General features: G+C 45.0%; 3 protein-coding genes across 3 annotated transcripts; all 3 read left to right on the top strand.

Moving 5' to 3' along the window:
• Positions 1–20,138: 20,138 nt before the first annotated feature.
• On the top strand, positions 20,139–22,256 carry LOC109945619 (patatin-like protein 2). Its single transcript, XM_020551933.1, has 4 exons — positions 20,139–20,484; positions 20,563–20,783; positions 20,871–21,561; positions 21,729–22,256. The coding sequence occupies exons 1-4, from the start codon at positions 20,197–20,199 to the stop codon at positions 22,056–22,058; spliced, it is 1,530 nt and encodes a 509-aa protein (XP_020407522.1). The 5' UTR covers positions 20,139–20,196; the 3' UTR covers positions 22,059–22,256.
• Positions 22,257–22,759: 503 nt separating this feature from the next.
• On the top strand, positions 22,760–23,514 carry LOC109945920 (uncharacterized). The gene has a single exon (XM_023302316.1). The coding sequence runs from the start codon at positions 22,760–22,762 to the stop codon at positions 23,351–23,353; it is 594 nt and encodes a 197-aa protein (XP_023158084.1). The 3' UTR covers positions 23,354–23,514.
• Positions 23,515–34,130: 10,616 nt separating this feature from the next.
• LOC103655865 (L-type lectin-domain containing receptor kinase IX.1) lies at positions 34,131–41,605 on the top strand. Its single transcript, XM_008682544.2, is given in 6 exon segments — positions 34,131–34,251; positions 34,254–34,375; positions 34,377–34,412; positions 34,414–34,564; positions 40,991–41,025; positions 41,027–41,605. Coding segments are annotated over 6 exon segments (1,044 nt in total).
• The last annotated feature ends 30,484 nt before the right edge of the window (positions 41,606–72,089 follow it).

The raw sequence follows: 72,089 nt of genomic DNA on the forward strand, positions 1-72,089 counted from the left end.
CTTGCAGTAGGGGGTTACAAGCGTCCACGCGGGAGGGAGCAAGCGGCCTCACGCGAGCGCCGTCCCGTCCTTCCCCGCGCGGCCAACCCTCTGTAAGAGGGCCCTGGACCTTCCTTTTATAGGCGTAAGGAAAGGATCCAGGTGTACAATGGGGGGTGTAGCAGTGTGCTAACGTGTCTAGCGGAGGAGAGCTAGCGCCCTAAGTACATGCCATCGTGGCAGCCGGAGAGGTTTTGGCACCCGGTTCGTGCGATGCCGTGGCCGTCGGAGGAGCGTCGGAGCCTGGCGGAAGGACAACTGTCGGGGCTGTCGAGTCCTTGCTAACGTCCTCTTGCTTCCGTAAGGGGGCTGAGAGCCACCGTCGTCATAGAGCGTGCGGGGCGCCATCATTGCTCGTATAGTGGAGCGAGCCAGATGGGACGCCGGTCTTGTTCCCCGTAGCCTGAGTCAGCTTGGGGCAGTGTTGGGGTCGTGCTTCGGTACGCCGAAGGTCTCACACGAAGAAGCAGCTTCGGCCAAAGTCGTTTCTAAGAGATGGCCGAAGGTCCCTTTTCATGGAGCTTCGGCGTTTTAAACCGACATAGAGGCAGAATGACCTTTTTATACATGTATGTCCGAGTCAATGTTGTAAACTTCCGCAAGGGGCATAATTGTAATTTGTCACAGGCTGCGACCTGTGTCTATAAATAGATGAACAGTACCTCTGTACTGTTCACGCGAACCTGCTTTTTGCCTTCGCATCACATTCGTACTTTTTGCCTTCCGCAAGACCGAAGGTACATTTGTACTTCAAAGTCATTTATATTCATTAATACAAGTAGAGATAATTCTATGATAATATTTACATGTTTATTTCATAATTTATGTGAATGCTTTATTCTTCGTTGTTATGCTTATGAAGGTATGTTCTTTGTAACCTTCGTCCGAGATGCTATATATCCCGAAGGGATATATCGTTATGAAGGACGAAGGACCTTAATACTTAACATTTTCCGTGTTGCCTTGTTCTTAATTCGAAGCATTTGAGAACAAGTCCCCAACATTGGCGCCCACCTCCGGTCAACTCACTTCCACCTTTCTGAGCTGATGGCTTCGTTCAACACTCAAGCTGGAGCTGCTTCGGCTTCGAAGCTGGTGCTCCCGATAACAGGCGGTTCTTGCTCAGAGCCAGCTAACAAAAAGCAGAAGAAGGAGGCTCAGAGAAGGGTGCAGCATGTTGGAGTGCAGGGACCCTTCATTAAGTCAAAATGGTCTCACATTCCAATTACCTTCTCTCAGGAAGATCTTCAGCTCAAGGACTATCCTCACAATGATGCTATGGTCATTTCTTGTGTGATCAAAGGGTTTCTGGTTCACAATGTCCTAGTTGACACAGGCAGTGCAGCTGACATTATATTTGCCAAAGCCTTCAGACAGATGCAAGAGCCTGAAGACAAGATTCATGATGCTACGCACCCTCTTTGTGGCTTCGGAGGGCGGCAGATTGTGGCACTCGGGAAGATTACCATGCCGGTAACCTTCGGATTTGTTAATAACACAAGGACTGAGCAAATTGTGTTTGATATTGTTGACATGGAATACCCCTACAACGCCATCATTGGTCGTGGTACCCTAAATGCTTTTGAAGCAATTCTTCACCCAGCTTATCTCTGCATGAAGATACCTTCGGACCAAGGGCCTATTGCTATTCATGGGAGTCAGGAAGCTGCCAGAAGGGCCGAAGGAAGCTGGACTGATTCCAAGGCAATCCATAATATAGATGGAGTTGAAGCTTGTGAACAGTACAAGTTCAGGAGGGAAAAAGCAGCTTCGGCTGATCAGCCGAAGCCCATGCTGCTGTGTGAGGATATAGCAGAGCAGAAGGTGCTATTGGGCTCGCAATTATCTGAAGATCAAGAGAAAACCTTGATAAGGTTTTTATTCAACAATAAAGATGTTTTTGCATGGTCAGCCAATGATCTTTGTGGAGTGAATCGGGATGTTATTGAACATTCGCTCAATGTTGACCCATCCTTCAGACCCCGCAAGCAGAGGCTTCGGAAAATGTCTGATGACAAGGCCGAAGGGGCTCGCAACGAAGTAAAAAGACTCCTAAGTGCAGGAGTTATCAGAGAAGTGAAGTATCCAGAATGGCTAGCTAACACTGTTATGGTGAAGAAGGCCAATGGAAAGTGGAGAATGTGTATTGATTTCACAGATCTCAACAAGGCTTGTCCGAAGGATGAGTTCCCGCTGCCAAGGATAGACTCTTTAGTTGATGCAGCAGCTTCTTCGGAACTCATGAGTCTCCTGGATTGTTACTCAGGCTATCATCAAATCTGGATGAAAAAGGAGGATGAGCCGAAGACTAGTTTCATAACCCCAAGTGGTACATATTGCTATCTTCGGATGCCTGAGGGGCTTAAGAATGCTGGAGGGAGTTTCAGCAGGATGACTGCGAAGGTTCTCCAATCTCAGATAGGCAGAAATGTGTTGACCTATGTTGATGACATTATTGTAAAAAGCACGAAGCAAGAAGACCATATTGCTGATCTGCAGGAGACCTTCGCCAGCTTCAGACAAGCTGGTCTGAAGCTGAATCCAGAAAAATGTGTCTTCGGAGTAAAGAAGGGTAAGTTCCTTGGATGCTTGGTTTCAACAAAGGGAATTGAAGCTAACCCAAATAAAATCGAAGCTATACTTCGAATGGAGCCACCAACCACAAGAAAGGGGGCCCAAAGATTGACAGGAAGACTGGCATCTCTTAACAGATTTATATCCAGATCAGCGGAAAGAAATTTACCCTTCTTCGAGGTGCTAAAATCAGCTGAAGTCTTTCAATGGGGCCCAGCTCAACAAAAAGCTTTCGAAGAACTCAAGCAATACCTGATAGATCTAACAACATTAACTCCACCAATGCCAGGGGCTCCTCTGTTGTTGTATGTGGCAGCTTCGCACTCAGCAGTAAGTGCGGCACTTGTGCAGGAGAAGTTTGATGGACAAATCAAGAAGCAGGTCCCAGTATATTTTGTATCTGAGGTCCTTAGTGTCTCAAAGAAAAATTATACAGAACTGGAGAAGGTGTTGTATGCCGTTCTAATGGCATCCAGGAAGCTTCGGCATTATTTTCAGGCATATAATATTATTGTTCCTTCTTCGCAGCCGTTGAAAGATATCATGAGAAATAAAGAAGCTACTGGCCGAATTGGAAAATGGGCTGCGGAGCTTAATGAATTTTACATTGATTATGTGCACAGATCCTCGATCCAGTCTCAAGCATTGGCAGATTTTATTGCCGACTGGACGCCAGGGGCTCAGGGCGAAGAAGCGAATAAAGATGCCGAAGCATGGACAGTGTTTTGTGATGGCTCCTGGGGAACCTTCGGAGCAGGAGCAGCTGCTGTTTTGGTTTCACCGTCCAAGGTTAAAACTTGCTATGCAGCAAGACTGGACTTCAGCTGCACAAATAATATTGCTGAGTACGAAGCCTTGCTCCTGGGTCTTCGGAAACTAAAGGCGATGGGGATCAGGAGGGCGATCCTTAAAACTGATTCTCAGATTGTTTCGGGTCATATTGACAAAAGTTGCAAGGCTAAAGACCCGAAGCTTGAAAAATACCTAGACACAGTCCGAAGGATCGAAGCTTCCTTCGAAGGATTTTCTGTTAAGAATATCCCTCGAGGGCAAAATGAACATGCTGATTTGTTAGCCAGGTCTGCAGCACAGGGGCTGCCGCTACCTTCGGATGTATTCTTCGAAACAATAAAGGCACCTTCAGTGGAGTTACTTGAAAGAGCAGTTCTTACTATTTCTCCTGTGTACAGTGAAGATTGGAGAACTGAAATAATTTCTTACCTTCAGGGCAACTTCCTATCAGATGACGAAGCTTATAATAAAAGAATAGAGGCAAGAGCTCGTCCGTATATCATTATAGAAGGGGAGTTATACAAGCATGGAGTTTGTGCCCCGCTGCTCAAGTGCTTGTCTAGAGCCGAAGGTATAGAGTTGATGAAGGAGATACATGCAGGCCTTTGTGGATCCCACATCGGATCCAGGCCGTTACTTGGAAAAGTGTTCCGTCAAGGATTTTATTGGCCGAAGGCAGCTTCGGATGCAGCTGAGTTAGTTCAAAAGTGCGAAGGTTGTCAGAAATGTGCAAGAGATCAAAAACAACCTTCGTCTTTGACACAGCTAATACAACCCATCTGGCCATTGCAAAGGTGGGGCCTCGATTTGCTGGGCCCATTACCACCGGCTCAAGGCAATCTGAAATATGTTGTAGTTGCTGTGGAATATTTTTCCAAGTGGATTGAGGCGAAGCCATTAGCTACAATAACTTCGGCCACTGTCCAAAAATTTTTCTGGCAGAATATTGTCTGTCGCTTCGGAGTGCCGAAGGCTATAACTGTAGATAATGGAACACAATTTGACTCCGAAGAATTCAGAAATTTTTGTGATCAAATTGGCACGAAGATCCACTTTGCGTCAGTCAGGCACCCGGAGTCGAATGGGCTTGTTGAAAGGGCCAACGGCATCATAATGACAGGAATAATGAAGCTAATCTTTAATCAACCAAGGGGAAAGTGGCCAGATCAGCTTACCAAAAGTGGTATGGAGCCATAACACAACAACATCAAGATCTACAGGCTTTACCCCATTTAAGTTGTTATTTGGTGACGAAGCAATAACCCCGGAAGAAGCCAAAGCTGGATCAATAAGAGTGGTAGCTTCGGCAGAATCAGGTCCCGAAGATACTTGTCTCGTGGAAAAAGATGCCTTAGAAGGGATCAGGCTTCAGGCCGTGGAGAATATCAATAAGTACCAGGCTGAAACAGTTAAATGGCGAGATAGAAAGGTCCGGCTAAAAAATATTGAGCCAGGACACTTGGTGCTTCGGAGAGTGGCCAATCCGGATACAGTGGGCAAATTGCAACTGAAATGGGAAGGGCCTTTCTTAGTAGCATCTTCGTCAAGGCCTGGTTCGTACAGACTGAAGGACATGGATGGCAATGAAATTCCAAGATCTTGGAATGCGGATGAGCTTCGGCGGTTTTATGTATAACTCGATGTAATTTTGACTTTTCTTTTCTTTTTCATGGCACCCTTTTCCTTTCTAAAGGGGGAGAAAGGTTTTTAATGGGGCCATCATATGTAATTTCCTTTTTAGTTTTATAAGAGCAAAATCCCCCAAAGAATGTAAATGTAAAAGCTGAGAGCGCACCATCGAGTGCCGAAACTAAAAAAGAGAAGAAGCTCCAAAGACGTCCCTAAGGGGATGCAGAGCTCACAGCGAAAAGTCAACGCTGATTCCGCCGAAAGTAAAAGGCGAAGAAGCTCCAAAGTCGTTCCTAAGGGAATGCAGAGCTTATACCGTCTAAGTAAAAGACGAAGAAGCTCCAAAGACGTCCCTAGGGGGATGCAGAGCTTACAGCGAAAAGTCAACGCTGATACTGCCTAAGTAAAAGGCAAAGATGCTCCAAAGTCGTTCCTAAGGGAATGCAGAGCTGACGTGTGTTTGCTCCTAAGAAAATGATGGATGAGTGTGGCTTCGGACATACGCTTCGGACATTCATTTGCACATTACATCATGGCATTTGCATGCATAAGCATTCATTCATAGCATTTGTGTTCCTAAATGGTTGCTTCGGCACAGAGAAAAGTTTCGGATAAATGGTTTGTTATGATTCGTTATGTAAAAGAAAGGTTTCGAAGAAGTGGTTTTTTATGAATCGTTGTGTATAAGAGTAGCAGTCTTTTATGTTTTGTTATGTAAATAAAAGCTTCGGCAGATAAGAGTAGCAGTCTTTTATGTTTTGTTATGTAAGGAAAGGCTTCGGCAAAAAGAGGAAGCGGCCTTTTATGCTTCGTTGTGTACGAAAAGAAGGGAAGGTGTTTTTTCGCCTTCGGCTCAAAAAACTGATTTCGTCCACATCAAAGCACCTCAATCGAAGGGTAAGAATATATTACAAGGTATGTACAAAGTTCCTTGAAGAACAGTTTAATTCTATTTACAAGAGTTGTTACAAAATTATCCTGAGTTTTTCTAAAGCACACTTCTGCTAGTCTTCATTAAGCTTCAGCTTCGACGACAACTTCGGCGACATATCCTAGGCATCATCTTCACCTTCGTCATCCTACATGAGTCAAGGAATCATAAGAATCAAGCCCAAAGGAAAAGCCGGCCTTCAGAAATGCAGCAGCGGTACCCCGAGAAGCTACCCAGGCACAGAAGTCGCCGTGCCCGGCTATAACTTCGTCAAGCTCTTCGATTTCAGCTTCAATATGATCGAAGGCCTGGGGTAAATTTTCCGCCGAAGGGTTAAATTTCCCACTGCTGGCTCCAACAGAGTAAAATATCTTCTTTAATCGTCCAATACAATTATTGCCAAAGTTCAAGCATTTGTCTTGAAGGCTTGTTAATGCTTTCTTCAATTCTGAGCTGGTCTGGACTTCGGCTTTAAGCTTCGAATTCAGTTCTAGCTTCTCCTGATCAAATTGTTTTGATTGATTGATAAGCTTCGAATTTAACTCTAATATTTTAGCCTCAGTTTCAGCCAGCAAGCCTTCGGTCGATTGGAGCTCGAAGTCTTTCTTTTCAATGATGGCAGATTGCTCTTTTATTTTGCTTTCCAAGTTTTCAATTATAGCTTCGTGCTTTTTGTCCTCCAAGTCTTGTTGCATCTTCAGAGCTTTGCTCAGTAGCATGCTCTGAACAGAAACAACTTATGTTAAGTAATATTTTCATTGTTAACGGCAATAAAAACCAGAGAAAAAGGTTGTTTACCTTGAAGTTAGAATAAAACAAGCTGCCGACGATATGTTGTCGTCGGTAGCGGCTGATGTCTGTCTCTAACTTCGGAAAACCGATACTCTTCGATAGAGTACAGATTACCTTAGCTCCAGTCTGGTCTCGAATACAGCCTAGTTTTTCATCATCTACGCCCCCAAATAGAAGGGCTCCTGGCTTGTAGCCGCAAGATTTGGCATAGTCTTTGAGTTCTTCTATTTCGTCCTTCGTCAGTTTCTGCCCAATTAGATTCTGGAAAGAATAGGCTTCGTCGTCCGGAGTTTCTTCGACTATTTCTTTCCCTTTCCCTGGCACTGTGGCCAGGATTTCTTCAGTAACGGTGGCAGCTTCTTCAATGTTTTCCGTCAAAATTTTGTCAATATTTTCAAGAGTAGTTTCTAAATTTACATCTTCGGGCGTGGCAGCTTCGGTAGCCGCGACTTCCGAAGCTCTACCTTCAGCAGCTGCCGTTTTCTGAATTGACAACCTAGGTGGAGTTTTGTCGATAACCTCAGTTACCGCAATAATTCTTTGCCGTTTGGGTTTGTTTATCTTCGGTTGATCCGGCTCGTCCACCTTTTCAAAAAGCTTCGTCAGTTGGAGCCCTAGTGGACTTAGCTTCGTAGGCATGGGTTCAGTCATTACCTTTAAAATTTCCTCCACGTCGCTGGTAGAAGGCGGTGTGGGGGTCTCCTCTTCTTCGGGTGATTTGCGCTTCGGAGCAGATATTTTTCTTTTCTTGAGAACTTTCTTCTCCTTTGCTGGTATTTCTTCATCCCTGATCAGAGCTTCGGCTACTCTTTTTCTTTTGAGGCCCTCGGCGCCCTTGTTCAATTGTTCGTAGTCTGGGTATTCGAAGCCTAGGGCGTCAAGCACTCGGTTCAGCCTTCGTTTCGGTCGGGCACCGAAGGCTGCTGTCATTAGTTGATCCTCTTTTTTGGAGTAATTCCCCAGGATTTCGTTGCACATCACCTCAACAGTGTCTAACCATTCTTTGCAGGGTTTTTTGAAGAACTTCTTGAACTTGAAGTAATAGGGAAGCCGGACAAGCTCCCCCTTCTTCTTCTCTCCCTCCAGCTTCGGCATCTCCCACTCTTTTAGAGTAGGGAAAACTCTGAATGCCAAGAACTCTTGAACTAGATCCCTGGTGCCAATATGTTCTGAGATAATTTCAAATTCACCCAGAGCAGCCCAGGTGGGACCTTTTAGGTCGCCAATGCGGCATTGTGGCCTTGTCTCTCCGAAGATTAACTCCAGAGGGCTTTGTACCAATTTTTCTTTGTCTTCATCGACTTTTACATAAAACCACTCAGATTTCCAACCTGCTGGCCATTTGCTTCGGTAGCTGATGACAGGACACTTTGTTGTCTTCCGGTAGGCAAAATTATAGCAACCGAAATTATCATGTAGCCCATCTTTTCTGGCCTTTGTTTGGTAATGTAATTCGTGAGCTCGGCAGAAGCTGTCAGCAAATGGTTCCACAGCTTGGCTTCGGAGGGCCCAGATATAAACATTGAGCCTAACGATGGCGTTAGGAGTCAATTGATGAAAGTAGATACCAAACCTCCTTAGTATCTCCGCAACAATATCGTGGAGAGGGAATCTAAGCCCGGCTTTTAAAAAACTCTTGAAAATAACAATCTCATCCTTCCTTGGCTTCGGGGTGGTTTCTTCTTCCCCGAAGCGGAGTAGCTTCTTCTGGTCCTCATTGAAATAACCTGCTTTCACCATCTTCGAAAGGTCAGCTTTTGAAACAGTTGATTTCCCAAAATCCAGGTGACTGGGCTTGCTGGGCATAGCAAGGTGATAGTCATCTTCGGAGTCAGTCCCTTCAATGTTTTCTTTTCCTTCGGCAGTTGTTGGGCCTGCTTCAGCAGCAGGCATTTCTTCTGTAGTCAGTAGACCGGAACGCTGCATTGCTTCGGAGATGGGCACAGTGTCTGAACCTTCGGCTTCGTCTCCCTCACGTACAACTTTGGCAGTAGATCGTATTCTCGCCATTTGATTCTAAGTTTGGGAAGTCAAAAACTTTTTCCTTTTTTCTTTTCTCCGAAGCTCTTCTTTCTGACGAAGCGGACGTTGAGAAGCACCTTCGTTCGATTCTGAGACTTAAGCTTCGGCTATGGTGAAAAATTTTGGCAGCGAAACAGTGCAAATAGCAATGAATGCTGTGGTAACTTCACACCCACCTGTTTGTTTATATAGTGCTGCAGGTAGGAAGGCGAAGCGGTGGAACTGTTACACCAGGCGCGCAGTAACTCATACCCGCTGTGCAGTGGACCGCAAAGACCAAACAGTAACTCTACAAAGTGGGCTTGGCACGCGCTCAGAAGTCGGATCGTTTCTCCGCAACGAGCTCAGGGAAGGTGTTTTTTGGACCTTCGGCTTCCCGAAGCTGAAGAGGTTTTTTTTCACGGGCCAAGCTCGTTACGAAGAACGATCTAGCACCGCGAAAGGGGCTACTGTTGGGGTCGTGCTTCGGTACGCCGAAGGTCTCACACGAAGAAGCAGCTTCGGCCAAAGTCGTTTCTAAGAGATGGCCGAAGGTCCCTTTTCATGGAGCTTCGGCGTTTTAAACCGACATAGAGGCAGAATGACCTTTTTATACATGTATGTCCGAGTCAATGTTGTAAACTTCCGCAAGGGGCATAATTGTAATTTGTCACAGGCTGCGACCTGTGTCTATAAATAGATGAACAGTACCTCTGTACTGTTCACGCGAACCTGCTTTTTGCCTTCGCATCACATTCGTACTTTTTGCCTTCCGCAAGACCGAAGGTACATTTGTACTTCAAAGTCATTTATATTCATTAATACAAGTAGAGATAATTCTATGATAATATTTACATGTTTATTTCATAATTTATGTGAATGCTTTATTCTTCGTTGTTATGCTTATGAAGGTATGTTCTTTGTAACCTTCGTCCGAGATGCTATATATCCCGAAGGGATATATCGTTATGAAGGACGAAGGACCTTAATACTTAACATTTTCCGTGTTGCCTTGTTCTTAATTCGAAGCATTTGAGAACAAGTCCCCAACAGGCAGGGTAATGATGGTGCCTCCTGTTGACGTGGTCGGTCCGTGCCCTGGGTTGGGCGAGGTGGAGGCTCCTCCGAGGTTGAGGTCGAGTCTGTCTTCCAAGGCCGAGGTCGAGTCCAAGCCCCTGGGTCGGGCGAGGCGGAGACCGTCGGCTGATACCAGGGCTGAGTCCGAGCCCTAGGGTCGGGCGAAGCGGAGTTCGTCGTCTTCCGGGGCTGAGCCCGAGTCCGAGCCCTGGGGTCAGGCGAAGCGGAGTTCGTTGTCTTCCGGGGCTGAGCCCGAGTCCGAGCCCTAGGGTCGGGCGGAGCGGAGTTCGTCGTCTTCCAGGGCTGAGCCCGAGTCTGAGCCCTGGGGTCGGGTGGAGCGGAGTTCGTCGTCTTCCGGGGCTGAGCCCGAGTCCGAGCCCTGGGGTCGGGCGAAGCGGAGTTCGTCGTCTTCCGGGGCTGAGCCCGAGTCCGAGCCCTGGGGTCGGGCGAAGCGGAGTTCGTTGTCTTCTGGGGCTGAGCCCGAGTCCGAGCCCTGGGGTCGGGCGAAGCGGAGTTTCCTATGGCGCCTGAGGCCAGACTTGGCTGCTGTCAGCCTCACTCTGTCGAGTGGCACAGCAGTCAGAGCAGCGCAGGCGGCGCTGTCCTCTTGTCAGGCCAGTCAGTGGAGCGGCGAAGTGACTACGGTCACTTCGGCTCTGTCACCCGGAGGGCGCGCGTCAGGATAAAGGTGTCGGGCCACCTTTGCATTAAATGCCCCTGCGATTTGGTCGGTTGGCGTGGCGATTTGGCCAAGATTGCTTCTTGGTGAAGACTGGGCCTCGGGCGAGCCGAAGGTGTGTCCGTTGCTGGAGGGGGTCCTCGGGCGAGACGTAAATCCTCCGGGGTCGGCTGCCCTTGCCCGAGGCTGGGCTCGGGCGAGGCGTGATCGCGTCCCTCGAATGGACCGACCCTTGACTTAATCGTACCCATCAGGCCTTTGCAGCTTTGTGCTGATGGGGGTTACCAGCTGAGATTTAGGAGTCTTGAGGGTACCCCTAATTATGGTCCCCGACAAGTTCATAATCCAAACTTAGATGAGATTTTAGAGGTTTTGCTGCTAAGGTGAGGAGTCCTGGCCACAAGCTATTAGTGGTTTTGATGCTAAGTGTTGTATGAGGATTAGACCACAAGTTTCACATTTTGTTGTGTATGAGGATTAGACCACAACTTTATGTTGTGTATTGTAACACCCTGAATTTGGGGTATAAAATTTCTTTTCTAATACACACCAAATTCAGGTGTTACCCTCTCTTTTCTTTGCTTTTCTTTTCTTTTTTCTAAATAATGGAGAGGTATTTTATTATATATAAGTTTTTAGCGTAGTAAAATAAAAAACTAAAATAGTTAAGGATTAATGCATCATGTTGGAGCATGCACTTTATTGGATGGGTGATTTGATTGCGCATTAATCTGAATCATAAGTCACACTGAAAGTAGGAATCAGACATAGTAACGAGGAAAGGAAAATTGAAGAAAAAGGAAAACAAACCCAGCAAACCCTGCCGGCATCCTCTGCTCCCCGGCCCGCGCAGCCGCTGTGGCCCACCGGCGCGCGTGGCCCAGCGCCCAGGCGACCGCGCCCACCCACTGCCTAGCCCGTGGGCCCAGCTCGGGAGGCCACGTTCTTCTCCAACTGTCTTAGCGAGAAAACAGGGCATCGTGCACCTAAAACCGCCCCGCGTCCACCCAGATCTGCCCCTCCTCTCCCTATGTTGTGTAGCTGTCGCCAGGAGGAACACTCACCGATGAGTCTTCCCCTTCCTCTCTCCCTTCTCCCTCTCGCCATGGTAAACTCCCCCTCCCCGTCGTGCTCGTAGCCCGACGCGGCTTGGATAGCGCAGCGCGACCCGCGGTTTGGCGCAGCTAGCCCCCAGCGGCTCGGTCCGGTGCGGCTGCCCAGTGCGGGCGCGCGGGTGCTCGACTGCCCAGCAGCCTAGCTCGCGGCCAGAGCCCGGCTCGTGCCCGCAACTCGCTCGCGCGTGCCCCCGGCGCAACCTCGCACACATCCCGTGTAGCCCCACCATGGCGAGCTCTCGCCCTTGCGTACGTTGTCGTGTCATGCTCATGGCACGCCATCGTCGCACGTGCGTCCGCGCCGCGCCATAGCTCATCCGCGTTATTCACGTGCTGACACACGTGTCGTCAACAATCATTTGCACGCTTGTGTCCATGCATGTATCTGGTCGTGCGTTATTCACGTATCGTAGCGCTTGTCGATCGCATGTGTCTCGCGCGCTGTCCATGCATCATTCAATTATTTCTGTTATAGTCGCTCGCGTCAATTAGTCAATTCTCATGTAGTCGTCGGATATTTAAAATAACAATGCAATCGAATCTAATTCATAATTTTTCTACACGGTTGTAAATACTTATTATTTTGGTTATGCCAACTTAAATGTTGCATTTAATATTTGTTTAATATAAATACGATGTAATATAGTAGTATTCGTATGTCGTGTCGTTTGTTAGTCGCAAATGGTCAGTTATCTAATATATAATGCATCAAAAACTCATTTCTACACGATTCAGTCGTGTCAACTTTGTAATAATATCGATTTCGTGTTAATAACTTATTACATCAGGTCACCAGTTTTAATTATTTAATTAGTTGCTCTTTCAATACTTATTAAAAATGACATTCTAATTAAAACTACTTTATAGTTTTTAGCTAGCGATTTTATAAATAAATGTTAACTAATTAATACCAATTTAAACGTTTTTCATTTAATACTTTCTTAGTATAATCGTGTTATTTGTTAGCGATTATCACGCGTCGTCGTACTGTCTGCGCTGTTCGCGCGTTGTTCGCACAGGTCGCGTGCTAATTCGCGTTGGTCGCGTGCACTCTTTCGTGTGTCGTCCGCGTGCTATGTCACGCGTGTCCACGAGCCGATCGCACGCTGCCGTGTTGTTCGTCCGATTCGTCGCGCATCATTCGCACGTGTCGTGCGTGCTGTTCGCACGCGTTGTCGCGTGTTGTTTGCATGTGTCGCGTGCACCGTTTGTGTGTCTGTCGTGCGCGTCGTTTTCGCGTGTCGCACGCCTTGCCACAGGTCGTTCGCGCGTTGTCCGCGCGCGAGATTAAACTGTTCGCTTATAATCACTCATGTCGATTAATTAGTTATTTATTTAATTATTCTCAATTAAAAATAGTAAGTTAGTCAAAACTAATTAGTTTAATTTATATTTCATAAATGTCAATTAATATAATTATGTCGAATTAAATGCATTAACTAGTACTTGTTCAGCGTAAACATAATAACTTCTCAATCGTACGTCTGACTATCGCATTTCTTTTTCCTCGCGTGACCGTAGTAACGCGCTCTATTTCGTTTGCGTGTTTTATTATGTTTTTTTGAATGGTGTAATGTTCTTATGCATATATATATATATACATATATATATATACATATATATATATATATATATATATATATATATATATATATATATATATATATATATATATATATATATATATATATATATATATATATTTGTTTGTGCTTGTTTGTACTCGCTGTGCGCTGCGAATAGATTGGATCCGTTTCCGAACTTCGGGGAATCGCAGAGAAGGCGTTGGCGACCAAGTGATCAAGTTCTTCGAGTTCTACGAGGTTGAAGACCCTGAGCATCTGTTTGGTGAAGGTAAGTGTCCTCTGACCCATTATGTCCTATTTACTTTATAATTCACTTTCCCACATACCATGATCAACCTAAGGATTGACTAGCTTTGTATTTACCTTGTCATTGATTACCTTTTGGGTTATTGTGGTTAGCTTCCTGCTATTGCTTTATTTTAATCAACGAATATGATGAGAACATTTATGATACGATGATGATATCTTGATTATGATGATGAGCTTGTGTTACTTTAGGGGACTCAGGCTGTTTCCCGAGTATCTCTCCGTAAGGACCTATTCGTTGAGAGACCACCCGGGAAAAAAGTGCAACCATGAGGGTGGTATGGGACGCCCTTGACCAAGTAATAGGGAAGTCTTGTGTTAGGTGCTGGCTTTGGTCATTGTGGACGGAGGCATCTGTTATGGCTCCTATATTCTCGCTCAGGGATCTAGGTACAGGAGTCGTCCCATGACTTGTTTCCTGAGGGCGGAGGGTATAGGTTTGGGTACGTCAGATGGTCTCTATGTAGTGCTCATTTCCAACATCCGCATAGTGAGGACCCTAGGGAAAAGCCACGTAGTGATACCTTGCCAGACCACCTAGGAAGTGATCAATGGGGAGTAGCGCTCCTCGGGTAGAAAGGGAATCACGGCTCATGGGTAAAGTGTGCAACCTCTGCAGAGTGTTATGAAACTGATATTTCAGCCGTGCTCATAGTTAAGAGCGGCCTTGGGATCCTCTTTGATTAGAGATATTGATGGTTCGAGATAATGTGGTTCTATTTATGGTTTTGGCTACGATGATGATAATGATGTTCCTCGATGAGGAAATGATCCACAGGCTGGTTATTGCTAAAACTTGACTTCTACTAATAATAAATATCTGACGAAGTAAAAGCAACCGCTTGATCCTAACTCCACATAAAGCTAGTCCACCTCAGCCTAATGAGACATTTGCTGAGTATGTTGATGTGTACTCACCCTTGCTTTCACAAAACAACAGGTTGTTGCAACACCACAAACCCATCAACTAAAAATAATGCATTTAGATTATTAGTGGTAAATATAGTAGTGAATTTTTCTTTCAAGTGTTTGATTTTTATTTGCATTTAGAATAATTTTTTTGCTCATATTTGATTTATGGATGTTTCGTAAAATTTCTTTTATATTGAAAGCCAATTTATTAATATAAAAACATTGGTCCAAAAATAAGTATTTTAGTGATAAATAATTTTGGCATAATTATTATGCTTTTTAGAAATATTTAAAAATATATTTATTTATATTTTTAATAGAAAAAAGAAGAAAAGAAACACTAACCCTGGCCGTCGGCCGAAATCGGCCCAAACGTCCCATCAGTCGCGCGCCCACCACCTCCCTCCCCTCCCTCTCTCACTGACGCGTGGGGCCCACCCGTCAGGGGCCCCTTCTCCTACCTCCCGTCGCCGCCTGGTGACTGCCACCGCGCCCTGCACGCCGGAGCTCGAGCCTCGCTGCGCCCGTTCCCGGCCACCCCGATGTCGAGCTCCTCCCTTGCTCGCTGCCCAGCCAATCCCCTTCCTGTCGAGCTCCTCCCAGTGCACAAGTTCTAGCCCAAGGTAGAAGACGACCATTTTACGTTTTGGCCCTCCAGTTTTCTAGAAATTATTCCTATATTTTCTGCAGTACAAATGTATCAAAAAGAAGTCCTAAAATCTTATGTGTTACTCCTAGAGGTATACATGTAATGTGGAATCAACCCCGGTAATAGTATTTTGAATATGGACATTATTTTTATAATTTGAAAATACATAGATTGTCATTTTGTGATTAGGTACTAGAATCCTTTTTAACTGCTCATTTTAGCATATAAAATAATATTATGTAAGTGATTGTTTAAGTAGAGTTTTTAATGATATAAGAAATTAAAATAATTACTAGGTCCCATTTTCTTGGTCATGTTAAAATCTAGGTTATTACTAGTCATGATAAATGTGTTCATACGTATAGCACTTAATTACTTAGAATTAGTAAAATATCTATTTATGTCAAAATCACCATGATTATATTACTAAAGTCCAAAATTAGTAATCTACATTAATTCTTAGAATATTAATGTTAGGTGATTTAGAAATAAACATTTTTAGCTATATGTATAATTTCAATTTAGAAAGAAAAGGATAAAACCCAAAGGGCTATTATTAGTAATAAAGATAATTATTTTCCGTAAAGTTTGTTAAGACATTTTATCTACATTATAGATAAACTAGCGTCATAGTCACCTACTCATATTTTCACTAATAATAACTCAAAGTGGAAAATATAGTGGATTAATAAATATTTATGCTTTAGACATATCTATGAGTATAGTTGTGTGATATATGAATGTGTATGTAATGGTGAATGATTACCCATGTAATGGTGTATGCTTATTTATTTGGCGTACGTATTCTTTTGTATGTACGATACGCAAATCGATGCTAGAAGTTGACTGTGAGGTAGACGAACCAAACACGTTCGAGGACGACCCACATGACACTTTCGAGCAAGGCAAGTGGATTCTCCCTCTGCATTTCTATTTGTACCCAAATAATGCATATAATAATGTTTACTTTTCAGATATTGCATAACTTGATGGGATTTGCCTAAATAAGGATTTCCTAGAATTACCAACCCCATTCCTTGATTTACCCTGGGATAAATGCTATGCTTAGCAATTTTTGCTATTGCTCAACTTGATAAATATGATGTCACTCTTTTAATGACACTATGTTTCAAAAATGAAGTTTTATTATGATGTTAACCCGATGGTTAAACAAGAACATTTTGTATTAAATGGAACATGGAGTGACCACCCAGGATAATAGTTCAGCCACGAGTGCTATAATGGCTCTGGCTTTGGTAATTAGCTCTATAGACTTAGTGCATAGCAACCCTACCTGAAAGATGGGCAAGAGGGGCGACAATGGTTTGGTGGTAGCTCATGTTAACATGGGGGGTAGTCTTGGCTAAGTTACCTCACCCAGAGGGCCTCAATACTGACGTGGAAACCTTAGCGGGTGGCTTTGTACTAAGAATATTTTGTGAAAGCCTCATAGTGGATCCCTAGCCATTCACCTAGGCAGTGTTTATGGGTCCGATCAACCCAGGCTAGATAGGATACACTGCTTGTGGGTAAAGTTGTACCACCTCTACAGAGTGTAAAACTAATATGTCAGCCGTGTCGCGGTTAAGAGCAACCTGGACCCTCACATGATAATTGAAATTAAAGATGGAAAATAAATCATGATCTGATGATCTACCAGTGGTTTGCTTAAGTGATTTCACTTAAGTGTTATTGATATAATCTTATGCCATTGATTAATTGGGATATTTGGGATATACACTTACAAGTAGTAAGTCAGGTGTTGTTAATAAAATATTGACCAACTAAAATGTTTATCGCTTATCCATAGCCTACCTTGTTAACTTTGCATTATTTCCCCCACTTGCTGAGCCCCGACCATAAGTGAGCTCACCCTTGCTAATATTTTGATTAGAGGGTGATGACGAAGACTCCGCAGATGACGTTGATGAGTTTTGAGTGTAACGATGCGCCAGTCACCTTCCTGTGGAAGAGTGTCCATGTTTAATTTTGTCGTACTTTGATTATGATACTTGATAAGATACAATGTTCAGGATGATGTAATAAAGTTACTCTACTCCCTTTTACGCCTTTATTGCATTGACTTTTGATATATTACACTTGTGACATCAACATATGTGTGGAAAATGGATCATGGCCCACATATGTTATGCATTCGGTTTTGCCCCTAGAACCGGGTGTGACAGTTGTCGTTGGTCCAATCTATGCTCAGGTAAAGAAGAAGAAGAAATTATCGAGGCGGATCTCCAAGAGTTCCAGGACTTCGACGAGTTCGAGGATTAGGCTAACGACCTCCCCCGGTCAGCTGCCTGTGGTGGGTTTACTTACGTTGGCTACGTTTCTATTATGTGCACTTTGATTTATATTATGTAAATGACTCTAGTCTTTAATATTATTACTTACTCTTTATTGTTATTCAAAGCATTGTGCTATGATGAGTCATTTATGTAATCGTTGTGTATGTGAATTTCTGATCCTGGCACGTACATAGTTCGCATTCGGTTTACCTTCAAAACCGGGTGTGACATGTATAAACCATAAATGCTGGTTTATGATGCTGTGTATAAACTTTAGAACACAAGTTTTACTTTCTTACTAGAAACTGAACTTGTGGTTGACTCTTAAGGACTAGTTGAGTTCTAGATTTGCAATCAATTCAAGTAATATAGGTTAGTGATTATATTGTCTTTTATAGTGCATATATTGATGTATATGTGGTTATCGACTATCGTGGTATTAATGTATATATGTGCATGTCAGTCATCGTGCTGTTAGTTTTCTTGTAGGTTTTAGAAACCTTACCTGCTGGGGAGGTGCTGTTAAAATTTTGTGTTGACAGATTTGTCTTTTTTTTGTAGAGAAGGTGCTTGTCTTCCTAGGCGTTACAGGTCTGCCTGCACCGCGTCGCATCGCCACCGCACCGACCCGCCACAGCCCCGCTAGCCTGACTCTACCGTCACCCTAGGTATAACCTCTATTTTTGCATCAAGGTCGTAGATCACGTAACCCAGTTAGGCGTCTCCCGTTCGAAAGAGATACAGTGTAGATATGCAGATCTTTGCATATCCACAAATGTATCTGTTTCAAATTGTCCGCGTTTTTTGGACAGCCCGCGGTTGCATAGATGGTGTTAGTTTCCATGCTCTACTCTGGTCTGAGACAGAGTTTCGGTGTCACCTCCAGGTTAGTGCTTCTATAACTCGTCATTCCTTGAGTTATATACCTTCTCTTTGAGTTATTATAACATTGGGGTGAAATATTACAGGCCCAACTAGAAGAAGAGAGTAGGGAACAACATGAGATTGAGGCGAGGATGATAGCGGAGCTGGAGGCAGAGCGGGAGGCCCGCTTGCAGATCAACAAAGTATGGCGGAGATGTTCCAATACATGCAGAGCCTTAACGCCGCACATGGTTTTGCTCCACCACCCCTGTTGTTCCCTCCAGTTGACCCTGCTCAGTTTCATACTCCTGTGAGTATCAAAATTCTTATCCTTCATTATATATATTCATCTGGTATAACACATGTAATCTCTTCTCTGTGCAGGGACAATTTGGGGCGGCATCCAACAACCCGCATGGATCGCCTAGGCCATCGCCGCACTAGTCCAGCCGCCCACCTCGCTGAGATACTTTGTGCACATGATATTATCTTTTTTTAGTGTTGTTAATACTTTGTGAGATAACTTGGTCTGAACTTCTTGATGTTGGTAATGCTTTGTGAGATACTTGAGACTTATGTTCTTGAGTGTTGGATACTTATGTTTGTGTTCGAACTTGTTTGATTTATGAGATTTATGGTCTTTGTGAGATATGCAATGTATATGTGATATCTGTGATGATTATGTGATATCTGTGATGTATATGTGATGATTATGTGATATATCTTTTGTTTGGATGGATGGAATAGTAAAAACAAATAAAAAAGGGGTATACTGGTGACTTTTCCGAGTGTAACACTCGACAAAGATGTACTTTGCCGAGTGTCAAGGTCATAGCACTCGGCAAGAAGGCACACCTGGGCACCTGTAAAGCCTCTTTGCCGAGTGTTGTGGCCTTGGGACTAGGCAAAGAAGCAAGCTTTGCCGAGTGCCTCCTAGTGCACTCGGCAAAGGCACTTACACAGGGGCCCACTGGTGATGCCTTTGTCGAGTGCTAGTCCGGCGGGCACTCGACAAAGAGGGAGTCTTTGTCGAGTGTCACCTAATACGCTCGTCAAAGGACCTGGTAAATGGGCCCACGGGGAGCATTTTTGCCGAGTGTCACTACAGTGGACACTCGACAAAGAGTGAGCCTTTGCCGAGTGTTACTCGATGGACACTCAGCACAGGCTCCGTCGCCGTTACCGGTCGCCGTGACGGCGACTTTTCTTTGTCGAGTAACTGGTGACACTCGGCAAAGTCTTTACCGAGTGCCTGATAAAAAGTACTCGGCAAAGAAGCCGTTGCCGATGTACAGTTCGCCGAGCCTTCTTTGCCGAGTGTGGCAAAGTCTTCGCCGATTGTTTTCCAGGCTTTTGCCGAGTGCTTCAGACACTCGGCAAAGAAGCTGTTTCCGGCAGTGCGTTGTGCCGAGTGTCGGACACTCGACAAATCCATATTTGTCGAGAGTCTTTGTATGACGAGTGGTTTACACTCGGCACATGCGGTCTTTGCCGAGTGACGTTATTCACCGAGAGTGGCACTCGATAAAGTATTTTTTACCGTGTGTCTAAGATTTTGCACTCGCTAAAGCTTGGAGCACTCGATAAAACATGTTTCCGGTAGTGTATATTTAAAGGAGGCTTTCCGGTAGTGTATATTTAAAGGAGGCTTTAGATGACACCGCGCGCTATATGCTATAGAGAAGATAATGCTCTTTATTTTCAGGGTAGATGAGCATATAGATATAGAGGCTCCCCTTGTAAATAACCTACTGCTACCATATAATTAAAAAGGACAAAGTGCCGTCTCCGACTACCATAGGAAAAAATGATAGAACAAACAATCCATCTCGTCGCCCCAGACTTATTAATTGCGCATGTTAGTGTCTTGATGCAGGTTAAATAAGAGGCCGGAGGGGACTTGCCCGTCTCACTGCGTGAGTGTGAGAGTATTGAGGCTAGCGAAGAGTAATAATGGCGGTGAGGAAGGGGAAACTGTGTTGTGGATTGCTCCTTGCTGGAGTTACCTGGAAGCTAAGCCAGGCGTCGTTGCTGAATTTTCGGCCTCCCTGCTGTAGGTGCTGGGATGAAGGTCCGGATGAAGCTGAGTTGTTGCCGGCTAGTACTCAGCCCTCGCGGCCACGTGCACGGCTCCCGCCGCCCAGGGATGGGCAGAAAATCACGGTGCTGAGCATCGACGGCGGCGGGATACGCGGGCTGATCCCGGCGGTCATTCTCGCCTCTCTGGAGGAGAAACTCAAAGTGATTATTATTAGCCCTGTTTTAATTAGTTTGAGTTATTAGGGATTGCATTGTAACTGTTGTGGCATATGCGTGTAGGAGGTGGAGAAGGAGGCGGACCCGGAGGGCGACTGGGAAGACGCCCGGATAGCGGACTACTTCGACCTGATCGCGGGGACGAGCACGGGCGGGCTGATCGCGACGATGCTGGCGACGCCGAGGCCAGGCGACGAGAACAGGCGGCCACTGTTTGCCGCCAAAGACATCCGCAACTTCTACTACAAGCACGGGGCTAGCATCTTCAGTCCCGTGTCCAAAACGTACGGTCGTCCTTAATTGTTTGCCAGAAACAGAGACCAGAGCGGTGTGATTGAGTCTTATTATTGTCGCATCATCGCATGAAGCAGGGACTCGCTATTCAGCTGGTTGAACGATCAATACCGCGCGTTCGTCAGGGGCGGGCCCAAGTACGACGCCACGCCTCTGGAGGGAAAGATCAATAGGCTGACGGGCACCCTCACCCTCGCCGACACCGTCACTAAGATCCTGGTGCCGGCGTTCGACGTGAGGAGGCTAAACACCGTCACCTTCTCGTCCTACGACGCCCCCGAGATGCTGAAACCCCATAAGAAGCATTACCTGTCGGACGTCTGCCTCGGCACCACGGCCGCGCCGACCTACTTCCGCCCGCACCACTTCTGGTCCCACTACACCGACGGCGACCGCCGGCACCCGTTCCACCTCATCGACGGCGGCGTGGGCGCCAACAACCCCACCATGCTTGCCATATCGAGGATCGCCAGGGAGATACTGTGCGGGAAGAACCCGGATTTCGAGCCTCTCGAGGAGGACCAGGCTGTGGATTACAGCAAGTTCATCGTCATCTCCATCGGGACGGGGTCCACCAAGGAGAGGGGGAGGTACAACGCCGATGACTGTGCCCGCTGGACCGACATAAAGTGGGTCCGGAAAGACGGCCATCGCCCAATCATCGACATGTTCGCCCACGCCAGCGATTTCTGGGTCGACACACACGTCAGCACGCTCCTAGATGGTCAGAGATGCAAGAACTACCTCCGCATACAGGCTCTCAAAGAGGTCAGTAAACCCTAATCTATCTCTTCCTATTTATTGAAGTGATATATATATATATATATATATATATATATATATATATATATATATATATATATATATATATATATATATATATATATAATTAACGCTGCTGCACTGCAACACGCGTGTACTCCTGCTGCATGCAGGATGGCTTGGTCGGGCCCATGTTGTTACTGGACAACGTGTGCAAGCACAACATGGATAATCTGATCAAGGTCGGCGAAAACCTGCTCCAGAAGAAGGTCACTAAGGTGGACATGATCACGATGAGATACGAGAAGCAGGACACCGAGATGACAAACGAGGAAGAGCTCAAGAATTTCGCCAAGATGCTCTACGATGAGCGCAAGCTCCGCCTTGGGAAAGACAAGCAAAAAAGGCCCCGTGTTGATCAGAATGAACAAGCGCTGCCTGACGGTGCAATGACGACAGACACGAAAGCACAGGCAACCGCCGACGAGATGGCTGAAAAATGATTTTCCTGACAGTACGTGAGCTGCTGGCAGGCCGGGCTAGCATTTGCTAGCTTGCCGGTTCAACCGTTGGAGATCATTTTGGCCGACATGGATTGTTTCAGGCTCACATGTGCTAAACCCTGTCTCTGCTGCTACTTTTACCTGCGTGTGTTGTGTTAATTGCCAGTCGTCGGTCGAATAAGCTGCTTGTTTGTCGCAGGATGCTTTCTCAATTTACTTCTCGTTCGATGTGTCCTTTACACTAGCCCATTAAAAAGTAACCGGGGTAGATTTAACCTTAACTAACTCTCTAATCCACGCCCTTGATCGGGGGACCACCTTGTAGCCCCCGGTCACTGCAGGACGCCGTATCCCTACTACTAATTAAGGACGCAGTGTGGGCGTCTGGCGTGGCCATGCCCCCGCCTCGCCTCCCCCTCTGAGTCCAAGTTGTCGCTGCCATATGGCCCCGCCAGTTCACCAGTGCATGCGTGAGACTCAAGCCCAACCATACCCCCGCCATGCCTCCCCCTCTACGCTCCAGCGACCCAGCCACGGCTGCAGAGACCCAGTCATGCCTTCGCCTCCCCCTCCACGCTCCTCCGATCCACCCCGCCCTTGCTCCCCCACCACTGTAGACCAGGCAACACCACGCCCTGCCCCCGCGCAACAGCCGATGCCCATCCCTTCCCCCTCACACCCCCTCTTCTGCCCCCCCGAGAATGTCGCACCACGCACGCTCGCACACCAGAGTTCTGCGCCCCCACTCCCCCTCCCACCCGAGATTGTCGCCGATCCGAGATAGCCGTGTGCGTGGTATCGATTTTGCCCCAACCACCACCACAGACGGAGAACCTACCTCTCATGTCGACGCCGCCGGAGGAGGAGCAGGTGGTGTCACGATCAGCAAGGAGGTGGACCTCAAGCCCGTTGTCATGAAGTGGGAGGTGCTGCAGGCCGACCACTTCCACAACGGAACGCCTAGGCCAGACAACTGGGGAACATCTCGGCCCTCCTTTGGGTTCTTCTCACTCGACCTCGGCTACTCACTCCTCTTCACCGAGGCGCTCCTCGCCCCCGCCATCCCCTCCGTCTTAGCGCACACTGACGATATCTTCCTACCTCTCGTTAGGCATGCGGCTCTCGCGCCGGCGACGGCAAGGAGCGCTGGCTTAACTCAGAGCTGGCTCATGCTCACGTGCTTCCAGACCTCCGTCGTCTCATCAGCCATGTTCCTCACCGCGATGGTAGCCAAATCACTCTCACCCAACCTCACGACTGCCACCATCGGCCAGGGGATTGGGTGGAAGCTCTAGGCAAAGGCCACCATTGTGTCAGGACTACTATCGCTCATGCTCGTGCCGCTTATTTTGTATGTGATCTACTCGCCGGATGTGAAGGATAGCCCCGATGCGCCACGCCTGGCCAAGGAGCGGCTCACCAAGATGGGACCCATGAGCAAGAAGGATAAAATAATGGCTGGCTTGCTACTACTTACGGTATAATTATACACACTTGTCATTTTGGCATTATGAGGGGGTCACATTTTGTGTTTCTATACTATATCATGTCTTATGCTATCAGTGTTCTTTATGCCTTGAATCCTGATGGTTAAAATTATTATTACCTTTCTTTCATAACTACTTTATAGTGCTCTGTTATGAATAGACGAACCATGTGATGTCTTTCTAATGTTCATATTCTTGCTCTGCATGACCCTTGCTCTACAATGACACTAGCTTGGTCTCTGGATCTTTTGAGGTGTGCTCAATGTGGATGCGATGTCTGCAACAATTCTTGGCCTAGCGGTCCTATTAATCTCAAGGGTTATCACATGGAAAGAGTGTTTGGCAGAGTCTGTGGCGTGTGATACGCTTACATGGTCTGCTGCACTTATAGCAATGGCTGGCTACCTCAATAAATATGGGTTCATCTCTTGGTTAAGTGAGACTGTTGTGAAGGCACACTCTCTTTTCTTATAAGCCTTGTCTTTTGACATTTATAGGGTTATGTTTTTACCTTTATTTGTGAGAATTTTTGAGATGATCATCAAGCTCCACACCACGCTTGGCAACAGGCACCCACCCATATCTGTCTATCTATGGCATTCAATTCGATCAGCTCTCTCCCTCAACCTCCACTGCTTGGGTTGTGTATAGACTCCATATTTCTGTTTGATTCCTGCATTTGAACAACTTTATCCATGCTATGCAGCTTTAGAGGTCATAGTTCTTACTTGATAGTAGACCTGCAATTTGGATCCACTGTCGAGGAGATGAACTCATGAAAACTGATAAGAAACTTAAGAAACCTTTAAACGTATGTTGCAATTTGCAATGAGGATTAGTATATGAGACTAAGGATCGACATATAGAAATTTAATACACAACTACTTTGTTCAAATCAGTACCTCTGAATGGCTAAATTATAGCGTGGAGCTCTGGTAGGCAACCGTGAATTTGGTCTTTTTTATGAACGGTTGTGTGTCTGTTATAGTTCAGTGTGTGATGGCTAGCACTGTTCTTTATGTGAGATGTAGGTATGAATTTTGGTCCTTCTAGGATCTGAATACTTCATGCATATGAGCCACTTTATGCTTTGCTACAGTATGGTGGTTAGCTTGGTTGCCTTGAGAAACAACACGTGAGTGTGAGTTGCAGTCAATGTATAATTTTCCTTCTCCATGGTAAAGGATTAATATATTAGGTTCAATTCCTGTAGTTATTTTCTTTTGTTTCACCTGATTAATACATTTTTCAACATTTCACGTAAGTTAAAACATGGGTAATAAAGAAGAGTACCAGTCTGGAATGGAACAAAGAACTCACCCTCTCGATTGCAACCCTCTTGAATCGTTAATACAATTCAGATGGAAGAACTTAAATGACGACCAGGCGAGAGTTTGGCACATTTGTCATTTTAGTTCATGTAATTATGGCACTCGACCCGTGAATATGGCACTACCTGCGTGTATGGTTACTTTGCTTCGAAGTAGTCTCAAACTAGCCATTGAGAAATATCCACGAACCAAAACATTTTCTGTAAAACTAAGCAATGCTTATTATTTGAAAATTTTCATACCACCAGATTAATTTTATGTAGCTCAAACATTCGATTCAGGCATGTGCTAGCTAATGGTTTAGGTTTTGTCATCTGGCATTTTCGACAAAAGGAATCATAAAATTTTAAATATACCCTAATGCAGATTATAATAAGTCATGGGACAACATGGCTTCCCACGCTACTCCATGGAAAAAGATCATTAGGGTTTAGGGGTGATGAAATGAGTAACTGATCAGTTTGTTCGACATTCTTTTCAATGGAATATGCCTACCTTACTCTAGGCCCACACATGCTTGATAAAGGCCAGATCAGCATTATCGTCGAGTAGTAGTCCCAACATGCTAAATTTAAAGGTTTTTTCTCAGTTACGTGGTGTTTGTTTCTATATAATCATTGTGCACTAACATTTTGTTATCGTTGCAACGCACGGGCACCTACCTAGTAAAAGGATTAAGTGGGCCGGCAGGACAAAGCCATAGCTAAGCCTCGTCCAAAATCCTAATCTACATTCTGAGAGGCCCCCATCGCCTACTCCTCAACTGAGCACAGCAACGGAAGGAGATGTTGCATATCCTGCCAACCCTAGCACTTGCATTTTCAACATCAGAAAGAGCATTGTTGATGAGGATGACTTGTTCCAGTGTAACAGAGTTTTCAAGTCTTAATCTTTGTCTGTCAATGCAACTTTCGTCGACGGAACTCGACAGATCAGTAACACTGTCGTCTGTTCCTCGGAGCTTGACAAGGCTGACACCGCCAAGTAAATCACTTGTGCTCTCGGACGGCCCACGTCCTAGGGCTAGACAGTCCGCACGCGCAGAGGGTCCAATAACCCTAGATCTTGCCCCCGGGAGAGACCCCGTCACAGAGGAGAGTTTTAGCGGTGACCCCCGAGACGTCCCTAGACAACGTAGAGTCAAAGAGAGATGAAGATTTGGGGTTGGAGAAAGGCTAAACTAAACTATTACAACTGCTCTTAGGGCAAGAAAGTAAAGGAATTGACAAATAGATTGATTGGTTTGCTTGTTGATGCGCAAAATCGGTCTGTACTCCTTCATATATATATACTAGGTGAGTACCCGTGCGTTGTAACGGGAACATATAATACCATGATAACTTATATACAAAATGTGTTTTATATTGTTATAAGAAAATATTTCATAATCCATTTGTGATCCTAGCCATACATAAATTTTGTTATTTTAATTTAATTGTTTCACTACTACATTGCAACCATCAGTATCATGTAGACTTTGATATATGTCATGATTTGTATGGTCTCATCATTGGAGAGCACGTGCCACACTTGCAGGTAGAAGTTCCATCGTACATCGTTAGTCATCAGGCACGCACCACCATACACGCTTGCTTAAACAAAAAATGCAAGTGTGTGTTTGCGAAGAGAATTAAAGGCAGGCCGGCACAAAAGCTACCCCGACGATGGCGAGTGGTCATTGTTGTCGGTCCTCCTCTGCTCACCTCCGGCGCTGAGATGACGCCACAATCCTTGATATAGTAGTCGTCGAACGCGCGCGACATGGTGAGTACCGATGACTCTTGGCTGGGCTTGCAAATGAAGTGCACCCCGGGCTCATCAGCGAGGTAGTACACCTAGTCGTTGCACCACCGGATGTGCTACTCCTCTATATACATCTTGTTCGAGGACACTCACACAACAGCAATAATGGTCGTCATCCCAGCGCACAAGAATTCATGGCCGGTCAGTAGCGACTTACATGGCAGGTTGGGCTTCAGGTGGATGATGAGCTGGACGGCGTGATGGCGCCGTTGTCGGTTGCGGTGCCAAGAACAACCCAAGAGTCGTCGGCAATGGCGACGACCACGAGGTCCCCATGTTTGACGATGGATAGCGCGGTGCAGCCGCTCTGGACCGCGTCCAAGCGGCGGCTGCGCTGGAGCTTGCCATACACAGCGGCACATGGGCCATGTAGGACTGCTTCCAGAGGTCGAACTGGCAGTCGCCAAGTTTCTTCTCGTCGTCAATGAGCGACGCTAACGCGAGCGCCTCGTGCTAGTGGTGTTTGTTCGGGGTTTCCAAGTAAGAAACATGGATTCATCTTTGGCATCGGTTTATGAAAATGACTTATAAGTCAGATCCATGAAAAAATATTACAGAGAATAAATGTCACACATGCAAAAAAAAGAAATTTAAGTTGAAAACATTATTCAAACAAAAGAAATTGCATGCAAGGCTCTTCTTTAAATACTACTTTCTCAATCAAAAAATATAATTTAATAATCTCGGTGATACTTATCTACTACTACACATTGTGCAAGGGTAGCAGGTGGGCTTCGGGAGAGATGTAGTATATGTTTTTACTATAATAGATGTAAACACAAACATACATGTGGTGTAGTGGTAGCTACGATCACATTTACTTAAGGGGTCGTGGGTTTAAATCCCCTTGGGCCTATTTTTTAATTTAATTTTAGTTAGGCATGGGATGTACGTGGGAATGGGAATGAGAAAGAAAGTAGAGAGGGGGAATCGGAAAGGCAGAACAGGAAATGGAAATGGCAGCCTACCCCTTACTGCCTTAATAAGTAGTGTGTATATATATATATATGGGAGGTCCTTCATATATATAGGGGGTCTGGACCCGTTTCTATGCATTCCCAACAAACTCCACGTATGGATAAATATGCACAGAAAAGGAAGATATCTCGTCTAATCTGATCTAATCGTGGACCGTTTGAGGCACAAACCATCTAGATCACATAGCCAGACCATCCGCACTTTTCGGGTGCCGTATATGGTGCTCAACAGTAAGTATGATAAATATTATAAATTTGGTCAGTTTCAAAAGGACTTGATTTAGAATGAAAAAGATAGAACTGTATTTTTTTCCCAGACACAAACATAGTAGTGTCTAAGTGTCTGTTTGTTTTTTTTATCGATTGATTATATACAAGATTAAATAATATGGATTATATAATCTAGATTAACTAATTTTGATGTAGTTGGTAGGTAATCTAGCTTGTTAAAACTTTGATTATTGACTTTAGTCATGTGTTACCTGGCGGGAGGGGGGGAAATAGATGAAACGTTTTTTTCTAAGTGACCATGATGGCTAATTTCCGGTAAGATTGCCATAGTGGGTCTTTTTGTCGCTTCAGCCGACAAACGCCTTAAGAGAGAGAGAGAGTCTAGCTGGGATGGATACGGAGTTGGATATCCATCCTCCTCAAAAAATTCTGCGCCGGATCGTCCGGTTAAATACGCAGACCGTCCGGTTACGTGCGCGGACTGTCCGGCCATGTGGCCGGACCGTCTGGCGTTATATTCGGACTGTCTGGCGTTATACTTGGACAGTCCGAATGGATTATCTAGGGTTTGCACGGTATGTGGCGGCTTGGGTGCAGGCCTCGGTAATTCGCTTCTAAAAATGGGATCGGCCGCCGCTGGCCCGGACAGTCTGCGCTCACGTGCGGACGGTCCGGACATGCGCAGATTGGCAAATTTATCGCCGATGTGCGTGGGAGGCTGTTATTGCCCAGGGTACATGTCTATCGGCATCCCATAAAAGGATTGTGATTGGTCGTGACAACCTGTTGCCGATGAATCACGTGTGTATTCCCTCAGTTCAACCTCATGCGAAGGAAGATTTGCAATAGTAGACTTATCAAGCTCACGCACTAGCCTTTTATGATCGTTTTGTATATCCCCTACGATACGTTGCATCTACTCTCGTTGTTCGTCTATGTAAGCTTTAAGAGATTGGAGCTCATTGGTGCTACTTACATTGGGGGTATTCGTAGTTGGTCGGAGCGAAGCCAGATCTGTCGCCCGTTGTCGAACGACTTTGTTGTTCCTGTCCATCTTGAAGTCGGCCAGGAATTTTGCCTTTGCTTCCTGGATCAGCTGCTCCTGGCGCTCCTCGAATAGGAGCTGTTCTTCAACCGGCAAGGTTTCCCATGTCGGCTTGATGATATTGCTGGTGGAAACTTCAGAGCTATCCTTTGAACCGGACATTGAGGGCCGATCTCTATAGGTCTATATGAAATTGTCCCCAGCGGAGTCACCAAAAAGTATGTTGACACCTTTTTGGGGCGCCAATTACTCAACACGAACCAGCGACGGTGCTCTCTGCACAGGCGCGGACGGTCCGCGACCTGGCGCGGGGCTAGGGTTTCCTGCCTGACGGCCAGACGGTCCGCGCATGCGTAGGGGCGGCGGAAGATCGCCGGCGGCGCCTGGATCTCGCTCCCGGGAGGGACCCCGTCGGGGAGGAGAGATCCTAGGTGATGTCTAGGCTCGACAGGCCGACCTAGACTCCTCTAATCGACGTAGAGTCGAAGAGAAGTGAAGAATTTAGAGATTGGAAGGCTAACCTAGAACTAGACTAGAACTACTCCTAAGAATAAATGTAAATTGTATTGGTTGAAGGTTCGATTGATGATTACAAATCGACCGTATACCTCTGTATTTATAGAAGAGGGGGGCTGGACCCGTTACAAACAAACTCCCCCGAGCTAATCCCGCGAATTTTGTTAACAAACACGACAGGAAACTCGGAACCCTAATCTGTTCAGCGCGCACGCGGACCGTCCGACCCACAGGCACGGACTGTCCGGACCGCGGACCGTCCGGCTCCAGTGCCGGACCATCCGCTGGCTCTTTTTGGTACCCAACAGTACCCATTCTAGATTTAGCAATAGTATAGGAAGCAAAAAAAACTCTCCTTTAACAATTCCCCTATATATTACTTCTTAAATATTTTAAGTGGGACCATCCTATTTTTCTCTTTTTTATCTCTGATCCGCAACTCGATCTAAAAATTGTTGCCTCGTGAACGGCATCGGTTGTTTACTAGGTAAGCTACGATGACCTCTTGATTTGTTGTCGTAATTGTTTAATTGTGAATTGTGCATGTGCGGTTGTTCATGTGCATCGACAATTGTTTTAATCACTAACTATCACAATTGTTTAATCGTGTGACTTGACGGTTGGCTGTGCATCTGCATTGAGTCAATTAATCAATCTTTATTACATATTTGTCTAAACGGCCAGTGACTAGGTGTTATATATGCATTTATTAATCTAGCGGTAATCGGGTGCAATACACTTGTTGGTCACTTGTTTTTGGCTTCTGAGGGAAAAACCAAGAATAAAGCAACACAAATGAGAAGACACTAACTTTTCCCCTTAGTTAATTCTCTTCTTCGAAGAGGGTTAATAAATGAGAGAAGCTAGGATGTGATTGAAATCTTTGAATATAAGTGAGGAATACATCCGTTCATTTATGTACACAAAAATTACATAATGAATCATGGTATGAAGATACTATAACAAAACATCAAAGAAAAGTACAACTTCTCATTTTCTCTTATAAATGATTACAAAGATACCTCCATAGTTTACAAAGGAGATTTTCGAAGATGTTGAAAAACACCTTCGAAGGCGGGGCGATTTCAGGACACCCTGCTCAACCACACGTCTAATGCACGAGTGGAGGGGTACAGCTTCGTGTAAAATCACAAGTATGCCCATGAGCCCTGTTTACATGATCTACAACAGTCATGAGGGGCAGAGCTATCCTTTCTTGCATTAGTCGCCTACCTCGTACTCTGATGATATGAAGCCAAAACCTTCGTATCTGACTTCGTTCGCATGTGATCCCTTCGAAGGTTAAGCTTCTCTGCTTCGCTTCCGGCATAGACGAAGGTTAGCTTTATCATCTTTTGAGTGGTACCTAAAACACGCTTCATCATATGATATTGTATTCGATGACCTTCAGCAATTGAGGCCCCCTAAAAGTAGCCCCTTGTGGGATTAGTTCGTTTTCATGACGAGCTCAGACCGCACAAACGAAAAAGGAGGCCTTGAGCTGAAGGTCCCAAAAACACCTTCCTAGAGCTCGTTATAAAAAATAACTTCATCATGACTAACTAGCTAGGGCCATTTTGCAGTGAGAAGGAAGCAATGAGTCTCGAATGGCACGCCCTTTTTCATATAAAAGAGGTCGAGCCCACGTGGTCGCGCACGACATTTGTTGCTGCTAGTGTTCCCTCTGACTTCAAATCTTGCTTCGAATCAACCTTCACTTCGAAGTCAGCCCTAGCGACCGTTAAGAGCTTCTCTATTCTTAGAAATGGCAGGAGATAAGTGGTTTCCGATCTTGCCTTTGTGTTGGCCTTAGACATTCCCGAGGTGATGGGGGAGGCTTCAGGCATGGAGAGCGAAGCTCAAAGTATCTAGGCCAAGTGTTGTAGATGTTACGTTGATCCAATTGAGAGGTTAGATGAGGACAATGAAGATATTGACATTGAGGAGGACAACAATGACATTCGTCCCACGAAGTCGAGTCACATGGACTTCGGGAAATCAACGATCAAGGAGGGACATATTCAGGTACTAACTGAGTCCCACTACATCAGCGATAGTAGTCTAGTTCGATTAGGTGGCAAAGATGTTGTTTCAATGCCGAAAGAAAACGAAGTTGTTGTTGTCCGAAGCTTCCTTAAAGCTAGGCTTTGGTTTCCACTACACAAGATGGTGGTGGTAGTGTTGAAAAGATTCAACACATACTTACATCAGCTTAACCCAAATGCTAACATGAGGTTTGGGGTTTTATCTAGGCTGTATGAAGCCAAGGCGAAGAATCAAATGTCGAATGCTTTTGCCAAATTCATGAACTACATTACCAGACGAAGGCAACTAAGGGCCTTCACAACAACTTCGGGTGCTATAACTTTGCCTATCGGAAGGAAGCACAGTTCCTGGCCCTCACATACCATACGAAATGGCTAAATGTCTAGGCGAAAGAATGGTTTTATGTGAAGAATGATTTGGAGAAGAGTGATGACATAAAGGCCATTTTTCATAGCCCTATTCAACTTAACTTCGGCTTCAAAAAACCGACCCGCTACATGGATTTTGAAGCTCAACTTGATTGCCTTCAACGTTGTTTGTACGCATATTAGAATAAGGGATCTCATGCAAGAGTATATAGCATTTAAGACTTACCCACTAGCGGTTGAATGGGAGACACCAAAATTGACGAAGGAAAGCGCTTCGAAGACAGAGCTTGGGCTTTTTAGACTGAAGTTTATATACAAGTTTAACAGTGAGTTTGGAGAACCCTATGAAGAGAAGTGCAATGAAATACTTGGGAATTACAACAAGAAAAAGGATGAACCTCTTAGCATATCCTTTGGAACTCGCAAAAAACGCCGGCTAAACCGCATTTTTGATGCTATTGTATTCGTGTACCCCGATTATCCCCGATTGACTCAAGATGCGGGGAAGAAAATAAAACACAAACCGATGAAGATTACAACTAAACGTCGTAAAACCTTCGCTACAATAGATAGGCGAAAGGATGTTGTGATAGAGCCAATGTTGACGATGCACACTTCGGAGGTGTCTCAGGTATGAAGCAGGTTTTGGTTCGTCCTTAACTGGAATGTGTCTTTGTTTAGCTTGTCTCTAATAATCCATTTTTATATTTTGTAATCAAATCTTAGAGGTGAAGAAGTTATCATGTTGCTTATTTTGGATGAGATGCCTCTAGCTAGTATGGACTAGTGGATCACTCTAGTGATAAGTTCCTTCTTTTTTGATGACTTTGAAGATGAAGGTAACGAAGCTAATTAAGACCATCACAAAGGTCTCAGAAGAGAAGGTCACACCGACAACAGTTGATGTGCCTAAGGCTGTCACAACAATAGTTGAGGAGCTACCTGCGACCACGCCAGTATTGCCAACGAAGGAAATTGAGGCCACAGCAGCAACTGTTCTTCCCGAAGCGGCCACACCGACAACTGTTCGATTCTTAAATTTTATAGTGTGAAATTTAGAGTCTATTACCACCCTTAGTTGTACGTGAGAGGGAGACCACGAGTTCGAATCAATCAGCACGCGAATATGCCATGATTTTGATCGAGATCGACAACGGATGTCGACCGAGTTGTTTTGCTCCCCCCTATTTTAAGACTTTTTTTCGATATCTATTTTGCCGAGTGGCAAAAAACCTTTTTCGGTAACATGTTTATCGAGTCGGCAAAGACTTTGTCAAGTGTAAAAATGCCTTTGTCGAATATCTGAGAGAAGTCAGGTTCGGTAGTGTACTCTGTACTCATTTTGATCAACTACATATCCAAACTATTAAGTAAATTTCTGAATCTAAATTGAAGTTTAAATCATTATATTCTTCACTTGTTATAACATGGACAACGCGTCTTCGTCAGTGCCTATGATGAACTGTATGAATTATTCCATTGTCATCTCCGCTTGCCAGAGAGCCGGCCGGAGTCCTCTCGTTCTCCTAAGTCCCCGATTCCTGGTAGACCAGAGTCCAGAGGCGTCAACCAGGCCCCAGCTGGTCCCAGGTCCCCCCCCGGTTGTCGCATTCCTCTGCTAGGTTTGCGTCTCTGTTCGCATCCTAGATCGTTGCACTGCCTCGGCGAGGCCGCGAACCTCACGTCACGGAGGGATGCGACTACAGCTGTGCCCGGACCCGGAACACGAGCATAAACTACGCCGGCCGGGTGCCTCCTGCGCTACATGGGCGCACCTTTCTTCGACGCCTACTCCGCCGAAACCGACTACAGGCAATCCTGGTGGTCGGTCGGTGCCCATCACGGAGACGAACATGTCCGGCATGAACGAGGCCAGGTCGCAACTGCTGGAACGGCTCGCGGCTGTTGAACGGGAGCCAGAGCTACACGTATGGCGAGCAGGTGACGATGTACGGGTTTGTGCAGTGCGCCAGGTACTTGGCGCCGAGCGAGTGCACCAAATGCCTGATGGACCAGGTCGAAGGGATTCAGCTGCTACACGATATTCCAGTTCCAGCCACGTGAGCCGATCTACATCGCCGTCCTGCCACCCGCTGGTGCAGCCGCCATCCCAACCTCCTTCGACGATGCCGTCGTCTACATCTACTAGAAGGGGCGGCTGATCGCTGGTCTGGCTGTGGCTGCTGGGACGGTCACCCTTTCTGTTGCCCTGGGCATCTCGGGGTGGGCATGCGCCGGCGACGGCGTATGAGATCAAGGACCACAGCGATGGCAGAGGAAGGCTCAGCAGGCTGTTTCGACGACGAGGCCATGGAAGACGATGTTAGAGAAATAGGCATTAATATATTTCGCTACCAGGACCTGGCCATTGCCACCAACGGCTTCTCGGAGAGTTTCTACAGGGGCCATTGACCACAGTGTACAGGGGCTTCTTGGAGGACTTGCGCCTCCATGTCGCCATCAAGAGAGTTTCTAAGGGATCCAGGCAGGGGAAGAAGGAGTACGTTTCCGAGCCTGAAGATCATAAGGCGGCTGAGGCATCGTAACCTCGTACGTGCAGCTCGTCGGCAGCTGGTGCCACCACGGCGTTGGGGAGCTCCTTCTTGTGTATGAGTTGATGCCCAATGGCAGCCTCGATAGTCGATACCCATCATCTTCATACGCTGATAGGATATTACCCTGGACAGTGAGGCAAGAACGACGTCCCTAGCTAATAATACATTCATGTTCTTATGCATTGCTAGCTCCCGGTCTAGCATCTCTGTAACCTTGCTCACTGCACCAGATCGGTGTTTGCATGCAGATGCAGTGCAGCCATGATGTGTTAGGCTGACTTCAACGGTTCCCCCTAAATTTATCTTCATATATCTCACTCACGTGCCATGTCAGCATTCTCTCTCCTCCTATATCTCCACGTTCTACAGCGGTTCCCCCTATACTAAGGGCCTGTTTGTTTACCCCCCAGATTATATAATCTGGATTAAATAATCCTAAGAGGCAAACAAACAGTCTAGCTTATTTCCCAGATTATATAATCTAATACCTTGGATTATGATAATCCATAAGCAAGTGAGGAGGTGCTTATTTCAGATTATTTTTTTCCCACTTCACCACTACCCTTTCAAGTTTCCTAGAAATTACCCACCATTGCCATTATAATCTACCGAATCGTTTTTGCGCCTATCGGATCGGAGAAGCCCGCCGCCCAACAGAAACACGCCAGATAATCTGGGTAAACAAACAGGACTACTCAGATTATATAATCCAAATTATATAATTCAGATTATATAATCCTCCAAAAATAATCCAGATTATATAATCCATTGGGGTAAACAAACAGGCCCTAATCCTCTATACCCCACCACACCAATATTATATACTTTCATCATCAACTAACTCAACTACCATGCAATATTAATTTTATTTTTATTTCTTCTTTGCACAGTACACGGGCGTATTTTCGTCCACAATTAATTAGCACACATCATAATTAATATTAATTCGTTAGTATAAATACGTTCGAATTTGATGTACTTTTATAAATAGAAATTCACATTCTTGTAGTACACGACACGAGTGACTTCCACCACACGACTGGCTTGTACGGCAAGCCACGACCGTCTGGCTTCCTTCACACACCGAAGCCATCTATAAATAAGGTTCCCCTGCGAGCATGCTCCACTCATCTACACACTCGTGTCTTCTGTATCATCCGCTATTCCATCACAAGTACGTAGTACGTAGTCTTAGTTCAGCTCGTCATGGCCTCATTGAAAAGCCTAGTGTTGTCATCGTCATCCGATAATTCCGACGATGAGATCGACAACTTGTTGCTTTGCCAACATGTTGAGCACCTTGGACTAGGAAACACGAGCACGCGCCGTAGGCGCTCCTCATTGCCTCGCCGAGTTATCCATAGGGACCACGCTGCTGGAGAAAATCTCATCAAGCACCACTACTTCGGACCTAATCCAGTGTATCCATCACATGTTTTTCATCGAAGGTACATTTCCTAAGTAATGATTTTACTTTTATTTTGAGGTTCGTTTACTTATTACATGTTTTGTTTTCGTTTTTAGGTTTCGGATGCATCGTCCTTTGTTCCTACGTATCCTTCGTGCCGTTCAGCGAGAAGACGATTACTTCACTATTCGATGTGATGCAACTGGTTTAGCAGGGCTTGGTCCATTACAAAAAGTTTGTGCTGCTTTGTGTATCCTTGCTTACGGGTTACCAACCGATGCGGTAGATGAGTACATACAGATTGGACAGACTACGACTAGGGACTGCCTTATCCGTTTCTGTCGCGCAATCAACTCTTCCTTTAGCGAACAATACCTCTGTATCCCTAACCACGACGACATTGCTCGCATACTAAGTGTAAACGCGGACAGGGGGTTTCCGGGTATGCTAGGCTCCATCGATTGTATGCATTGGGAATGGCGCAACTGTCCTACTGCATGGCGCGGCCAGTTTTGTGGGCGCAATTCGAGGCCAACAATGATACTAGAGGCAGTCGCTGGGTATGATCTGTAGATTTGGCATGCCTTTTTTGGAATGCCTGGTACTAACAATGATCTCAACGTGCTTCATCGGTCACCAGTGTTTGATCCGTTACGTAATGGGACGATGCCACCTATGCACTTCACTATTAATGGGACCACGTACAATTTCGGATACTACTTAGCAGATGACATATATCCAAATTGGCCTACCTTTGTAAAAGCAATTCGTCACGCATTTGAGGAAAAAAAGGTTCACTTCACAACCAAGCAAGAGAGTTGTCGAAAGGACATTGAGCGAGCATTTGGAGTTTTGCAGGCGAGGTGGGCAGTTCTACGTGGCCCTGCTTATGGTTGGGATCGTCATCACCTCGCAGAAATGATGACTGCTTGCATTATTATGCACAACATGATTGTCGAGGATGAAGGAGATGGTGCAGCAAATGTGGACTTCATTGGGCCCACAGGCCCCCCAGAAGTGTGTAACAATAATCCTGAGGTCCGCAACGAGTGGCTAAACAATCATATCCGCTCCGAGTTACCCAACGATCCCGACCAGGACATCACATCTCAGACCACATACTTGTCTTTGCAGCACAACCTGATAGAACACCTTTGGGCTCGTCGAGGCTCCATGGGTTGAAGGCTTTCATCCATATTATGTGCTACAACAATGTTGTTTTATTTCTAGTATGAACTAAGTCACTAGTACAAGGAATGCAAGTCGTGTCATGTATCTTGGTCGGTAGTTAACAAGTCATGGTTACTTGTATGTGTAATGGCTCTGCTACAAATAAATTGCATATGTTGGCAAACGTCAACTCATGTATGATAAATCCTTATTATGAATATCAATAGTCTAAAAATAAACAATGTTCAAAAACCAAGCTCATGTTCTCAAACAACTAAGCAAATGTTGAAACACTCCAAATGACACATGTCCAAACACACAGCACCACGTTTTGCCGATACAAAGGTCAGCAACACCTTATGAAATAAATTAGTACTCTTCAGACAGGATTGTTGATGAAATAGTCGATTAAACCTTTCCTCCTCGCGATGTATACAGCTCTCAACTCTTCTGGTAAAGCATCCATGTCCATAGCATAAAGTTTGTTCAGCTCTTCGTCCTTTTGCTTCCTGTCTTCCATCATCAATTTTTTTCCTGTACTTCTATTTCCTTGGATTGAACCTCCAACTTCTTGAGTTCAACTTCCTTCATGAACTCAATGTTCTGTTGTTTAAGGTCAGATTTTTCTTCACTTTGCTTCAATCTTGCTATTTGAATGTCATGGATTCTTGACAGGTAGTCAGTAGACTGGGATGAACTGGACATTGACTTCTTCCTTGATGCTTTCGTCGAGTCACGTCCTAATGGTCTCTTGCCTTTTGAACCACCTTCATCATATTCCACTTCATTAACAGACCATGTAGGTGTTAGACTACGAACAGGCTCCGTCCCCGCATTGCCTCTCCAGGGGCTTCCATGAACCATGGCATCCCATTTGGGTTCGTTTTTTAGGCGCGTCCAGCAATGCATGAAATGAAAAGGCTTTTTCTGTGACGTTGCATACAGAGTTGGAGCTTTCGAAGTCTACACAAGATTGAAAACCAGTTGTCAGTGCACGAATAACATTAAGTTGACATAAACCATGACATACATAAAGTATTACAAATGAATATCATTGTACCTTGTCATTATCTGTGAGGCCACTCTGGTTTTCCCTTAGTACTCGAGCGTAGAATCCAGCAAATTTGCATGTTTCAGCTCTTATTTTGTCCCACCTGCTGCTGAGAGCCCTATTAAGTCTCAATGGAAACTCACCCCTAAGTTCATTGTACCTTTTCTCAATTCTAGCCCACAAACCCTCCTTCCTCTGCCCTGTGCTAATAACTGGGTCACTACTAATCTCTAGCCATGTTTTGCAAAGCAACATGTCTTCATCAGGTTTGAAGTTCTGTTCCTTTGTCCTCCTAAATGTCCCAGGTGTATCTGAAGGTTTGCTAGGGCTGTTAACTTCCTGGACACTGTGTTCTGCTTCAGATTCAAAATTGATAGGGTCAGTCTGGTTGGGAACATGGGTGGAAACCTGTGGACATGGAATGGGTGGTACCATCTGTGGTTGACCGAAAGATGTTTGTGTAGGAGGACCCCCAGTATTCGTCATACCAAAATATGGGTTCCATGGATTACGAAAGGTATATGGAGATGGGTCATTAGGTCCCTGGGACCAGGTAGGATTGGTCATATGGGATGTAGGATTAGTAAAAATAGAAGCATGTGTTGGGTCCAAACCTTGGGCCTGCCACATCTGAGGATCCCACATGGGTGGGGGGAAAATTTGGTTACCTGAATTAGGGCTGGCAGCAGGTGGTCGAAAAGGTGTGTTTGTGTTGTTGTCAGCCATTCTGGAATGAAATACATAAATACATTAAGTTGGAGAACAGATAACAAACTTGGACTGTAAACTACAAACTTGAATGCATTCCACATAAGGTTCATAGAAAATGAACAGAAGGATGAACCATTACACATAAGTTTCATACAAAAGGATGAAGCATTCCACATAAGGTTCGTACATAAGGAAACATAAGCTTCAAGCATTCCTACATCGGTTACGCATGCATCACAGACATAACACAGAAGTTCCTATTTTATTTGGATGCATTTCTACCACTAAGACCATGGTCTAGGTACCACTATTACAGGTTCCAAATGCTATACCTAGTGGACCTGTCCGAGTCGTAGGAGTCATTGTCACTGGCCTCATACAATTCTGGTGAGGAAGGGGGTGAAAGTGAATTGTCTAGGCACTGTCTTCGCAGCCTCAGCAAGGTTAATTTGTTCCTCCATCCTCTCCTTCTCTGGGTCAGACCTTGCTTTGCTCTCCAGTGCATCCTGCTCCATCTGGTCTACCTCCTTTCGAATAGCAAGGAGAGCATTCAGAAGGTAATGCTCGTCACCCAAATGACGGAAAGTCTCTTCTAAAAAGGTCCTAATGTTCACAGCACCACTTTCCACTGAGGATGCAAGATTGAGGACCAAGTTTTGCAGCACTTTGGCATCATGGCTGCTCATCTTGATTCGAATCCTCAAATAGTTGCTCCTTGGCTAGACAAGGTGCATACATGAAAAAATTAGGGCCAGTGTTGTTACTAATTGGTGAAATTGAAGTGTTCATGTTAGTTAGGAAACATCTGTGGGTTGCAATATAATAAAGTAATGTGCCAAAGTAATAAACCAAACTGTTCATGGCAGTTACCAAAGAATTGTTGGTTGCAATGTTAATGCAGTGTAAAGAATTTGAACACAGTATCCGTGCCTTGGTCCATATGTTCGTTGGTTATAAAAAAATAAACTTGGACAACAAACATGGAAGCGCAGACAACATACATGGACAGTACAGTTAAGCAGTTGATTAAATACAAAGAACTAAAGCGAAAAAGGATTTAGAACCTCAGTTAGTTGAAGTGGACGTCAAATAATGAAATAAATTTTTCAAGCTGCATAATAAGTAAAGGTTGCGTCAGTTGCATGCAATGCTTAGTCATGTAAGGAAAGACTACTCGAAATTGTATGGTAACTGAGTGGAATTCATACACAGAGTTACTTAGTCCAATTCAAATAAATGGATATGCAACAAACAAGGGCTGCTGTTGGGGAATTAAACGGTAATTGGTACTTAGTTATTCGCATAGGAAGATGAACATTCATTTCTGTAACAGCAACATAGAGCAAACAACATACAAACAACTTGAGTGCAAATTAATTCACCAGTTACACATTGATGGATAAACAAAAATGACCACACGACGATGACGAATATCAAAATCAGACAATAGTCTTCATGTTGTATCTTATGATCCAAAACTAAAAGCATTCGACATGGTGTACATGATAAGGACGGATCAGTTAGCCTTAATACGCTAACAATAGGCCATTCGGACAACCGAGTTAACCCTAGTTGTCAAAGTTCGCCATGATCAAATAAATCGATCTACTTAAACAAGTGAAGTACATGTAAACCCTAGGGTTAATCGAACGAAGGTGTTTTTGGGACACGGATTCAATCCGAGCTGTAGAACTTGGAGCAGCGATTGACGTACCTTGGACCTTGAAGCTTGAATGACGCAGATCGGCTGAGCGTAGATCTGTCGGCGAATCGATGAACTCCTCTTGACCTCCACCCCGCAGACGACGAACCGGCGGACAGAGACGACCGGCGGCGGCGTCTTCGCACGGGTCGGCCGGGTCGCCGCTCCGCGAACTTGGCCGGTGGATCCGCGTGGACGACGACCTCTGCTGCTCGCCGCCCGGACCAACAGAAAGGAATCGCGGCCGAGGGCGGATCCACGGCTGCCTTGTCCTGGGGCGGTGCGGTCGCCCTTGATTCGCCTGGACCTCCCTCGTCGGAGTATTCCGAGCGCGTGCGCTTGTCTGGGAAGCTACTGGCCGAGGGGGAGGCGAGCGCCGTAGCGTGCCCTTCTATTTAGCGAGAGAGAAGGAATCGGGAGGAGAGAGGAGGAGGAAGAGGGAAACGGTGAAGGGGAAGGGGGCGTACTGTAGCCCCTTTATGGGCTACAGTAATAGGGGAGGGGGAGCCAAGGGTGCACCGTTGAACGTAGTCTTAAGGATCGCGTCGGCACTCCTGTACCTGCACCGATGAGTGGGACCAGTGCGTTCTGCACAGGGACATTAAGCCGAGCAACATAATGCTGGACGCGTCCTTCAACACCAAGCTCGGAGGCTTCGGGCTGGCGAGGCTTGTCGACCACGGCCGGGCCTCCTACACCACGGTGCTCGCCGGCACCATGAGTTACATGGACATGGACCCAGAGTGCATGGTCACCGGGAGAGCCAGCACGGAGTCAGCAGATATCTACAGCTTCGGCATCGTCCTGCTGGAGATCGCATGCGGTCGGGTGCCCCTCGTGGTCCGGCGGGATGACGACGTCGTCATCCATTTGGCTCAGCGGGTGTCGGAGCTGTACCACGGGGGACAGGTCCTCGGCGCGGCCGACCCACAGCTCAACGGCAATTTCAACGTGGAAGAGATGGAGTGCGCCGTCGTCGGCGGCCTCTGGTGCGTGCACCCTGACCGGAGCATGAGGCCGTCCATCAGGCAGGCTGTTACTGTTAGTATGCTTTGGTCTGAGGCGGAAGTACCAAAACTCCCTGTGAGGATGCCGCCGCCGGCAGCTCTTGTGGGTTCCTTGTTGCTTTTGGGACAATCTAATTAACACATATAGGATGTGTTTGGTTGTTTGGTCCAGTTTGAGCCTCGCTCAGTGAGAGGACCAGGTTCAAGGGAGCCCGCATGTATAGAGCTAATAAATAATGTTTGGTTGCCTACTTAAAATGAACCAGGCCCATATTATACATTGTTTGGTTCTTTTTTTTAGCTTGGCCCAATTAGGTTGCCGCGAGTTTTGATGTGTAAAATGCAGCTCCCGCCAAATTTCAAAATTTTAAGCCCTATTAAATAAATTACAGCACATTTGAACTAAAAATATGATTTTGACCCATAAAATGAACTAATTGCAATCATCTAAATATGATTTACAATAATATGAATTAAACATATCATATGAACTAAACAGAAACTGGTGGTACTGATCATAACAGCATAACCAACGTCAACTAAAAACAGAAACTGTTTTTAAACAGAAACTTAAAAGAAACTGGCAGCTCGTCAAGAAGCCATACTAAATAGATATCATATGAACTTAAACAGAAAATTGAACTTTGACAAGGCATTGGGATGAAGTTGGTGATCACCTGATACAATAATCTGAATTAAACAGAAATTGTTTAAACATATCATATGAACTAAACAGAAACTGATCATCTGAATTAGTTACAATCATTTGTAATTCTTCTCATTGAACTAAATAGAAATCCAAACATAAACCATAAATAGAAAATTTTCTAGGTATCATAACAGCATAACCAGCGTCAACTAAAAACAAAAACTGTTTTTAAACAGAAACTGGCAGCTCGTCAAGAAGCCGTACTAAATAGATATCATATGAACTTAAACAGAAAATTGAACTTTGACAAGGCATTGTGATGGAGCTGGTGATCATCTGATACAATAATCTGAATTAAACAGAAACTGTTTAAACATATCATATGAACTAAACAGAAACTGGCGGTACTGATCATCTGAATTAGTTATAATCATTTGTAATTCTTCTCATTGAACTAAATAGAAATCTGGCATCAGATGTTTCATAACACTTGTTTGAACTATGGTAACAACTTCAACAGAAAACTGCCTCAGATTTGTATGAACTATGGTAACAACTTAAACGGAAGAAAATAGAAGGAAATCATGAGAGTAAAATCACTTGATCATGAGAGTAAAATCACTTGAGAAGAAAAGAGAAGAAAAGATAAGTAACAACTTACCATAACCAGAATTGTATGAACTATAGTTTGCCTCAGAAATTATTATCAATTACAATCTGAAAGGGAAATGTGCCTTGGGCCATTTCTAAGTATTTTGGTGATTTAGTGTCCAACACAAGTGCCTAAGTGTTGATCTATGCAAAGTGGTGGACAAAGTGCAAATCAAGTCAAAAGGTATGTTTCTAGACTTAGTACATTGTTTTATGGACTGATGTATTGTGTCTAAGTGCTGGAAACAGGAGAAACAAAATTGGAAAAGAGATGGCTTTGTTCTGCCAAAGTCTGCTCAGTCTGGGTGCACCGGACAGTGTCCGGTGCGCCAGGCAGACTCAGGCGAACTTGCTGCTCTCGGGAAGTAATTAACGGCGTACGGCTAAAATTCACCGGACTGTCCGGTGTGCACCGGACTGTCCGGTGAGCCAACGGTCGGCCGGGCCAACGGTCGGCCGCGCGATCCGCGCGGGACACGTGGCCGAGCCAACGGCTAGTAGGGGGCACCGGACTGTCCGGTGTGCACCGGACAGTGTCTGGTGCGCCAACGGCTCCAAGGCGCCAACAGTCGGCTTCGCCAAATAAGGAAAGAGATCCGCACCGGACAGTGTCCGGTGGTGCACCGGAATGTCCGGTGCGCCAGTCGATAGAAGGCAAGAAATGCCTTCCTGGAATGCACTCAACGACTCCTAGCTGCCTTGGGGCTATAAAAGGGACCCCTAGGCGCATGGAGGAGTACATCAAGCATTCTCTAAGCATTCCTAAGCACTAAAACATCGATTCCGCGCTTTTGATTCCTTGCAATAGCAATTAGAGCTCTAGTTGATTTGTGAACTCGTTGAGTTGTGTTGTGAGCTCTTGTTGCGACTTGTGTGCGTGGTGTTGCTGTGATTTCTTGTCTTGAGTGTGTTGCTCATCCCTCCCTTACTCTGTGCTTCTTTGTGAATTTCAAGTGTAAGGGCGAGAGGCTCCAAAGTGTGGAGATTCCTCGCAAACGGGATATAGTAAAGCAAGCAAAACATCGTGGTATTCAAGTGGGTCTTTAGACCGCTTGAGAGGGGTTGATTGCAACCCTCGTCCGTTGGGACGCCACAACGTGGAGTAGGCAAGCGTTGGTCTTGGCCGAACCATGGGATAAACCATTGTGCCATCTCTGTGATTGATCTCTTGTGGTTATTGTGTTTTGTTGAGACTCCTCTCTAGCCAATTGACATTATTGTGCTAACGCCTAATCAAGTTTTTTGTGGATTAAGTTTCAAGTTTCACAGGATCACCTATTCACCACCCCTCTAGGTGCTCTCAATTGGTATCGGAGCCGTTCTCTTCACAAAGGGACTAATCGCCCGAAGAGATGGATCCTAAGGGGAAGGGAATTGTGATCAACGATAAGGAGAAGGAGTCTTTCGTCAACGAGCCGAAGGATGACAAGCCTACCGACTCGGGCTCGGGCCACAAACGCAAAGATGGGAAGAAGAAGAAGACAAGACGCATCAAGGAGATCATCTACTACGACGACAGCGATGAGTCCACTTCTTCCCAAAAGGACAACGACGACAACGACTACAACAAAAGAAAGACGGTTAATTCGAACTTTTCTTTCGATTACTCTTGTATTCCGCATAGCTCAAATGCACATTTGCTTTCCATCCCTCTTGGCAAACCTCCACACTTTGATGGGGAGGACTACGGATTTTGGAGTCACAAAATGCGTAGTCACCTGTTCTCTCTCCATCCAAGTATATGGGAGATTGTTGAGAATGGAATGAAATTTGATAGCTCGGATAGTCCTATATTTATTAATGAACATATTCATAAAAATGCACAAGCTACTACTGTGTTGTTAGCCTCTTTGTGCAGGGACGAGTACCATAAGGTGAGCGGCTTGGACAATGCCAAGCAGATCTGGGACACCCTCAAGATCTCTCATGAGGGGAACGACGTCACCTTGCTCACCAAGATGGAGTTGGTAGAGGGCGAGCTCGGGAGATTTGCAATGATAAGGGGCGAGGAGCCAACCCAAACATACAACCGGCTCAAGACCCTCATCAACAAAATAAGGAGCTACGGAAGCACGCGATGGACGAACCACGACGTCGTTCGCCTAATGCTAAGGTCCTTTGCTGTACTTGATCCACATCTGGTGAACAATATTCGTGAAAATCCTAGGTACACCAAGATGTCGCCCGAAGAAGTTCTTGGGAAGTTCGTGAGCGGGCGAATGATGATCAAGGAGGCGAGATACATGGACGACGCATTGAATGGTCCAATCAATGAGTCTCAACCCTTTGCTCTCAAGGCAACAAGAAGCAAGGAGGCGCTACCTAGCAAGGTGGCACAAGTTGAGGCGGCAGGGCTAAATGATGAAGATGGCTCTCATCATCAAGCGCTTCAAGACGGCGCTAAAGGGTCACAAGGGGCAGCCAAGCAAGACCAAGACAAAGGGGAAGCGCTCATGCTTCAAGTGTGGTAAGATTGGTCATTTTATCGCTAACTGCCCCGATAATGATAGTGACCAGGAACAGGGGAACAAGAGGGAGAAGAAGAAGGCATACAAAAAGGCTAAGGGCGAGGCACACCTTGGCAAGGAGTGGGACTCGGATTGTTCGTCATCCGACTCCGACAATGAAGGACCCGCCGCCACCGCCTTCAACAAGTCATCCCTCTTCCCCAACGAGCGTCACACATGCCTCATGGCGAAGGAGAAGAAGGTATGTACTCGAAACAATGCCACTTATGATTCTTCTAGTGATGATGAGTCCAGTGATGAAGAAATAGATTACTCTAGTTTGTTCAAGGGATTGGATAGAACTAAAATAGATAAGATTAATGAATTGATTGATGCCTTGAATGAAAAGGATAGACTTTTAGAGAAACAAGAGGACCTTTTATATGAAGAGCATGACAAATTTGTAGAGGCACAAAAATCTCATGCTTTAGAAGTTAAAAGAAATGAAATGCTTTCTTGTGAACTATCTTCTTGTCATGAGACAATTTCTAACTTAAGGAGCATAAATGATGATTTGAATGCTAAGCTAGAAATAGCTAGTAAATCTAACTCTTGTGTAGAACATGTTATGATTTGCAATAGGTGTAAAGATTTTGACATTGATGCCTGTAGTGAACACCTAGTTTCAATTTCCAAATTGAATGATGAATTGGCTAGTCTTAATGACCAACTTAAGACTAGCAAGAATGAATTTGACAAGCTAAAATTTGCAAGGGATGCCTACATGATTGGTAGACACCCCTCAATTAAGGATGGACTTGGCTTCAAGAGGGAAGCCAAGGACTTAACAAGTTATAAGGCTCCCATCTCCGCCAAGGAGAAAGGGAAGGCCCCTATGGCTAGTAGTGCTAAAAAGAACCATGCTTTTATGTACCATGATAGAAGACAGTCTTATAGGAGTTGTAATGCTTATGATGCTTTTGACTCGCATGCCATGTTTGCTTCTAGTTCTACCTATATGCACAGTAGAGATATGTCTAGGAGATATGTTGTTCATATGCCTAGGAGAAATGTTGTTAATGTTCCTAGGAAAGTTGATGAACCTTCTACGATATATCATGATTGCAATGCTTCATTTGCCATTTGTAGAAAGAATAAGAAGGTGATTGCTAGGAAGTTAGGGGCAAGATGCAAGGGAGATAAAACTTGCATTTGGGTCCCTAAGACAATTGTGACTAACCTTGTAGGACCCAACAAGAGTTGGGTACCTAAGACCCAAGCCTAAATTTGCCTTGCAGGTTTATGCATCCGGGGGTTCAAGCTGGATTATCGACAGCGGATGCACAAACCATATGACGGGGGAGAAGAAGATGTTCACCTCCTACGTCAAAAACGAGGATTCCCAAGATTCAATAATATTCGGTGATGGGAATCAAGGCAAGGTAAAAGGGTTAGGTAAAATTGCTATTTCATTCGAGCACTCTATATCTAATGTGTTTTTAGTTGAGTCTCTTGGATATAATTTGTTATCTGTTAGTCAATTATGCAATGTGGGGATGAAGAACCTTCACAAGCTTCTAAAGGGAGAACACGTGATAGGTCTAGCCAATGTTACTTTCGAAAAAGATAGACCTTGTGCAGCTTGTCAAGCAGGCAAACAAGTGGGAAGCTCTCATCACACCAAAAATGTGATGACCACATCAAGACCTTTGGAGATGCTTCACATGGACCTCTTCGGACCCGTCGCCTATCTAAGTATAGGAGGAAGTAAGTATGGTCTTGTTATAGTTGATGATTTTTCCCGCTTCACTTGGGTATTCTTTTTGCAGGATAAGTCTGAAACCCAAGGGACCCTCAAGTGCTTCCTAAGGAGAGCTCAAAACGAGTTTGAGCTCAAAGTGAAGAAGATAAGGAGCGATAATGGGCCCGAGTTCAAGAACCTTCAAGTGGAGGAGTTCCTTGAGGAGGAGGGGATCAAGCACGAGTTCTCCGCTCCCTACACACCACAGAAAAATGGTGTGGTAGAGAGGAAGAACAGGACGCTCATCGATATGGCAAGGACGATGCTTGGAGAGTTCAAGACCCCCGAGCGGTTTTGGTCGGAAGCTGTGAACACAGCTTGCCACGCCATCAACCGGGTCTACCTTCACCGCCTCCTCAAGAAGACTTCATATGAGCTGCTAACTGGTAACAAACCCAACGTGTCTTATTTTCGTGTATTTGGGAGCAAGTGCTATATTCTTGTGAAGAAAGGTAGAACTTCTAAATTTGCTCACAAAGCTGTAGAAGTGTTTTTGTTAGGTTATGATTCAAATACAAAGGCATATAGGGTCTTCAAAAAATCATCGGGTTTGGTTGAAGTCTCTAGTGACGTTGTATTTGATGAGACTAATGGCTCTCCAAGAGAGCAAGTTGTTGATCTTGATGATGTAGATGAAGAAGACGTTCCGACGGCCGCAATGCGCACCATGGCTATTGGAGATGTGAGGCCACTGGAGCAAAAGGAGCAAGATCAACCTTCTTCCTCAACAATGGTGCATCCCCCAACTCAAGATGATGAACAGGAGGCGTGTGATCAAGGGGGAGCACAAGATGATCATGTAATGGAGGAAGAAGCGCAACTGGCACCTCCAACCCAAGTTCGAGCGATGATTCAAAGGGATCATCCCTGTCACACCCGGATTTTAGGGGTCAAAAACCCGGGCGCGAACATAATCACCAGGTGTGCTGGGACCAAGTCTCACACATATGATGAATCATGGCACAGGATCGAATGTCACATCTTTACTATATAACAGGAGTTCTATACAAAATAAATAATTACATTATAAGGAGACAACGGTCCAGCAACCCAAAGTTGACTGGGAGACGACGACCTAGACCTCTCACGAACACAACGCAGCATCCTCCATGCGCCTCATCCCGTGGTACCTGTTCTTGACCTGTGGGGGGGTGTGAGACAGCAAGAGTGAGCTCACATACGTTCATCGCTCAACAAGTTGTGGGGAATAATGTGCATGAACTCGCCAAAGGAGGGAGCTCACGTGAAGTGTAAGGCTTACCAAAGAGGATGGTTAGAGCTGAGCATTGCTTTTAAAGTTGGTCAAAATTTTATTAGCAATTACTAAGTATAAGTAAATACCAAACCCAATTAAGTAGTAGAACAAAAGTAACAACATCACCTGCGATGCAATGCATATGACAATTTGAATTTAGTTCCATAAATTAATCATGTGAGGGTCCGAGCTGCTCATGACCGTGAGCACGGCTAGTATACCAGTTTTACACTCTGCAGAGGTTGCGCATCTTTACCCACAAGTCATGTTACCCATCTGCCAAGGGATCGCGACTTCCCATACACCTCTACCGAGGAGGCGAGGCAGGGTAACACTACGAGGCCTTTACAAAGTTCCACTAGCTTCAGAAAACCCGCTACAGTTTATAGGAAGCTCCAATGCAGGAATCCCTTGCAGGACCGCCATCGCAGCAAAATCCTCCCGAGGGCCTCCCTACACTGACCACTCCCCTACTGCCCTTGCCCCTTTCGGGTAAGGTAGTCCTCCACTAGCTTTCCTAATTAATCAGCCAAGGGCGTCCCATTAAACCCTTGTGGTAGCACTGTTTTCCCGGGTGGTCGCTCCATGTTCCAATTAACATAATGATCTTATCATGAACGATAAATAACAACGGATAACAAAAGTATAATCATGAGTAATGTATCTTCATACCCAAAACCACATAAAGCACTAGCAAGTACTACCCAAAAAGTTCAGTGGTAAACAAGGTATAAAGATAGACAAACTAGGGTAACCTATTGTGTCCCATCAAAATTAACCTATGCAGATCATTATGATTAATTAGAACATGAGTGGGTAAAAGAAGTGATCAAGGGCACAACTTGCCTGGGACTTGAGATTCCAGGTATCAGGATGATCTTCAGGTGACACGTGTCCTCACTGCTAAACGTAGCAATACAGACAAACATGGTATATACAAAATTAACATCACACCAAACATAAGAATAAACTACGTAATAATAATCTACGCGTTGCTACGAGATCGTAGGAACAAGAATCACTAAATTCGGAGCTACGGTTATTAAGTTATGAATTTCCTAAGGTTTTATGTATTTGATACGAGATTAATTAAGAGATAAATTTTAATACCATTTTCATGTCGAAACAAAGATACAGGGTAATAAACAACATTATTATAGGATTATAGGAATTGGAATGGATTAATTTGGACTTCATATGAATTTCTTATGAATTAAACAAATTCTAGCCTTTATTTTTGCATTAAAAATTATTTTCTAAAACCTTTTATCTGATTTCTTAACTTCCTGGACTGGGCGCACTAATTACAGAAAACACAGGGGCTATTCTAGAAGATTCTCCAGACTCAGTCGACCCTAAGTTGGATGGCGGGTTGGTTTTTATAAAACAGAGGGTCTTCTTTAGCAAATCTTCCAGGTCGAAAGGGTATCGGCCCATAAGAGCCGACCGATCCACAACAGACAGCCCGGATTAGATCACCACTTAAATGAAGCGGTACGCAACCGTAACCATCCGATTTAAAACCGAGGGCTACGATCGCATTGGCCAAGGGAGTTCGTTATCTTCAATGCTAACCGTACGATCTTTTCTAAACGGTTCCGATCAATTCTCCGAACCGGTATCAAGTCGCTCACATCTCCACCGTTGGCCAGGATCCAACGGCCCTGGCTAATCGTCCTCCTCCCCTTGCCAACCCGAGGAAGCGCCGCCGCAAGCCCTGGCAGAGCTACGCCGGCGACCCGCCCATCGTGACCTCCTAGGAATCCCACTCTGCCCACGACACGCCCACGCGCAGAGATGACTTAGGTGAATTCAACGACGGCCTCCTTACCTTCAATCGGTGATTGCGTGATGCGGGCCACACGGCGATGCGGACGTCTGCGCCGAGCTACTTACCGACGAGCAATCCACCACCCCGCCTATCCAATCTCCACCCGCCGAGGTCCTGAGAAGGTGCATCGTGATCCGAAGCTCCAAGCCCAGCTATGCCTCCCCAATTTGAGAGTAGACCGAATTTTTCCCGGTGGCGACGTGAGTTTTCTAGTCCGCGGCGGCGCTCGCGATTCGCTGATCTACAGGTGAACGAAACCACAGGACGCCGGTCGATATATATACACACCAGGAGGGTCCAACGATGGCCGAGCAATCGGAGATCGTTGCGGAGTTTGTTGCCGCCGAGATTCACGGCCGGAAGCACGGATTCGGCGGAGATCTTCCGTGGAGATGAAGAACAGGCGCTGGGGCGACAGAGGGGCTGACCAGGTGGAGCCCGCGGAACAGTGGCTCAAGCTGCGGGCGCACACGAGCGAGCCACTGGCCGAGCGGGCCCATGCGGTAGTGGCGCAGGGCAGGGTAGCCGCCCGCGCACCAGCACTGGAGACTGGGGCCCGCCCGCAAGTGACGACGGGCGCGCAATACTGTGACTGACAGCATCGGCCCACTTGTCAGCGTGATCAGGCGCGGCACGGGGGAAGACGTTGGGCCGAGAGGGGAAGGGAGTTGGGCCGGCTGAGGGAGAATCGGCCTAGGCGTTTTTTTTTCTCTTTTCTTTTCTTTTCCTTTCTACTTTCTTTTTTTATGATTTCTATTTCAAATTCAAACCTAATTCAAATTTGAATTTCAAGCACAATTCTAATGTGGATAGAAATCCCATCATCATATTTATTATTATTATTGTTATTATGTTTTTTTATTTATATATTTATTTCCTTTATAGAGTATTTTCTTTCTCTTCTTCTCTTTGTTATTTCTTTTTTAAAAAAATTCTCAAATTAGGTATTAAATCCTTGCTTTTGCCACTAATTTATTTCTATTAGTGGTATTACTCTTTTCATTAAATGCACAAACAATAAACTCCAGCATGTTGCATGATTTAATGGTATATTTTATTATTATTATTATTATTTATTTGTTGTTTGAATATGGCGTTCACATGTGATGATAAGTAAATTCAACCCACACATAAAATATAGGAAATGACTTTTCTCCTCTTTTATTATATATTACAAACTGGGTGTTACAATCCCGTCGACCAGATTTTGGGTGACATTAGCAAGGGAGTAACTACTCGGTCTTGATTGGTTAATTTTTGTGAGCATTACTCCTTTGTCTCTTCTATTGTGCCTTTCAGGGTAGAGGAGGCCTTGCTAGATCCGGACTGGGTGTTGGCCATGCAAGAGGAGCTCAACAACTTCAAGAGGAATGAAGTTTGGACATTGGTGCCTCGTCCCAAGCAAAATGTTGTGGGAACCAAGTGGGTGTTCCGCAACAAACAAGACGAGCACGGGGTGGTGACAAGGAACAAGGCTCGACTTGTGGCAAAAGGTTATGCCCAAGTCGCAAGTTTGGACTTTGAGGAGACTTTTGCTCCTGTGGCTAAGCTGGAGTCCATTCATATTTTGCTAGCATATGCCGCTCACCATTCTTTCAGGTTGTTCCAAATGGATGTGAAGAGCGCTTTCCTCAATGGGCCAATCAAGGAGGAGGTGTACGTGGAGCAACCCCCTGGCTTCGAGGATGAACGGTACCCCGACCACGTGTGTAAGCTCTCTAAGGCGCTCTACGGACTTAAGCAAGCCCCAAGAGCATGGTATGAATGCCTTAGAGACTTTTTAATTGCTAATGCTTTCAAGGTTCGGAAAGCCGATCCAACTCTTTTTACTAAGACTTGTGATGGTGATCTTTTTGTATGCTAAATTTATGTCGATGACATAATATTTGGTTCTACTAACCAAAAGTCTTGTGAAGAGTTTAGCAGGGTGATGACTCAGAAATTCGAGATGTCGATGATGGGCGAGTTAAGCTACTTCCTTGGGTTCCAAGTGAAGCAACTCAAGGATGGGACCTTCATCTCCCAAACGAAGTACACGCAAGACTTGATCAAGCGGTTTGGGATGAAGGACGCCAAGCCCGCAAAGACTCCAATGGGAACTGACGGACACACCGACCTCAACAAAGGAGGTAAGTCTGTTGATCAAAAGGCATACCGGTCTATGATAGGGTCTTTACTTTATTTATGTGCTAGTAGACCGGATATTATGCTTAGCGTATGCATGTGTGCTAGATTTCAATCCGATCCAAGGGAATGTCACTTAGTGGCGGTGAAGCGAATTCTTAGATATTTAGTCGCTATGCCTTGTTTCGGGATCTGGTATCCAAAGGGGTCTACCTTTGACTTGATTGGATATTCAGACTCCGACTATGCTGGATGTAAGGTCGATAGGAAGAGTACATCGGGGACGTGCCAATTCTTAGGAAGGTCCCTGGTGTCGTGGAGCTCTAAGAAACAAACCTCTGTTGCCCTATCCACCGCTGACGCCGAGTACGTTGCTGCAGGACAGTGTTGCGCGCAACTACTTTGGATGAGGCAAACCCTCAGGGACTTTGGCTACAATCTGAGCAAAGTCCCACTCCTATGTGATAATGAGAGTGCTATCCGCATGGCGGATAATCTTGTTGAACACAGCCGCACAAAGCACATAGACATCCGGCATCACTTTTTGAGATACCACCAGCAAAAGGGGGATATCAAAGTGTTTCATGTTAGCTCTGAGAACCAGCTAGCCGATATCTTTACCAAGCCTTTAGATGAGCAGACCTTTTGCAAGTTGCGTAGTGAGCTAAATGTCTTAGATTCGTGGAACTTGGATTGATTTATAGCATACATGTGTTTATGCCTTTGATCATGTTCCTTATGCATTGTGTTTTTTATTAATGGTGCTCAAGTTGTACAAGCACTCCCCGGACCTTACAAGTCCATTTGCAAGTGATGCATATATTTAGGGGGAGGTGTGTTACAACTTGACTCTTTGAGACTAACCATGTGCTTGAGTGCTTGATTTAGTCTCAAAGGTGAATTGAAAGGGAAAAGGTGGACTTGAACCATGCAAGACTTCCACTGCACTCCGATGAAAGAGTAACTGTTTACCAAGTTCATCTTTGTACTCTTATTGCCTTTTACTCTTAGTTGAAGATTTTGGTGAGGTAATGGGGTTAAAGGGCCAAAATTGATCCCGTTTTGGTGTTTGATGCCAAAGGGGGAGAAAATAAGGCCAAAGCAATAAATGGATCAGCTACCACTTGAGAAATTTTGAAAATAGTAGAATAGAGCTTTTTGATTTATCAAAACTCTCTTGTTGTCTCTTTTGTCAAAAGTTGGTCTCTTGTGGGGAGAAGGCTTAATCATGGGAAAAAGGGGGAGTTTTTGAAACAGCTCTCATTATGGTTCAACATGTGTGTTTGACTTAGAGATAGGAAATTGAGTTTGATTTGCAAAAACAAACCAAGTGGTGGCAAAGAGTGATCCATATATGTCAAATTTGAATCAAAACAATTTTGAGTTCTTATTTGAATTGATTTTGCACTTGTTCTACTTGCTTTATGTTGTGTTGGCATAAATCACCAAAAAGGGGGAGATTGAAAGGGAAATGTGCCTTGGGCCATTTCTAAGTATTTTGGTGATTTAGTGTCCAACACAAGTGCCTAAGTGTTGATCTATGCAAAGTGGTGGACAAAGTGCAAATCAAGTCAAAAGGTATGTTTCTAGACTTAGTACATTGTTTTATGGACTGATGTATTGTGTCTAAGTGCTGGAAACAGGAGAAACCAAATTAGAAAAGAGATGACTTTGTTCTGCCAAAGTCTGCTCAGTCTGGGTGCACCGGACTGTCCGGTGGTGCACCGGACTGTGTCCGGTGCGCCAGGCAGACTCAGGCGAACTTGCTGCTCTCGGGAAGTAATTAACGGCGTACGGCTAAAATTCACCGGACTGTCCGGTGTGCACTGGACTGTCCGGTGAGCCAACGGTCGGCCGGGCCAACGGTCGGCCGTGCGATCCGCGCGGGACACGTGGCCGAGCCAACGGCTAGTAGGGGGCACCGGACTGTCCGGTGTGCACCGGATTGTCCGGTGTGCACCGGACAGTATCCGGTGCGCCAACGGCTCCAAGGCGCCAACGGTCAGCTTCGCCAAATAAGGAAAGAGATCCGCACCGGATAGTGTCCGGTGGTGCACCGGACTGTCCGGTGCGCCAGTCGACAGAAGGCAAGAAATACCTTCCTGGAATGCACTCAATGGCTCCTAGCTGCCTTGGGGCTATAAAAGGGACCCCTAGGCGCATGGAGGAGTACATCAAGCATTCTCTAAGCATTCCTAAGCACTAAAACATCGATTCCGCGCTTTTGATTCCTTGTAATAGCAATTAGAGCTCTAGTTGAGTTGTGAACTCGTTGAGTTGTGTTGTGAGCTCTTGTTGCGACTTGTGTGCGTGGTGTTGCTGTGATTTCTTGTCTTGAGTGTGTTGCTCATCGCTCCCTTACTCCGTGCTTCTTTGTGAATTTCAAGTGTAAGGGCGAGAGGCTCCAAAGTGTGGAGATTCCTCGCAAACGGGATATAGTAAAGCAAGCAAAACACCGTGGTATTCAAGTGGGTCTTTGGACCGCTTGAGAGGGGTTGATTGCAACCCTCGTCCGTTGGGACGCCACAACGTGGAGTAGGCAAGCGTTGGTCTTGGCCGAACCACGAGATAAACCACTGTGCCATCTCTGTGATTGATCTCTTGTGGTTATTGTGTTTTGTTGAGACTCCTCTCTAGCCAATTGGCATTATTGTGCTAACGCCTAATCAAGTTTTTTGTGGATTAAGTTTCAAGTTTCACAGGATCACCTATTCACCCCCCCCCTCTAGGTGCTCTCACAATCACTTGATCAACTCATGAGAGTAATACAATAAATTGCCTCAGCTTTGTATGAATAAACACCTCATTTGACCATACATGGGAAAACATAGGGCAGATGTAGAAATCATATTAAAGGATAGAGTATGTTTGGTTGCCTGACCCAAAATAAAATATAGACAGGAAGAAAACCAAGAGCAAGGAAAACAAAGCAGTAAGTCAACCTCCCATGAATGGTCATGAGTCAAACATATTTCATCGTAGGCAAAATTCACAAAATGAGCAAGGAAAACAAAGCAACAAGTCATACTCCCTTGATTGATCATCATTATAAAACATATCATCATAGGCAAGTAAAGGCAACAGTTCAATATAAAATCATCACAGACCGGTAGAAAAGTCTCAAAATTATTAATTATCATCCACAGTTCCAGATTCAGTGTCATAGGCATAGAGCAAAGTATTAGGCATATATCAAAGTACTACGCATGGAGCAAGGTATTAGGCATCATAGACATAAGACTGGTCTGCTCAAATCTTTGCAAGGTGCTGCCTTAGCCAAAGCACACGGTGTTTAGGCTCCATCTTCACAAAGCCATCACCTTGCCTTTTGTTGTCCAATAGGTAGGTAAGGCAAGTCATCAATTCCTCATCAGTGAAACCTGGAATACTCATGCAAATTTGATACAGATCAGGGTGGACATCTGTGGTCTGGACTACAACAGGTGCTTGGACAGCTTCAGCCAATTTGTTCACAGCTCCAGTTAGTCCTGTCATAATCCCCAGCTCTTCATCACTGAGTCTCCTTTTCTTTCCATATGATCCATAGGAACTACCAGCACCAGCACCACTATGAGAAGGGCTGGCACCAGCAAAACCACAAGTAGTAGTACCAACAAGACATGGTTCTTCAGATGTAGCAGCACCTTCAGTGATATCCGAGATGGTTCCAAGGGGCTCATTTGAGGCAATGGCATACCTACCAGTAGCCTACCCAGCTCCAAATATAATTTGCATCTGCACATAGTTTTCAATTGGCACATTGAGGAATTCAGCATCCTTTGGGTTGTCTTTTGTATGGCATAGCAGGTGTTCATCATCAAGGATGATTGTGAATGTATTCTCATCCCAATGAGCACCGCTTAGGTCCTCGAGCCTACAAACCCTGATCCATTTTTGACGCCACTTCCTCAAATGATTGTAGACCTGGGTGCCTGTGACCTCTTGGCCACTGAATTCAGTCAGTGCCTCGGCAACAGAGTTGACATGGACCTCCTTGAACCCTTTATCCGTTTTTACTCCTTGCCCAGCCAAGTCTGTAAACTTCCTCAGGATAAAGGCTGACATCACAGGGGTCCAGCGCATGGCAGTCCTTGAGGTACTACCAGCACCAACTTGCTCAACTTCCATAGTATATATACAATTGATAATAAATTTATAAAATTGAAGTCATAAGAAGAGGTAATGAAATGGCATCATAGCATAGGACCAATTTTCTCAGCATATAAAAAATAATTAAGCTTCAAAGCAAAAAGTACAATTTCTCTCAGCATATAAAAATAATTAAGTTCCACAAAAAACATCACTGCAGATCACAATTTCTCTCAGCATATAAAAATAATTAAGTTCCACAAAAAACATCACTGCAGAGTACAATGTTTCTCAGATTGTAAGGTTGATAACAAAAAACATCATTGCAGAGTACAATGTTTCTTAGAATAAAACTGAAAGGGAAATAGGGTCAAACCTTTTTTCTAAATGATTTTGGTGGTTGAATTGCCCAACACAAATAATTGGACTAACTAGTTTTCTCTAGATTATATGTTCTACAGGTGCCATAGGTTCAACACAAACCAATAAAAAGAATAAGTTAGGGTTCAAAAAGAAAGGAGCAAAGAAAACTGAAGGCTGCCCTGGTCTGGCGCACCGGACAGTGTCCGGTGCACCAGGGAGATCAACTTTGAACTGCTCAGCTTCGGGTTTTTGGAGAGCCACTCCGCTATAATTCACCGGATTGTCCGGTGTTGCACCGGACTGTCCGGTGTGCCAAGCGGAGCAACGGCTACTGCGCCAACGGTCGTCTGCAAAAGTGAACAGTGAACTGAACAGTGCGCGGATAGCGCGCGGAGTCAGAGCAGCACAGAAGGCGCACCGGACAGTGAACAGTGCATGTCCGGTGCACCACCGGACTGTCCGGTGGCCCCATCTGTCAGAGCTCCAACGGTCGAACCCTAACGGTTGGGTGACGTGGCTGGCGCACCGGACAGTGTCCTGTGGCGCACCGGACTGTCCGGTGCGCCCATCGATAGACAGCCTCCCCAACAGCCATTTTGGTGGGTGGGGCTATAAATACCCCCAACCACCACCACTTCAAGGCATCCAAGTTTTCAGCCATTGCATTCAATACAAGAGCTCTAGACTTCACTCCAAGACACAGATCAAGAGATCAAATCCTCTCCCAAGTCCGAAATCACTCCAAACACTTAGTGACTAGTGAGAGAGAGATATTTGTGTTCATTTGAGTTCTTGTCGCTTGGATCGCTTTTCTTCTTCCTCTTTCTTGTTCCCAAGCAACTTGTAATAAACGCAAGAGACACCAAGTTGTGGTGGTCCTTGTGAGGGGTCTAAGTGACCCATTGATTAAGGAGAAAAGCTCACTCGATCTAGGTGACCGTTTGAGAGAGGGAAAGGGTTGAAAGAGACCCGGTCTTTGTGACCACCTCAACGGGGAGTAGGTTTGCAAGAACCGAACCTCGGTAAAACAAATCACCATGTCACACTCTTCATTTGCTTGTGATTTGTTTTCACCCTCTCTTTTGGACTCAACTTTATTTCTAACGCTAACCCCGACTTGTAGTTGTGCTTAAAGTTTATAAATTTCAGATTTGCCTATTCACCCCCCCCCCCTCTAGGCGACTTTCAATTAGTATCAGAACCCGGTACTTCATTAGAATCTAACCGTTCGAAATGATGTCAGGAGATCACACCAAGAGGGAGATGGTGACCGGCGAGAAACCCGCCACAAGCCACGGGAAGGCTCCATCAAAGGAGTCCGGCAACAAGAAGAGGGAGGAATCACCTCCCTGCGTCAAGTCGCACCGGAGTGGCGACAAGAAGAAGAAAATGAAGAAAGTGGTCTACTACGAGACCGATTCTTCGTCGCCTTCCACCTCCGGCTCCGACATGTCGTCCGTCACTTCTAAGCGCCATGAGCGCAAGAAGTTTAGTAAGATCCCCCTACGCTACCCTCGCATTTCTAAACATACTCCTTTACTTTTCATCCCATTAGGCAAACTACCAGTCTTTAATGGTGAAGATTATAGTAGGTGGAGTGATATGATGAGGTATCACCTAACCTCACTCCACACAAGCATATGGGACATTGTTGAATTTGGAGCACAGGTACCATCCGTAGGGGATGAAGATTATGATGTGGACAAAGTCACCCAAATCCGGCACTTCAATTCCCAAGCAACTACTATACTCCTCACCTCTCTAAGTCGAGAAGAGTATAATAAGGTGCAAGGGTTGAAGAGTGCCAAAGAGATTTGGGACGTACTAAAGACCACGCACGAAGGAGACGAGGTGACCAAGATCACCAAGAGGGAAACGATCGAGGGGGAGCTCGGTCGGTTCATGCTCAACCAAGGAGAGGAGCCACAAGCTATGTACAACAGGCTCAAGATCTTGGTCAACCAAGTGCGCAACCTCGGGAGCACAAAATGGGATGACCATGAAATGGTCCAGGTTATTCTAAGATCACTTATTTTTCTTAATCCCACACAAGTACAATTAATTCGTGGTGATCCTAGATACAAGCTAATGTCTCCCGAGGAAGTTATAGGAAAGTTTGTGAGCTTTGAATTGATGATCAAAGGCTCCAAACAAATCATCGAGCGAGGCGCCACCTCCACACCCGAGGTGCAACCTGTCGCATTCAAAGCGACAGAGGAGAAAGAAGAGTCTACGTCAAGTAGGCTCCCCATCGACGCCTCCAAGCTCAACAACGAGGAGATGGTGCTCATCATCAAGAGCTTCCGCCAAATCCTCAAGCAAAGGAAGGGGAGAGACTACAAACCCCATTCCAAGAAGGTTTGCTACAAGTGTGGTAAGCCCAGTCATTTTATTGCTAAATGTCCATTATCTAGTGATAGTGACTGGGGCGACGACAAGAAGGGAAAGAGGAGGGAAAAGAAGAGATACTACAAGAAAAAGGGCGGCGATGCCCATGTATGCCGGGAGTGGGACTCCGATGAGAGCTCCACCGACTCCTCCTCCGACGAGGACGTCGTCAACAAGGGTCTCCTCTTCCCCAACATCGGCCACAAGTGCCTCATGGCAAAGGACGACAAAAAGAAGGTAAAATCTAGAGCCTCCACTAAATATGCAACATCTAGTGATGAGGATAACTCTAGTGATGATGAAGATAGTTTGCTTGCTCTTTTTGCCAACCTAAACATGCAACAAAAGGAAAAAAACAAATGAATTGATAGGTGCTATTCATGAGAAGGATGAACTCTTAGATAGCCAAGAGGACTTCCTTATTAAGGAAAACAAGAAGCATGTTAAGGTTAAAAATGCTTATGCTCAGGAGATAGAAAAATGTGAAAATTTGACTAGTGAGCTTAGCATTTGCCATGATACTATCTCCAACCTTAGGAATGAGAATGCTAAATTAATTGCTAAGGTCGAGAAATTAAATGTTTGTGATGATTCTCTTGTCAACCTTTAAAATGATAATGCTAGTTTGATTGCTAAGATTGACAAGTTGAATGAATCACTTTCTAGCCTTAAGATTGAGAATGATAAATTAATGTCTAAGGCTAAAGATTTAAATGTTTGCAATGTTTCTATTTCCAATCTTAGAAATGAGAATGCCATGTTACATGCTAAGATTGATGAATTAAAAGTTTGCAAAACCTCTACATCTAGTGTTGATCATGTTACTATTTGTACTAGATGTAGATGTTAGAAATATGCCCTAGAGATAATCATAGAGATGAGCATATTTCTTTGTATCCATGATATATATATTGCTTAAATGAATATCCATGGAAGGCACCTTGTATTGATTAGCAATTATGTGAATTGTTTGTGAGATTCTTTACTTATATGGTTATTCTAAATGATGTCCCTAGTCAGAGTCGATGACTAGCACATGTATTAGTTGATGACTACATTTCACAAGTCATGAACATGGAGATGTTAAACTAATAATGTGGGCGCATGTATGACATGAGGCTGGACCGACCCAACGTGAGATATTGTAATATAGTTCTCTTCTTGCAACATGAATACTGTATCCTTAGACCTGAGATTGTCGCATGTTCTCAAGATGTGAATTGACTTACTTAGGGACTATCAAACGCTATCACGTAACTGGGTAGTTATAAAGGTAGTTTTGGGTTTGTCAGGAAGCATGCTGTGAGGCATGGTCAGTCAAGATGGAATTTGTCCCTCTCTTTGTGAGAGAGATATCTCTGGGCCCCTCGAGTGATTGGATCAAGAAATGCATGGCCGTGCTAGGGTTAAGAGTTAACCATTGAAAGGATTCCAATTCACAGTATCGAGAAAGAGAGGTCAGCTTAGAGCCAGACCAAATATCGTGAGACAAAGGGAACAGCATGTACGTAATGTCGCAATGGTTCGTCTGATATGATCTTTACGTGCACATAGGAGTTGACATGTCTTGCTAGAGGCCGCTGTCAATTATTGGGCCAAGTAAGAGTACTCGGGCCATGTCTATTTGTACGTGAACCTATAGGGTCACACACTTAAGGGGAAGGAAGCCTAATTCGGATTAGATCCGAAATTAGACTGGGCTTTAGGGTTAATGATGGGCCTCGGCGTCAGAAGCCCACCATAACGCCTATATAATGAGGGGCGGGGGCGCGGTTAAGGGATAACCTAATTCGCCACCAGCGAACTAACAGCCGCCGCCCACCTCTCGCCCTCGCCAAGCCGCCGTCGCGAACCTAGCAGTTCGGTACGCGGCGCTTCCTCCCTGTACGTGTGGATACCTCGGAGGTGCTACATCTGGAGCACTTGGACGAACCGCGCGAGGACGTGAAGGACGCCGGCGACTGCACGGCACTGCTCGACGCGTTCGTCTACATCGAGACGTCTTCCGCTGCTCTGCGCGTCTAGTGGTAATTCCATGACCTATAACCGCAGTAGTTCTTGGTATTATGGGGATGAAAATTTTTGTTTTGCGCTAGCGTAGCCTCCCCGTAATCCTACAGTGGTATCAGAGGCAGGTTCTGCGTAGTTTTAGGTCTGGATCTAGGTTCATGAGATGGATCTACTTGATGCACGGTTTGATTAGATCAATTGATAATAAAGGGTTGAAGTAGATTACATCGGATATGACTGGAGAGATCAGTTCGTCCTTCTCTGTTGTATGCGCGACTTGCCCCTACCGGCTGGAATCACCATCGGGGCTAACTGCGTACACAACCAGTAGATTGACGCAACAGATCGACGTCATGAGTGTAATCTTCTTCGGGTCGAAAGTCTCGGATTTGGGTTGATTTGATCAACCGAATGAGGTTTCCAGTGGAATTTCCATACATACGATGCATGGAATCCTGTGTGTAATCTTCAATCCGTGGCTATCTTCTGTAGTGGCGAACGTATAGAAACGTGTTTGTCTAACCTGTTTTTGCAGGACATGTGATCGGTATGGCTATTATGTGTATGTGATGCATGTTAACAAATTATTCATGACCTGCGTGTCGTGACCAGGGCAATACGGCTGGAGCCACATGTATTGTCCAAATTTAATGTAATGACCTGCGTGTCAACATGTGATGATCCAAAGCGTATATGTAATTTGTTTACCAGCATACGTTAGATAGGTCTTGAAGGACTCATCACCTGGAGGATGGCATACCTATATCATGGAGATGGAGATCATCGTGATGGACAGATTATTGGAGATGGAGATCACCATGTGAAAACAAGCCATACCGAATCACAACTGTTGTGTGAATGCCATTCTTATTGTTCTACTTGTTTATATTGCATATATGTCCTTGCGTGCGATGTTATAAGTAGGACGATCCCTCATAAATGTTTAAGTTTTAATGCCTCTCCAAACCTTGCACTATCATAAGTCTTGTACAATTGGTGGTGGGTCTATGAAATTAGGGTGCCACCAGTTTTCCTTGACTAGATAGGTTTGTATCGGATACGAACTGCAGAAAGGGTTGGTTAACTTAAACAAAGTCAGCTTAATGGTTAAGGACTTTGAGGCATAAGGTTGGGAGCCGAGACATAGAGATGTCACCCAACAACAGGAGTCATATATATGATATGATTAGCAAGGAGTTGCTTACCGATCTACCTTGTCTTCTAGCGGTGATGCTAAAGCTCACTAGTAGACTTGTTAGTTGTGGATTCTGAATCACTAAGTATCAATAGAGGGATATTGATTTTAGTGGGAGTAGACTATTAAATGTTTAATATGATTTACTCTGTCATGGATATTTTTGTCTTAGTATTTTGCATTATTTTGTTGTAGATAAATGGCACCTAGCACACCAACATTTACTTTGCGATCGATTCTTGAAAAGGATAAGTTAAATGGAACAAACTATACGGATTGGATCCGTAACCTGAGAATTGTTCTCAGGGCTGAAAAAAAGGAAGACGTTCTAGACACCCCACTGCCAGAGGATCCTGGTGAAAATGCAACTGCCGCAGCTAAAACCGCTTTCAAGAAAGCAATGGATACTAATCTTGAAGTGAGTTGCCTAATGCTTGCTTGCATGGAGCCTGAGCTGCAGATGCAGTTTGAGACAAACCATGAGGTGTACGATATGATCGTGGCGCTCAAGGATATGTTCCAGACTCAGGCTAGGACTGAAAGGTTCAATGTGTCCAAAGCCTTTCTGGAATGCAAGCTAGCAGAAGGCGCAGCAGTTGGGCCACACGTAATCAAAATGGTTGGTTACAGTCAGAGGTTGGAGAAGCTAGGCTTCCCAATAAGCCAAGAGTTGGCCACTGACTTCATTTTGGCATCTCTTCCGCCCAGCTATGGAAACTTCATCACGAACTACCATATGCATGGGGCGGAGAGGGGCCTCAATGAACTATGTGGCATGCTGAAAACTGCAGAGGGGGACATAAAGAAAAGTGCTGGCAGCAGCGGCCATGTGATGGCGGTCCAAAACAAACCCAACTTTAAGAAGAAGGGTAAACCTCAAAAGAAGAAGGGCAAGGCAAAGGATACAGTATCCAAGCCAAATCAAAAGCCCAAGGCTGGACCAGCTGCAGATGCAGAGTGCTTTTATTGCAAAGAACTTGGTCACTGGAAAAGGAATTGCAAGCAGTACTTGGCCTCTATTAAGGATCGCGGCGGTAAGGGTACAGCCGCAACAGGTACACTTGCTATTCACATTACAGAAATTTTTCTTGCTGATTCTTATATTAATTCTTGGGTATTTGATACCGGATCGGTTGCCCATATTTGCAATTCGATGCAGGGAATGATAAGAACTAGAAGCGTGAAAAGAGGAGAAGTTGATTTCCGGGTAGGCAATAATGCAAGAGTTGCTGCGTTGACCGTCGGGACGATGCAACTCCACCTCCCATCAGGATTTATTTTGGAGTTAAATAATTGTTATCTAGTTCCTAGTATGAGTCGAAACATTATGTCTCCTTCATGTTTGATGAAGGATGGTTATTCATTTGCGAGTGAAAACAATGGTTGTGTGATCTCTAAGAATGGCATGTTTGTGGCTTTTGCATCCATTATGAATGGGTTATTCATTTTAAATCTTGATGATACACCTATCTGTAATATTAGTGCTAAAAGGCCTCGGCCTAATGATTTAAGTCCTACCTACATGTGGCACTGTCGTTTGGGTCATATAAGTGAGAATCGCATGAAGAAGCTTCATTCTGATGGGCTTTTAACTTCGTTTGATTTTGAATCATACGAGACATGTGAAGCTTGCTTACTTGGTAAGATGACCAAGGCGCCCTTCACGGGTTTACCGGAGAGGACGTTAGATTTATTGGAACTCATACATACTGATGTGTGCGGACCAATGAGTACGACAGCTAGGGGAGGATTCCAATACTTCATAACCTTCACTGATGATTTTAGTAGATATGGGTATGTCTACTTAATGAAACACAAGTCTGAATCCTTAGAAAAGTTCAAAGAGTTTCAGAATGAAGTAGAAAATCAGCGTGGCAAGAAAATTAAAGCACTGCGATCAGATCGTGGTGGTGAATATTTGAGTCATGAGTTTAGCAATCATCTAAAGAGTTGTGGAATTGTTCCACAGCTTACGCCGCCTGGAACGCCTCAGAGGAATGGCGTGTCTGAGCGACGTAATCGGACTTTATTGGATATGGTTCGATCAATGATGAGCCAGTCAGACCTACCTTTGTCGTTTTGGGGATACGCTCTAGAAACAGCAGCTTTCACACTAAATAGGGTACCGTCTAAGTCCGTAGTTAAGACACCATATGAGATGTGGACTGGGAAGACTCCCAGTTTGTCTTTTCTGAAGATTTGGGGTTGTGAGGTTTACGTCAAGCGACTACAGTCGGATAAACTCACTCCAAAATCGGACAAGTGCATGTTCGTGGGATATCCAAAGGAAACTTTAGGATATTACTTTTACCACCGGTCAGAGGGCAAAGTGTTTGTCGCCCGGAACGGTGTGTTCTTAGAGAAAGAGTTTCTCAAAAGAGAGAAAAGTAAACAAAAGGTGTATCTTGAAGAAGTTCAGGATGAGCCAGTGGGACAAGATTCAACAAGTGATGCTAATGTAGCAGAACAAGTTGAGACGTCTATGGCAAGAGAATCACCACCACAACCACGAAGGTCAGCAAGGCTTCGCGAGGCACGAGGAGAAGTGCTATTGTTGGGCAATGGGGAAGTGTTGTTGTTAGACAACGACGAACCTGCAACATATTCAGAAGCGATGATGGACCCAGATTCCGAGAAATGGCATGTCGCCATGAGATCCGAGATAGATTCCATGGGAGAAAATCAAGTTTGGAACTTGGTTGACCCGCCTGATGGTGTTAGACCTATAGAATGCAAATGGATCTATAAGAAGAAGAAAGACATGGATGGAAATGTTCACATCTATAAGGCTCGACTTGTTGCAAAGGGTTTTCGACAAGTTCAAGGAGTTGACTATGACGAGACATTCTCGCCAGTAGCGATGCTTAAATCTATTCGGATCATTCTAGCTATTGCCGCATATTTCGATTATGAGATTTGGCAGATGGATGTCAAAACAGCTTTCCTTAATGGAAACCTAGATGAGGACGTGTATATGATACAGCCCGAGGGTTTTGTCGATCCGATCAATGCTGGAAAGATATGCAAACTTCAGAAATCCATTTATGGGTTGAAGCAAGCATCTCGGAGTTGGAACATTCGTTTTGATGAAGTGATCAAAGGGCTTGGTTTTCATCAGAATGAAGAAGAAGCTTGTGTTTACAAGAAGGAAAGTGGGAGCGCTGTTGTATTTCTGATCTTGTATGTGGATGACATATTATTGATTGGGAATGACATTCCTATGCTGGAGTCCGTCAAGGCTTCACTGAAAAAGAGTTTTTCTATGAAGGACTTAGGGGAAGCAGCATATATTTTGGGCATAAGGATCTATAGAGATAGGTCAAGGAGGCTTATAGGATTAAGTCAAGATACGTACATTGACAAGGTTTTGAAACGGTTCAACATGGAACAGTCCAAGAAAGGGTTCATACCTATGTCACATGGTAAACACCTTAGCCAGATGCAATGTCCTGCAACGGCTAATGAGCGGGAGCGCATGAGTAAGGTACCATACGCCTCAGCGATTGGATCAATCATGTATGCCATGATAAGTACACGCCCAGATGTTTCATACGCTATAAGTGCTACGAGTAGATACCAGGCTGATCCAGGTGAGGATCACTGGACAGCGGTAAAAGGCATTCTTAAGTACTTAAGAAGGACTAAAGATATGTTCCTGGTATATGGGGGTAAGGAGGAGCTCGTTGTAACTGGTTACACCGATGCTAGCTTCCAAACTGACCCAGACGAGTTAAAATCGCAATCAGGTTTTGTGTTCACAATAAATGGTGGTGCTGTTAGTTGGAAGAGTTCCAAACAGGAGACTGTGACTGATTCTACAACAGAAGCCGAGTACATTGCAGCTTCTGAATCTGCGAAGGAAGGTGTTTGGATAAGGAAGTTCCTCATCGAGCTTGGTGTGTTTCCTAATGCATCTAGCCCATTGAACCTCTACTGTGACAACAATGGGGCTATTGCGCAAGCTAAGGAGCCAAGGAACCACCAGAAAAACAAACACGTACTGCGGAAGTTTCACCTCATACGGGAATTCATTAGGCGGGGTGAGATAAAGATATGCAAAATACATACGGATTTGAATGTTGCTGATCCTTTGACAAAACCTCTTCCACAACCTAAGCATGAGGCACACGTGAGATCTATGGGTATTAGATATCTTCTAGATTAACTCTAGTGCAAGTGGGAGACTGTTAGAAATATGCCCTAGAGATAATCATAGAGATGAGCATATTTCTTTGTATCCATGATATATATATTGCTTAAATGAATATCCATGGAAGGCACCTTGTATTGATTAGCAATTATGTGAATTGTTTGTGAGATTCTTTACTTATATGGTTATTCTAAATGATGTCCCTAGTCAGAGTCGATGACTAGCACATGTATTAGTTGATGACTACATTTCACAAGTCATGAACATGGAGATGTTAAACTAATAATGTGGGCGCATGTATGACATGAGGCTGGACCGACCCAACGTGAGATATTGTAATATAGTTCTCTTCTTGCAACATGAATACTGTATCCTTAGACCTGAGATTGTCGCATGTTCTCAAGATGTGAATTGACTTACTTAGGGACTATCAAACGCTATCCCGTAACTGGGTAGTTATAAAGGTAGTTTTGGGTTTGTCAGGAAGCATGCTGTGAGGCATGGTCAGTCAAGATGGAATTTGTCCCTCTCTTTGTGAGAGAGATATCTCTGGGCCCCTCGAGTGATTGGATCAAGAAATGCATGGCCGTGCTAGGGTTAAGAGTTAACCATTGAAAGGATTCCAATTCACAGTATCGAGAAAGAGAGGTCAGCTTAGAGCCAGACCAAATATCGTGAGACAAAGGGAACAGCATGTACGTAATGTCGCAATGGTTCGTCTGATATGATCTTTACGTGCACATAGGAGTTGACATGTCTTGCTAGAGGCCGCTGTCAATTATTGGGCCAAGTAAGAGTACTCGGGCCATGTCTATTTGTACGTGAACCTATAGGGTCACACACTTAAGGGGAAGGAAGCCTAATTCGGATTAGATCCGAAATTAGACTGGGCTTTAGGGTTAATGATGGGCCTCGGCGTCAGAAGCCCACCATAACGCCTATATAATGAGGGGCGGGGGCGCGGTTAAGGGATAACCTAATTCGCCACCAGCGAACTAACAGCCGCCGCCCACCTCTCGCCCTCGCCAAGCCGCCGTCGCGAACCTAGCAGTTCGGTACGCGGCGCTTCCTCCCTGTACGTGTGGATACCTCGGAGGTGCTACATCTGGAGCACTTGGACGAACCGCGCGAGGACGTGAAGGACGCCGGCGACTGCACGGCACTGCTCGACGCGTTCGTCTACATCGAGACGTCTTCCGCTGCTCTGCGCGTCTAGTGGTAATTCCATGACCTATAACCGCAGTAGTTCTTGGTATTATGGGGATGAAAATTTTTGTTTTGCGCTAGCGTAGCCTCCCCGTAATCCTACAGTAGAGACATTAATGTTGATGCTATCCATGATCACCTAGCTTTAATCAAACAATAAAATGATCACATAGCTCAACTTAGTGCTAAAATTAATGAGCATGACTTAGAAAATGAAAATTTTAAATTTGCTAGAACTATGCTCTATAGTGGGAGACGCCCTGGGATTAAGGATGGCATTGGCTTCCAAAAGGGAGACAATGTCAAGCTTAATGCCCCTAAGAGATTGTCCAATTTTGTTAAGGGCAAAGCTCCCATGGTTTAGGATAACGAGGGCTACATTTTATATCCTACTGGTTATCCCGAACATAAGATTAGGAGAATTCATGCTAGGAAGTCTCATTCTATTTCCCATCATTCATTTATGTATAAAAATGAGGCTTCTAGCACTAGGCAACCCACTCATGTTAAATTGCCTAAAAGAAATCTCCTATTGCATCAAATGAGCCTAATGTTTCATTTAAAACTTTTGATGCTTCTTATGTGCTTACTAACAAATCTGGTAAAGTAGTTGCCAAATATGTTGGGGGCAAACACAAGGGTTCAAAGACTTGTGTTTGGGTACCCAAGGTGCTTATTTCTAATGTCAAAGGACCCAAGACCATTTGGGTACCTAAGAACAAGGCCTAAATTTGTTTTGTAGGTTTATGCATCCGGAGGTTCAAATTGGATCATTGATAGCGGGTGCACAAACCACATGACTGGGGAGAAAAAGATGTTCTCCTCCTATGAGAAAAACAATGATCCCCAAAGAGCTATCACATTCGGGGATGGAAATCAAGGTTTGGTCAAAGGACTTGGTAAAATTGCTATATCTTCTGACCATTCTGTTTCCAATGTTTTTCTTGTAGATTCTTTAGATTATAACTTGCTTTCAGTTTCTCAATTATGCAAAATAGGCTACAATTGTCTTTTTACAGATATAGGTGTTATTGTCTTTAGAAGAAGTGATGATTCAGTAGCATTTAAGGGAGTATTAGAGGGTCAGCTATACTTAATTGATTTCAATAGAGCTGAACTCGATACTTGCTTAATTGCTAAGACTAATATGGGTTGGCTCTGGCATCGCCGACTAGCCCATGTTGGGATGAAGAATCTTCACAAGCTTCTAAAGGGAGAACACATTTTGGGACTAACAAATGTTCATTTTGAGAAAGACAGGGTTTGTAGCGCATGTCAAGCAGGGAAGCAAGTTGGTGTTCATCATCCACACAAGAACATCATGACAACCGACAGGCCACTTGAGCTACTCCACATGGATCTATTCGGCCCGATAGCTTACATAAGCATCAACGGGAGTAAGTACTGTCTAGTTATTGTGGATGATTATTCTCGCTTCACTTGGGTGTTCTTTTTGCAGGAAAAATCACAAACCCAAGAGACCTTAAAGGGATTCTTGAGACAGGCTCAAAATGAGTTCAGCTTGAGGATCAAAAAGATTAGAAGCGACAATGGGACGGAGTTCAATAACTCTCAAATAGAAGGCTTTCTTGAGGACGAGGGCATCAAGCATGAGTTCTTTTCTCCCTACACACCACAACAAAATGGTGTAGTGGAGAGGAAGAATAGAACTCTACTTGACATGGCTAGGACCATGTGAAAGGGAAATGTGCCCTTGGGCAATTTCTATTATGTTTTGGTGATTAAGTGCCCAACACATTCAATTAAGTTCCTATGTGTTAAATGAAGAGAGAAGTGCAAAACAAAGAGAAGGTATGTTTCTATACTTAGTACATTTGTTTTTGAATGCTAATGAAGTTGTCTAAGTGTTAGAAACAGAGAAAAGAAGAAAAGAAAAGAATTGCAAGTGACTTGGCTGTGTGCAGCCGAAGTCTAGCTCAGTCTGGCACACCGGACTGTCCGGTGGTGCAGGCTGAACTCCGGTGAACAGGCCGCTCTCGGGAAAATTTTGGCGGCGTACGGCTATAATTCACCGGACTGTCCGGTGAGCCAACGGTCGCCAGCGCAACGGTCGGCCGCGCAATTCGCGGGCGACGCGTGGCCCGCGCCAACAGTCGGCAGGGGGCACCGGACTGTCTGGTGTGCACCGGACAGTGTCCGGTGCGCCAACTGCCCCAGGGCTACAACGGTCGTCTGCGCCAGAAAAGGAAGGAGATCAGCACCGGACCGTCTACAGTGATTGTCCGGTGGCGCACCGGACTGTCCGGTGCGCCACTCGACAGAAGGTAAGGATAGCCTTCCTTGTTGATCTTCAACGACTCCTAGCTACCTTGGGGCTATAAAAGGGACCCCTAGGCACATGGAGGATTCACCCAAGCTTACAAGAAACATTCTAAGAGTCCAAGACTCCAACTTCACGCATTTGATTCTTTGAGATAGTGACTTGAGCTCCATTTGAGTTGTGAACTCCGTGCGTTGTGTTTTGAGCTCGAGTTGTGACTTTTGTGCGTGATTATGCTGTGGATTTGAGTCTTGTGTGTGTTGCTCTCCCCTCCCTTACTTCTGTGCTTCTTTTGTGATCATCATTGTAAGGGCAAGAGGCTCCAAGTTGTGGAGATTCCTCGTAAACGGGAGAAAGACTAAGAAAGGAAAAATCGTGGTATTCAAGTTGATCATCGGATCACTTGAAAGGGGTTGAGTGCAACCCTCGTCCATTGGGACGCCACAACGTGGAAGTAGGCAAGTGTTACTTGGCCGAACCACGGGATAAAATCGTGTGTCTCTTGTGTGCTTTCTCTTTGATTGTCTGTGTTCACAAGAGCTCGTTTCAAGCTACTTAGCCGTTCTAACTTTCATAACTAAAGTTTTGTGGCTATTAGTGTTAAATTTTACAGGATCACCTATTCACCCCCCCCCCTCTAGGTGCTCTCAATTGGTATCGGAGCCGTTCTCTTCACTTAAGGGACTAATAGCCCGAAGAGATGGATTCTAAGGGAAAGGGGATGGTGGTCAATGACAAGGAGAAGGAGTCCTTCCTCAATGAGCCTAGAGACGATAAGCCTACCGACTCAGGCTTAAGTCACAAGAAGAGGGATGGGAAGAAGAAGAGGCACATCAAGAAAATCATCTACTACGACAGCGATGCATCTTCATCTTCACCAAGAGACGACGATGACGACGACTCTTCATCGAAAAAGAAAACGGTTAATCAAAATTATTCTTGATTATTCTCGTATTCCATTCAATTCTAATGCTCATTTACTATCAATTCCACTTGGGAAACCGCCACACTTTGATGGAGAAGACTACTCATTTTGGAGTCACAAAATGCGTAGTCACCTATTTTCTCTCCATCCTAGTATTTGGGAGATTGTAGAAAACGGAATGCATTTTGATAATACTGACAATCCCGTTTTCATAAATGAGCAAATTCATAAGAATGCACAAGCTACCATTGTTTTGCTAGCATCTTTGTGCAGGGATAAATACAACAAGGTGAGCGGCTTGGACAACGCCAAGCAAATCTGGGATACCCTCAAGATATCACATGAGGGAAACGACGCCACCATGATCACCAAAATGGAGTTGGTGGAAGGCGAGCTGGGAAGGTTCATGATGATCAGGGGAGAGGAGCCAACACAAACATACAACAGGCTCAAGACCTTGGTCAACAAGATTAGAAGCTATGGAAGCACAAGATGGACGGACCACGACGTAGTCCGACTAATGCTAAGGTCATTTACGGTAATTGACCCCCATCTTGTCAACCTTATTCGTGAGAATTCCAAGTACACCAAGATGACGCCCGAGGAGATTCTTGGGAAGTTTGTGAGTGGGCACATGATGGTGAAGGAGGCTCGATATGTGGACGATGCTCTAAACGGTCCACTACCCGTCCACGAGCCTCAAACTGTTGCCCTCAAAGCAACTAGCAATAGGGAGACGCTACCAAGCAAGGTGGCACAAGTGGAGGTCGTAGGCCTCAACGAAGATGAGATGGCGCTTATCATCAAGCGCTTCAAGACCGCATTGAAAAGACACAAGGAGTATCCCAACAAGAACAAAGCAAGGGGAAAGGGCTCATGTTTCAAATGCAGTAAGACTGGTCATTTCATAGCACAATGCCCCGATAATGATGATGACCAGGAACAAGAAAAGCATGGGAAGAGGGAGAATAAGAAGGTTTACAAGAAGGCGAAGGGCGAGGCGCACCTTGGCAAAGAATGGGATTCGGACTGCTCTTCATCCGACTCTGACGATGAAGGACTGGCAGCCTCGGCCTTCAACAAGTCTTCGCTCTTCCCCAACGAACGCCACACCTGCCTCATGGCCAAGGAGAAGAAGGTAAGCGTTCGAGATACCTCTAAGTATACTACTTCTAGTGATGATGATTCTAGTGATGATGAAGTAGATTACTCTAGCTTATTCAAAGGTTTAGATAGAGCTAAGGTAGAAAAGATTAAT

The sequence above is a fragment of the Zea mays genome, chromosome 4, assembly GCF_902167145.1.
Source record: "Zea mays cultivar B73 chromosome 4, Zm-B73-REFERENCE-NAM-5.0, whole genome shotgun sequence".
Classification (NCBI taxonomy): Eukaryota; Viridiplantae; Streptophyta; class Magnoliopsida; order Poales; family Poaceae; genus Zea; species Zea mays.

Coding starts and splice junctions, on each gene's coding strand:
- LOC109945619 (XM_020551933.1), top strand. CDS start 20,197: ATGGCGGTGAGGAAGGGGAAACTGTGTTGTGGATTGCTCCTTGCTGGA. Junction 20,485..20,562: donor CTCTGGAGGAGAAACTCAAA/GTGATTATTATT, acceptor ATATGCGTGTAG/GAGGTGGAGAAGGAGGCGGA. Junction 21,562..21,728: donor GCATACAGGCTCTCAAAGAG/GTCAGTAAACCC, acceptor TGCTGCATGCAG/GATGGCTTGGTCGGGCCCAT.
- LOC109945920 (XM_023302316.1), top strand. CDS start 22,760: ATGTCGCACCACGCACGCTCGCACACCAGAGTTCTGCGCCCCCACTCC.